Source organism: Salvelinus namaycush, unplaced genomic scaffold (assembly GCF_016432855.1).
Source record: "Salvelinus namaycush isolate Seneca unplaced genomic scaffold, SaNama_1.0 Scaffold873, whole genome shotgun sequence".
NCBI lineage: Eukaryota > Metazoa > Chordata > Actinopteri > Salmoniformes > Salmonidae > Salvelinus > Salvelinus namaycush.
In genome coordinates this window covers 9,559-80,796 of record NW_024061612.1, presented here as the reverse complement: position 1 = coordinate 80,796, position 71,238 = coordinate 9,559, and the positions used below count along the sequence as shown (strand labels likewise).

General features: G+C 41.3%; 4 protein-coding genes across 4 annotated transcripts; all 4 read right to left on the bottom strand.

Moving 5' to 3' along the window:
• Positions 1-6,556: 6,556 nt before the first annotated feature.
• On the bottom strand, positions 6,557-14,675 carry LOC120043121 (intestinal mucin-like protein; the record flags this gene model as incomplete). Its single annotated transcript, XM_038987842.1, has 20 exons — positions 6,557-6,881; positions 7,078-7,201; positions 7,403-7,442; positions 7,651-7,779; positions 7,873-7,971; positions 8,104-8,226; positions 8,440-8,480; positions 8,632-8,736; positions 8,900-9,068; positions 9,396-9,427; positions 9,633-9,754; positions 9,856-9,925; positions 10,054-10,226; positions 10,464-10,647; positions 10,805-10,988; positions 11,175-11,422; positions 11,551-11,722; positions 12,157-12,362; positions 12,482-12,654; positions 14,542-14,675. Coding segments are annotated over 20 exons (2,742 nt in total), but the record flags the coding sequence as incomplete, so codon positions are not given.
• Positions 14,676-23,916: 9,241 nt separating this feature from the next.
• LOC120043120 (mucin-5AC-like) lies at positions 23,917-36,211 on the bottom strand. The gene is made up of 30 exons (XM_038987841.1): positions 36,204-36,211; positions 35,792-35,964; positions 32,289-32,351; positions 31,935-32,196; positions 31,680-31,794; positions 31,124-31,214; positions 30,925-31,031; positions 30,581-30,794; positions 30,354-30,479; positions 29,912-30,029; positions 29,664-29,802; positions 29,386-29,496; positions 29,055-29,124; positions 28,794-28,931; positions 28,530-28,694; positions 28,329-28,423; positions 28,104-28,230; positions 27,650-27,902; positions 27,440-27,483; positions 27,079-27,188; positions 26,733-26,884; positions 26,491-26,629; positions 26,294-26,404; positions 25,974-26,153; positions 25,615-25,854; positions 25,334-25,490; positions 25,024-25,152; positions 24,671-24,818; positions 24,280-24,323; positions 23,917-24,185 (listed from the first exon to the last, which is right to left on the bottom strand). Exons 1-30 carry the CDS (start codon positions 36,209-36,211, stop codon positions 23,917-23,919), a joined length of 4,098 nt encoding a protein of 1,365 aa, XP_038843769.1.
• Positions 36,212-51,376: 15,165 nt separating this feature from the next.
• Positions 51,377-53,054, bottom strand: LOC120043119 (mucin-5AC-like). The gene is made up of 5 exons (XM_038987840.1): positions 53,004-53,054; positions 52,538-52,709; positions 52,059-52,306; positions 51,661-51,844; positions 51,377-51,573 (listed from the first exon to the last, which is right to left on the bottom strand). Exons 1-5 carry the CDS (start codon positions 53,052-53,054, stop codon positions 51,377-51,379), a joined length of 852 nt encoding a protein of 283 aa, XP_038843768.1.
• Positions 53,055-53,803: 749 nt separating this feature from the next.
• On the bottom strand, positions 53,804-66,330 carry LOC120043122 (mucin-5B-like). The gene is made up of 30 exons (XM_038987843.1): positions 66,306-66,330; positions 65,346-65,607; positions 64,958-65,072; positions 64,596-64,686; positions 64,392-64,498; positions 62,966-63,182; positions 62,745-62,870; positions 62,359-62,476; positions 62,122-62,260; positions 61,474-61,584; positions 61,264-61,333; positions 60,891-61,028; positions 60,623-60,787; positions 60,419-60,513; positions 60,072-60,198; positions 59,708-59,963; positions 59,486-59,534; positions 59,100-59,207; positions 58,145-58,296; positions 57,928-58,066; positions 57,499-57,609; positions 57,063-57,242; positions 56,690-56,929; positions 56,453-56,609; positions 56,208-56,336; positions 55,548-55,698; positions 55,400-55,443; positions 55,220-55,312; positions 54,387-54,510; positions 53,804-53,897 (listed from the first exon to the last, which is right to left on the bottom strand). The coding sequence occupies exons 1-30, from the start codon at positions 66,328-66,330 to the stop codon at positions 53,804-53,806; spliced, it is 3,933 nt and encodes a 1,310-aa protein (XP_038843771.1).
• Between the last annotated feature and the right edge of the window lie 4,908 nt (positions 66,331-71,238).

Here is a 71,238-nt window from a genome sequence, read left to right as displayed (position 1 = left end):
CTGCCATGACAATGAACACCAGAGAAAAAAGGCAAAGAGACAACGACAATTAGTGCATAGTGTACCAATTTGGAGAGAAGCGAAGCCGGTCCCCAGCGTTCAGACTTACACCTGTAATCATCAAAATTGTTAAAAGGTTTTAAAAACAATTCTAATAAATGCAACAGTTGGACAATTGATATAGATACTTCAAACTTTTTGAATGTTTAAAATCTATCAGATATTGACTGAATTATAGCACAAAACATTTTACTGGCTCGGACAAATAATGGAGTTCAGGAATTTTGGTGAGGATTCAGGTATTCAATAAAAAAAACGTGCAGTCCTATATACATTTTCTAATGGTATCAGGTAGTTTTTAAATATTGTGTTAAAAATCAAGAAAATGATAATTACCTCATTTGCATAAATACGCGGGCTGTATTTGTACATGATTAAATTAACATAAAGGGGTGGAACAGAGCTGCAACCACCAACAGCATTTGCAAAGTCATCAACAGTTGCCCAGCTTATTGTTTTTTCTTCCCGATAGTGGATATAAAGTTGAAGATCTGATGTTGTTTTAAAAGGTACAAACTCAACATATTTTATACAAGGTTTGTTCATGTTGAAATTTGGTTACCATGAGGACATAATCCTGTGGTTGAAATTTGAAACCCTCAAAACAAGTTGATTACTTTTTTCAAATCCAGTGTATTTTCCTTGTAGATTCCACATCACAATACATTGACAAATTACAATGAAACATTGATTCAACTAGTTCATGCCCGGTGGGACAGCTAGTATGTTTCACCATGTCACCATTTCTACAAAGTATCAAAGTTCACCAAAATAACCATCCACTATATCAGGTAAGTAGTTCAAGAACATGCTGTTGTAGCAGAGGCTGGGGAGAGGTACCATAGCTCAGAGGGGTCTCAGGGTAAGGGGCTCAGTGAGGCAGAGTAAACGGTTAAAACGTAGGCTTTATTACATAATTATACAAAAATATGCTCAAGAATAATGAACTTAAAGTGTAAGTTAAGTAACTACGGTTTCTCTTAAACTGAAAGTCGTTTAGCTCCCAACCTGTCTGCTCCTGTCTCCAGTCCTTTCTCCTCTAAATGTGAGCAGCTCAGCCTACTCAATTGTTTGGGCTAATTGTCCAGCCAATCACACACTTGATTGATTAATGAACCTCAGCTGGGCTCTATTAGCCTCCTAACTGGGAAGGTGCTGGAAGGGCGTGGTAAGAGGGTTTGCTCTACAGCGCCACACTTTTTTCCCATATGAAGGAGGCCATTGGCTGACTGAAGATTGCCCCCCCCCCCCCCCTTGCAGTTTAGGCAGTGCGAGGGACAGCACTTGCAGCTCCTTGAGTCCCCCTCAGCATGATAAGGCAGCAGGTAGACTGCTTCGATGGGGAGGTTGGCTTTGGCTCGGCCTCCTCTGGGTTGAAGGAGGGCTGAGAATTAGAGGACAGAAGGGTGGCTGCCTAAGGGCGGCGATGGCTCGGCCTCGGCAGGGCTGGAGAAGGGCTTTGGATTACAGACCTGCAGGATGGCTCCCTCATGGCTGGAGGACTGTGATGTCTTGGCCTCCGTTGGGCTGGGGAGTGGTGGCAGCTGTTCAGCATCTGCTGGTCTATAGGGCCAGAGTATCAGGATGGTCTGGTGGGTGTTGAGGAACTGAGGTGTTGGGCACATCTGCTAGTCATGTACGAAGTCCTCACAACTTCCACAGAATTATGGGTCCCAGGCCTCAGTCTACTTAGTGATGGCTAGGGCTGCCACACCACTCACACTAGCCAAACCACCTCTCCAGCTGTGAGAGGTCAATATCCAGGGATGTAGACGGCCCTGGGTAGCTGGTACGGGGGGGCTCTGAACTCTTCTGTTCTGTAAGCTGGGTGAAATGCTTGTCTCCCAGCAGAGTCTTGTAGAGCAGTGTGAAGAGGTCCTCTTGAGCTTGAACCTCTTTCTTGTGTAATTCTAGATACATGCAGTGATGTACCAAGTTTGTACAACCTAGCACATGGTCATCTGGGCCAGCAGGTGGTGCTGGTGGCTGCATTACATTATTTTATTTTATTTTACAGTGGAGTCATTTTTAACATTGAAAAGCCACATGACACTATGTGAAGAGAAGGCCTCCTGATTAAGATGGAATGACTTGGTATTGGTGGGACATTATATAATCGGGTTTGGCATTCTTATTTAATCGCTCTTTTCTAGTTAAAATAGGATCCATTTTATCTGATGCCTATGGAGTTGACAATGGTATTACTCAAAGCAGTGCTATCAGTCCTATTTTGTTAAATGCTATGATTAACAATGTTTTTTCGAATGTGGGTAAGGGCATTGGGGCTTCCCTATAAGCTGATGATGGAGCTATTTGGAACCGGAGAAGGAACGACTCGTGACCAAATCTATTCAACAGATTTGTTAAAAGATGGTCGATTGACTGGAGTTTTTAATTGTTAGTGGCAAAATCTTGCTGTATGTTCTTCTCAAAGAAGAAAGTTGCTGATCAAAGTACTGTTGTTTCTGTATGGACAGCCTATGGGGAGGGTTTGTAGGTTCAAATATTTGGTTTAATGAGTGATATGCATGGAAAGATCATGTCATAAATGTTGAAACAAAGTGTAAGAAGATGGTGAATCTTATGTGCTTGGTATCTGGTTATGAATGGGGTGCTGACAGACAATCATTGATGGATATTTATAGAGCTCTGATCAGGATGACAATCAGGGCCGGCTGAGTTGCGGCTGTCAGTGAAAAGCATCTAAAATATGTTTGAAGATAATGTCTTGAGTATAATTAAAAATGTTGCAACAAAAGGAAGGGGAGGGGTATGTGGTTTCTCCATAATGCAGGCAATCTGCTCTCCAGAATGCACTCAGCTGTCTCCCACCAATTTTTGCCTATTCATTGTTTCGTTGTGTGAATTGTTTGCCCTTTGATGGTTCATTTTTTTATCAATTCCCTATTACATGTCACCAGTAGGCCTAGTAAATGTACTGTTAATCCCTTTTCATTTGGTTACATGCATTTCTGTTTATGTATGTATTAATTACTGTATTTAATATTCTTATTCCTGGAGTGAAAATGTTGTTTGCAGAGTTAACAACCTGTTACACTTGTGAGAAAAAATCAAAAGAAATCGGCCAAGACCTCAGAAAATAAATTGTAGACCTCTACAAGTCTGGTTCATCCTTGGGAGCAATTTCCAAATGCCTGAAGGTGCCACTTTCATCTGTACAAACAATAATATGCAGGTATAAACACCATGGGACCAACCCAGCAGCAGGTAGCACTTCACAAAATAGATGGCATCATGGCATCACCTTAGCCAAATAGATGGCATCACCTTATGCCAAATGTATTTGCCTAAGGTGTATGTAAACTTCCGACTTCAACTGTATGCCTACAAAATACCTGACTTTGTGCAAGTGTACCTAGAAGAATTGATGCTGTTTTGAAGGCAAAGGGTGTTCACACCAAATATGGATTTGATTTTTCTTCTGTTTACTCACTTTGCATTTTGTTAATTAATACACTGCTCAAAAAAATAAAGGGAACACTTAAACAACACAATGTAACTCCAAGTCAATCACACTTCTGTGAAATCAAACTGTCCACTTAGGAAGCAATACTGATTGACAATAAATTTCACATGCTGTTGTGCAAATGGAATAGACAAAAGGTGGAAATTATAGGCAATTAGCAAGACACCCCCAATAAAGGAGTGGTTCTGCAGGTGGTGACCACAGACCACTTCTCAGTTCCTATGCTTCCTGGCTGATGTTTTGGTCACTTTTGAATGCTGGCGGTGCTTTCACTCTAGTGGTAGCATGAGACGGAGTCTACAACCCACACAAGTGGCTCAGGTAGTGCAGCTCATCCAGGATGGCACATCAATGCGAGCTGTGGCAAGAAGGTTTGCTGTGTCTGTCAGCGTAGTGTCCAGAGCATGGAGGTGCTACCAGGAGACAGGCCAGTACATCAGGAGATGTGGAGGAGGCCGTAGGAGGGCAACAACCCAGCAGCAGGACCGCTACCTCCGCCTTTGTGCAAGGAGGAGCACTGCCAGAGCCCTGCAAAATGACCTCCAGCAGGCCACAAATGTGCATGTGTCTGCTCAAACGGTCAGAAACAGACTCCATGAGGGTGGTATGAGGGCCCGACGTCCACAGGTGGGGGTTGTGCTTACAGCCCAACACCGTGCAGGACGTTTGGCATTTGCCAGAGAACACCAAGATTGGCAAATTCGCCACTGGCGCCCTGTGCTCTTCACAGATGAAAGCAGGTTCACCCAGCAGCAGGTAGCGGTCCTGCTGCTGGGTTGTTGCCCTCCTACGGCCTCCTCCACGTCTCCTGATGTACTGGCCTGTCTCCTGGTAGCACCTCCATGCTCTGGACACTACGCTGACAGACACAGCAAACCTTCTTGCCACAGCTCGCATTGATGTGCCATCCTGGATGAGCTGCACTACCTGAGCCACTTGTGTGGGTTGTAGACTCCGTCTCATGCTACCACTAGAGTGAAAGCACCGCCAGCATTCAAAAGTGACCAAAACATCAGCCAGGAAGCATAGGAACTGAGAAGTGGTCTGTGGTCACCACCTGCAGAACCACTCCTGTATTGGGGGTGTCTTACTAATTGCATTCCACCTTTTGTCTATTCCATTTGCACAACAGCATGTGAAATTTATTGTCAATCAGTGTTGCTTCCTAGTGGACAATTTGATTTCAAAGAAGTGTGATTGACTTGGAGTTACATTGTGTTGTTTAAGTGTTCCCTTTATTTTTTTGAGCAGTGTAAATATCATCTATTAACATGTTTATTTTTTAAAGCATTCTTACCCTACAGCATTTTTTCACACCTGCCTAAAACTTTTGCACAGTACTGTATAATTCTCTGTTTTTCTCAAACATATCCCATTCTCATAGACATATGTTGAACATGATTGAGTCATGGTTAGTCAGACATGTCCATATAACTCTTACACATTTAGCCATTCTACTTATTTCTACTTAAATGTACCTTCCTAAGCTAAAGAGAGCATAACATTTATTTCACATTTGCAGTCCTTTTAGATCAATGTGCACAAGGATGTTCAAAGGCACTTTAGCGAAAGTTAGGAAGGTTGTTCTGATTCTGTTGTAATGGAATGGCAAGGCTACGTGCTACAACAGTTTATCTGGTTATCTGGTTTGAATGGGCATTACATTATATTTGCAATTAATTTCCTTTACTAATGACACATTATGGAAATAAATGTTATATCTGCATTTGTTTGGTCTTGTAGTGTATATCTCAACCTACTGATTTGTTTGCCATGCCATTTTTGGACTTTAAAATTATTGAAATTTACCCATTGGTTTTTGAAGAATACAACTTAAAAATGACTCATGAGCTTAGATCAACTGTCATACCCCATCAGAACACAAAATATAAGCTTGTTTTACTTCTTTGTTTATAAACAATATAATTGTAAACAAACAATGTATAGACTCAACATGATTAAGGCCTAGATTCAATCTGGACTGTGGAAGATCTGTGTTACACAGCAATTGACATAAAGGTAATTTTCGATTAAGCCGACATATGCTGCGTTTATCGTTAATGTGGTATTTGCGATCGCTGGAACATTGCCTTTAAAACTTGCATATAGTGGGCAAAAAGTGATCGGATTGAGTCTGGCCCTTAAATAATCATTTTAATCTCATGGATGGTCAGCCCTTACATCCATAGCTGTTTGTGAATTTGAGAGTGATTACATTTCTACAGCCCCATCCCCCAGCTTTTAACAAAACAGAGGCGGGGTGGCCACTTTGTTTTTGTCTGAACTGCAGATTGCCCCTTTAAACCTCACCATGTTGTCAATGATACAGGAACATCACTACCCTATTCTAGCTACATATTTTCTATACCTTATTAACTTGTGGCATACTGGTGGTTTTGTTGCATCAATATACCAACCTAAAGTATGGTGAAAAATGTATATCCTGATGGCAATGCCCTCATCCACAGGGCACGAGTTGTCACTGTATGGTTAGATGAGCATGAAAACTATGTAAACCATATGCCATGGCTGTCTATCACCAGATCTCAACCCAATTGAACATGTATGGGAGATACTGGAGGGAAAGCTCAGACAGCATTTTCCACCACCATCAACAAAACACCAAATTATGGAATTTCTCGTGGAAGAATGGAGTCGCATACCTCAACATAGAGCTTCAGACACTTGATGAATCTATGCCAAGCTGCATTGAAGCTGTTCTGGCGGCTCGTGTTGGCCCATAACCCTATGAGGACACTTTATGTTGGTGTTACCGTTACCTGTACATACTTCTAAGTAGCACAATGTTACTGTTATAGTGGTCACTCTGAATAGCTTGAATGAATGTGAGAATTGCTCAAAGAGCAAAAGGAACATGCAGAAGCACATTATGTTGCTGTTGTTTATTAATCACTACAAATGAGAAAAAAGATTACCCTCTACATTTATCATAGAAAATACATTCATTCTACAATGAAGGTATAAGAACATAATAGTAAGTGTTGCCGATTGTAGAAATACACTGACATGACAGATTGAATTAAAAAGTAACAAGAAAACAAATTCGCACGAAAACATTCGATGTCATGAGGACAATTCCGATGTTGTCTCCCTAGACATTTAGCGCCTCCTCCTGCGCTGTCTGGTTGTCCCCGGGGCGGCAGTCGTGCCTGCATCACAGTCTGTGACATGACATCCGCACGACTCAACGTGGATGTAGGAGTGCTTGACCTTTGACCCATCAGGGCACATCAGCTCCACCTCTTTCTGGCTAGTGGTCGCCTCTTGGCAGCAGGAGCAGTAGTGCATCATGGTGTTCGCCTCTGCTGAGTACCTGCACATTCACATAAACACAAGACAAGTTGAAAAGAGGGCTTGAATTCCCGGGGTTGTCTTGACAAGATGAGCACAGGAGTCAAGTCAAATATGCTTCTAGTTCATAAAGGGCACACTAGATAGTGAATAGGTGATCACTGACTGGGGCCTGCATGACATTGACTAGTGCTGCATTCAGCATCTGTAGTACTTACATGGAAGAGGTTCCACAGTTTCCTGAGCAGGAATTGATCTCCACAGGCTCTGCGGTCGCACAGCCACTGATGACAATGCTAGTGGTGGTGTACTTCATCTCACAGACATTCCTGCGTTCTGTGCCTGCTCAGGGAAGATGCATCAAGAGTTATTGTTTGAAACAGTATGACAGTAGATGAAGCAGAAACAGCCAACATATACATGTTTGGCCAGTATGTAGTCACACAATGTTTCCTGTTGGTCTTATTTAGGTGACATAGCATGCTATTATTAACCAGTAGATAGGTGGTTATTAGGAACGCTATGGCTGGACGTGTTACTTACAAGTCTTGCAGAATCCAGTTGCATCTGTCTTTTCTGTTCCCTGGGGTGAAAAATAGGAGAGATGATTTATAAGCAGCAGATTGTATACATTATGTGAGCTCCCTTCCATTCTAAATGTTACTGAAACATCTATCGCTATGACCCAAGAGTGCTACAAATTATAGTAACATTCTGAGTGAGAATGGGAAACAGTGTAACTGCAGTGTTGATTGTCCCCACGATGGAGGTGAGATAGGACAGAAACTCACTGAAACACAGATCTCTGGGCTGAATGCAGGGCACACAGTCTTCACCTCCACTGGTATATATTGGTCACCAGTTTCCTCACATGTGTACTTCACACATTTGTCACCAGGTGGTGACCACGTTTCGTTCACCTGTTGCACAAGGAGAAGATGATGAAGAATTATGATGGAGTTTCAGATCATGCAGACAGATTATGCATCCTCATACACTCTTGTGGTACTCACCTGAATAGTGTGTTTGGTCTTATCTGGCATATTAACCACACAGCTTGTCTGTACACATTTCCCACAACACTGACCAGGTATGGCCTGATACTGGAAGCCCTAAGAAGAGGATGGAGAGTACATTAGTAAATCATTGGTAACCTACTTCATAAGCCTCCAGAGTAGGTTACTGCAAGTTTCTTATAAATACGTAAATGCATTTCTCATCTTTGTTAAGAGAGACATAACTACCTGTGAACATGTAGTGTCGCATGAGATATTTGTGCACACAATGTTGTTGAGCTTGGTGCTAGGATCCATGGTCGAGCTGCAGATACAATTCTCACATGTTCCTTTAGGAACTTCAGCACCAGGCTGGAGTGAAAGAGAGAGACACAAGTTATAATCCACTATAACAGACTGTTTGAATAGAGGAGGGTCAGAGTGCAAAGGGAGCAGTTCTATAGTATAATGTATCTAATTATGAAGGCAGCAAACACAATACAGCGTATCTCAAGCTATGTGTGTGGGTATCTTTCAGAAGCTTGTTGAATTTAATTAAATTGATTTGAAATGATTTATTCTTACCTGGTACTCAATGTTATTGTAAACACATACACCCTTAGGAACTGAACAGACACACATTGAGAAGGAATCAGTCAGTGATACCAGTGATTCATGTCATAGTTAACACAAACGTAATTCAAACCAGTGATACCTGGGAATTACAAAGTCAATGAACTAACTAAACCGCTGATGACGAAAATCAAAGGGACTTACCACAGGTATACTCTGGACAGCAGCTTGAGTTGGACGTGCTTATAATTGCCTCCCACCCTGGCTGGCAGTCCATCATGACTTTGGGGCAAAGCAGTGCATCGCACTCTGTTACAGCGGTAACCAATGAGAAGTGATTAAACGACAAGCCGATAGAGGGTCAAATAACCCCTATGACCCTACAGAACACTTCAGATAATCTTGGTCTAGTACTGTATGAATAAGAGTTGGCTTTCTAATGATTTACTGAAGGGTCTGTTCCATCACTCACCACATGTATATTTCTGGCAGCAGCCTTCTGTCCTGTTCACCAATCTGTAACCAGTCTCATTGCAGATGGGTATGGCTGGTGTGGGGCAAGTGATAGGCTGGCACTGGACAATCATGGAGTCCATGTCACAGGTGCACTGCTGGCAACCACTTTCCCATGTCTCGCCAGGCTTAATGGAAAAACAGGGTAATGTCAGGTCAATACATAAAAAGAAAAGAGTAACAAAAATGTTGTTGTTTTGCAGTGAACTGGATTTAACCATGGCAGTTAATATGAACCATCATTAGGTGAGAAGAAATGGGTTGGAAGTGGTTATTCAGAGATGAAACGTTTTCTGGTCTGTTCTTTGGAAGGAATAAAGAGGACAAGACCTCTTGTCAATGAAAAGTATCCATCCTAAGTATGTGAGTTTCCCTGATTCACGTGAAATGCATCTCATGATGTGGCTATGTGAGAATGAATATCTGGAGAATATTTAGATGGAGGAAATTCTTACCATTTGCGGGTTGCCATCAGGTCCGGTGCAGCCTGAAAATAAATACAGGGTGTGTTTAAAATGTTTGTCTCGCATAGTTGGGGTCAAGTTCTTCACACCTGCACATTTTGTTAACTGTTCCATTACAAATAAAGCCAGTAAACCGTGATTCATGCTGAATTCAAGGTTTAAAAGTACAGAAAGGTCTAATTCTTATATTGATAGCTACCTGCAAAATGACCCATAACCCATTCTTACCACAGGAGACCACACAAGTATCAGAGTAGGTGCTGAACAAGACGGTTTTAGATGGACAGAAGCAACCCTCCTTCGTCTTATTGGTCATTTGGGTTTGGTTGTTCAAATACTTCTCATTATATCTGCGTACAAAATAGATTTGGGATTATGCAGGAGATCATTTATTTAAAAGAAGGCTCATATGAAGGAAATTCATATGACATCCAATCAGACTAAAGCTTACCTGGTATTACATGTTGGTTCAACTGCTGGACCACATGGCATGTACACCTTAGTGGCTGGGCATGTATGCTCTGCAGGACAGAAACAGGTCACAGTTATGCTAAACACCAGCAAATATTTTTTTTAAGTAGTTGCCTATTACAAAAGTCGCTGCCTTTGAATTTGTGGCATGACTACTATGCTTGGATTCATAGCTCACCACATTCTCCATCGGTGGACTTCCTCCATTCAATGCAGATCCCTTTATTTGCACATTCAGATGCATACGCCTCCAGACTAGAGCAGCTAGAATTAGCATTGTAGCAGACATCTGATCTACAGGCCTGAACGAAGGCATCAGGAGAAACCGCTTTATGGCATTCCTCAAAGACCCTTCGATAGAAAATAACATAGTGATTTAGAGAGATGCATGGAGTGCAACCTTTAACCAGAAATGCCAATGGAACAGTACCTGTATTATGATAAAAACAGGTTTCAAATACAAGCAAATTAACATGACAGAAAATGTACATTACAATTGATAAAACACATTAGGAAGTGAATTATCATTTAGGCATTCCTATTGTGTGCTTGTTCCCTTTTTCAAACTTAGTTTGATATGTTCCTTACTTGCTGTTCATGATTTCACAAATAGCTGTCTTGCAGGGGGTAGGGGATGTGCTTGTGGGTGGTGCTGTTGGAGGAGTTGGACAGTCCTGGTTTGGAATTAGCCACTGGCTAGCTGTGACTGAGCAGCTCTCAATCTGACCATTAGGTGACTGGCAGTCATTCTTCTGGGAATTATCACAGGTACCTTGAAAAAATGGATATTAAGTAGGGTATAACCTAGTTAGAAAGGCCAGGTCATAGTTTTTTGTTGTATGCAATTTCTATAGGGTGGTCTCGATAGGAGAATCTACTGAAAGTTTGAAACTGTGAAATGTATATTCACCCACTTTAATAATACTCACCACACTGGCCCTCTGTGCTGCTTTGGAAGAGGGAGTAAGGAAGGTTGATGCTAAATGATGACCCCTTGTAAGACACCTGAACCTTAAGATCAGGGATCTCCAGTACGACCTCCACACCAGTACTTGTTAGAGCAATGTCACCCATTCTGTAAGCTGGGTAGATTCGTTTACTGTTGACATATACCTGCGTTTGTGCAGAAATGAATACACATTTAGATGGTTGAGTCATGTGTTATCTTGAAAGTAGTAACATGACAATGTTAACCCCGTTATTGGTTTTAATTTAAAGTTATGGGATTTTAATAATGCATGATAACGCAGGAGCATAAAAAAATACAAGCAATGAGAATGATCTTTTTTAAATACTTACCACGTTTTCTGTTGTTTCACCAGATCTCTGCTGGGTAAGAATCACTTCATAGGAATTGTAGTGAATGATAAGGGACTGAGGACAGAATCCACTGTCAGCGTTTCCACAGTAGTGGTTATCAACAATAATGGTAAGGTTGTATTTGAAGTTGATTTCTTTCACTAAGGTGTAGGAGCAGTTCTCCTTGAAATTGTAATATACTCCATCAAATGTCATGTAGTGAGATCCACCCCATCCACTGCATACACCTGCAACATGATAAAATATGAGTTGATAATAATCTAAGCTATTGACAGAGGACAATGAAAACGAATGAGCAACAATGTCTTATTTTCATTCAGATTGTTGGGTTGTTAGATTGTATGTTGTCACTTACATTCACATTCATATGTAAAGCAGCATCCAGTTGAATCATAGACCTTGACAGGTGGACGGCCATTCACACACTGTAGTGGCTCCACTGGCTTGCATTTTACTGGTAGCTGGACAACAATGCCGTCCTGGCAAATTGCTGTGGTACAGCTATTCAGCTGCCAAGATTCTCCATTCTGCCATTGATTTGATAAGGGAAAGCATTTACTCAAACATTCACAAGGAGGGTTAAACATACTCTAAGTGTACGTCGAGGCATGGACTCTACAAGGTGTCGAAAGCTTTCCACGGGGACGCTGTCCCATGTTGTCTCCAGTGCTTCCCACAGTGGCTGGATGTCTTTTGGGTGGTGGACCATTCTTGATACATAAAGGAAACGGTTTAGAGTGAAAAACCCAGCAGTGTTGCAGTTCTTGACACAAACAAGTGAGCTTGGCACCTACTACCATACTCCGTTCAAAGGCACTTCAATCTTTTGTCTTGCCCATTCAACCTCTGAATTGCACACATACACAATCCATGTCTCAAGCATTACACCACAAAGAGATGTATACATATTCACCCATTTTATTATTACCCCCCCCAAAAAGATTTTTAGGGAAAAAATGACCTTTCTTGGTGGCTGAACGCTAGTGCAGTCTGGGGAGGATTGAGATGTTGGTGGTGTGGTCGTGGTCTCTTCTGACGTTGTGGTTGATACAGTGGGTGGTGTAGAGGAAGGACATGGATTTGATTCCACTTCAACTTGACACGTTGCTTTGCAGTAAGCGGTGAAGCACCAGCCTGAACCATCAGTCACATTATACACTAGGTTCCCTGATTGTTAAGAAAGGCAAGTGTTAAAACATTTCATTTTGCAAAGTTCTTTAAATGATTAGTGAAATGTAATTTATTTTGATTGTCTGAATTTACATTATACATTTATAACATGTTACCTGGTAGATATTGTGTCCCATTAACATTGCAAATACACTGGCTGGTGGTGACTGCTTGTGATGTTGGTGTAATAATCACTTGTGGCGATGTTGAAGGAGTTCTTGTTGTTTCTAATGGGCCTGTGATGACAACTGGCTCTGTTGTTTCTGTACTTGTTGTTGAAGGCTGTGATGTTGAAGTTTTCATTATAGCAGCTGTAGAATATGTAATTGGACCTGTGGTGACTTCTTTAGGTGGCTTTGTGGAAGTAGATAGAAAAGTCTCTGATGTGGTTTCTTCAGCTGTTGTAGTTCCACCTGTGGTAAGTGTCGTTGTTGTGGGTGCAATTGTAGTTGTTGTTAAAATAGTTGGATTGGAAGATATGACAACTGGCCCTGATGTTTCTTCACCGGTTGCTGTGGGCTGTGATGTTGAAGTAGAGGTTTCAACAATTACAGTGGTGGAAGTGGTTGTTGGGCCGGAGGTGACTTCTTTAGGTGGCTTTGTGGATGTAGATGGAATTGTCTCCGTTGTGGTTTCTTCAATTCCTGTAGTTCCACCTGTGGTAAGTGGCGTTGTTGTGGTTGCAATTGTAGTTGTTGTTAAAGTTGTGGGATTGGATGTAATGACTGTTGGTCCTGATGTTTCTTCACCTGTTGCTGTGGGCTGTGATGTTGAAGTAGAGGTTTCAACAATTACAGTGGTGGAAGTGGTTGTTGGGCCGGAGGTGACTTCTTTAGGTGGCTTTGTGGATGTAGATGGAATTGTCTCATTTGTGGTTTCTTCAATTCCTGTAGTTCCACCTGTGGTAAGTGTCGTTGTTGTGGGTGCAATTGTAGTTGTTGTTAAAGTAGTGGGATTGGATGTTATGACAACTGGCCCTGATGTTTCTTCACCTGTTGTTGTGGGCTGTGATGTTGAGGTTTCAGCAATTACAGTGGTGGAAGTGGTTGTTGGGCCGGAGGTGACTTCTTTAGGTGGCTTCGTGGATGTTGATGGAATTGTCTCATTTGTGGTTTCTTCAACTGTTGTAGTTCCACCTGTTGTAGGTGTAGTTGTAGTTGTTGTTAAAGTAGTGGGATTGGATGTAATGACTATTGGCCCTGATGTTTCTTCACCTGTTGCTGTGGGCTGTGATGTTGAAGTAGAGGTTTCAACAATTACAGTGGTGGAAGTGGTTGTTGGGCCGGAGGTGACTTCTTTAGGTGGCTTTGTGGATGTAGATGGAATTGTCTCAGTTGTGGTTTCTTCAATTCCTGTAGTTCCACCTGTGGTAAGTGGCGTTGTTGTGGTTGCAATTGTAGTTGTTGTTAAAGTTGTGGGATTGGATGTTATGACAACTGGCCCTGATGTTTCTTCACCTGTTGCTGTGGGCTGTGATGTTGAAGTAGAGGTTTCAACAATTACAGTGGTGGAAGTTGTTGTTGGGCCGGAGGTGACTTCTTTAGGTGGCTTTGTGGATGTCGATGAAATTGTCTCCGTTGTGGTTTCTTCAATTCCTGTAGTTCCACCTGTGGTAAGTGTCGTTGCTGTGGGTGCAATTGTAGTTGTTGTTAAAGTAGTGGGATTGGATGTAATGACTGTTGGTCCTGATGTTTCTTCACCTGTTGCTGTGGGCTGTGATGTTGAAGTAGAGGTTTCAACAATTACAGTGGTGGAAGTGGTTGTTGGGCCGGAGGTGACTTCTGTAGGTGGCTTTGTGGATGTTGATGGAATTGTCTCATTTGTGGTTTCTTCAACTGTTGTAGTTCCACCTGTTGTAGGTGTAGTTGTAGTTGTTGTTAAAGTAGTGGGATTGGATGTAATGACTATTGGCCCTGATGTTTCTTCACCTGTTGCTGTGGGCTGTGATGTTGAAGTAGAGGTTTCAACAATTACAGTGGTGGAAGTGGTTGTTGGGCCGGAGGTGACTTCTGTAGGTGGCTTTGTGGATGTTGATGGAATTGTCTCATTTGTGGTTTCTTCAACTGTTGTAGTTCCACCTGTTGTAGGTGTAGTTGTAGTTGTTGTTAAAGTAGTGGGATTGGATGTAATGACTATTGGCCCTGATGTTTCTTCACCTGTTGCTGTGGGCTGTGATGTTGAAGTAGAGGTTTCAACAATTACAGTGGTGGAAGTGGTTGTTGGGCCGGAGGTGACTTCTTTAGGTGGCTTTGTGGATGTTGATGGAATTGTCTCATTTGTGGTTTCTTCAACTGTTGTAGTTCCACCTGTTGTAGGTGTAGTTGTAGTTGTTGTTAAAGTAGTGGGATTGGATGTAATGACTGTTGGCCCTGATGTTTCTTCACCTGTTGCTGTGGGCTGTGATGTTGAAGTAGAGGTTTCAACAATTACAGTGGTGGAAGTGGTTGTTGGGCCGGAGGTGACTTCTTTAGGTGGCTTTGTGGATGTAGATGGAATTGTCTCAGTTGTGGTTTCTTCAATTCCTGTAGTTCCACCTGTGGTAAGTGGCGTTGTTGTGGTTGCAATTGTAGTTGTTGTTAAAGTTGTGGGATTGGATGTTATGACAACTGGCCCTGATGTTTCTTCACCTGTTGCTGTGGGCTGTGATGTTGAAGTAGAGGTTTCAACAATTACAGTGGTGGAAGTGGTTGTTGGGCCGGTGGTGACTTCTTTAGGTGGCTTTGTGGATGTAGATGAAATTGTCTCCGTTGTGGTTTCTTCAATTCCTGTAGTTCCACCTGTGGTAAGTGTCGTTGCTGTGGGTGCAATTGTAGTTGTTGTTAAAGTAGTGGGATTGGATGTAATGACTGTTGGTCCTGATGTTTCTTCACCTGTTGCTGTGGGCTGTGATGTTGAAGTAGAGGTTTCAACAATTACAGTGGTGGAAGTGGTTGTTGGGCCGGAGGTGACTTCTGTAGGTGGCTTTGTGGATGTTGATGGAATTGTCTCATTTGTGGTTTCTTCAACTGTTGTAGTTCCACCTGTTGTAGGTGTAGTTGTAGTTGTTGTTAAAGTAGTGGGATTGGATGTAATGACTATTGGCCCTGATGTTTCTTCACCTGTTGCTGTGGGCTGTGATGTTGAAGTAGAGGTTTCAACAATTACAGTGGTGGAAGTGGTTGTTGGGCCGGAGGTGACTTCTTTAGGTGGCTTTGTGGATGTTGATGGAATTGTCTCATTTGTGGTTTCTTCAACTGTTGTAGTTCCACCTGTTGTAGGTGTAGTTGTAGTTGTTGTTAAAGTAGTGGGATTGGATGTAATGACTGTTGGCCCTGATGTTTCTTCACCTGTTGTTGTGGGCTGTGATGTTGATGTAGAGGTTTCAACAATTACAGTGGTGGAAGTGGTTGTTGGGCCGGTGGTGACTTCTTTAGGTGGCTTTGTGGATGTAGATGGAATTGTCTCAGTTGTTGTTTCTTCAATTCTTGTAGTTCCACCTGTGGTAAGTGGCGTTGTTGTGGTTGCAATTGTAGTTGTTGTTAAAGTTGTGGGATTGGATGTTATGACAACTGGCCCTGATGTTTCTTCACCTGTTGCTGTGGGCTGTGATGTTGAAGTAGAGGTTTCAACAATTACAGTGGTGGAAGTTGTTGTTGGGCCGGAGGTGACTTCTTTAGGTGGCTTTGTGGATGTAGATGAAATTGTCTCCGTTGTGGTTTCTTCAATTCCTGTAGTTCCACCTGTGGTAAGTGTCGTTGCTGTGGGTGCAATTGTAGTTGTTGTTAAAGTAGTGGGATTGGATGTAATGACTGTTGGTCCTGATGTTTCTTCACCTGTTGCTGTGGGCTGTGATGTTGAAGTAGAGGTTTCAACAATTACAGTGGTGGAAGTGGTTGTTGGGCCGGAGGTGACTTCTTTAGGTGGCTTTGTGGATGTTGATGGAATTGTCTCATTTGTGGTTTCTTCAACTGTTGTAGTTCCACCTGTTGTAGGTGTAGTTGTAGTTGTTGTTAAAGTAGTGGGATTGGATGTAATGACTATTGGCCCTGATGTTTCTTCACCTGTTGCTGTGGGCTGTGATGTTGAAGTAGAGGTTTCAACAATTACAGTGGTGGAAGTGGTTGTTGGGCCGGAGGTGACTTCCTTAGGTGGCTTTGTGGATGTTGATGGAATTGTCTCATTTGTGGTTTCTTCAACTGTTGTAGTTCCACCTGTTGTAGGTGTAGTTGTAGTTGTTGTTAAAGTAGTGGGATTGGATGTAATGACTGTTGGCCCTGATGTTTCTTCACCTGTTGCTGTGGGCTGTGATGTTGAAGTAGAGGTTTCAACAATTACAGTGGTGGAAGTGGTTGTTGGGCCGGAGGTGACTTCTTTAGGTGGCTTTGTGGATGTAGATGAAATTGTCTCCGTTGTGGTTTCTTCAATTCCTGTAGTTCCACCTGTGGTAAGTGTCGTTGCTGTGGGTGCAATTGTAGTTGTTGTTAAAGTAGTGGGATTGGATGTAATGACTATTGGCCCTGATGTTTCTTCACCTGTTGCTGTGGGCTGTGATGTTGAAGTAGAGGTTTCAACAATTACAGTGGTGGAAGTTGTTGTTGGGCCGGAGGTGACTTCTGTAGGTGGCTTTGTGGATGTTGATGGAATTGTCTCATTTGTGGTTTCTTCAACTGTTGTAGTTCCACCTGTTGTAGGTGTAGTTGTAGTTGTTGTTAAAGTAGTGGGATTGGATGTAATGACTATTGGCCCTGATGTTTCTTCACCTGTTGCTGTGGGCTGTGATGTTGAAGTAGAGGTTTCAACAATTACAGTGGTGGAAGTGGTTGTTGGGCCGGAGGTGACTTCTGTAGGTGGCTTTGTGGATGTTGATGGAATTGTCTCATTTGTGGTTTCTTCAACTGTTGTAGTTCCACCTGTTGTAGGTGTAGTTGTAGTTGTTGTTAAAGTAGTGGGATTGGATGTAATGACTATTGGCCCTGATGTTTCTTCACCTGTTGCTGTGGGCTGTGATGTTGAAGTAGAGGTTTCAACAATTACAGTGGTGGAAGTGGTTGTTGGGCCGGAGGTGACTTCTGTAGGTGGCTTTGTGGATGTTGATGGAATTGTCTCATTTGTGGTTTCTTCAACTGTTGTAGTTCCACCTGTTGTGGTTGCAATTGTAGTTGTTGTTAAAGTTGTGGGATTGGATGTTATGACAACTGGCCCTGATGTTTCTTCACCTGTTGCTGTGGGCTGTGATGTTGAAGTAGAGGTTTCAACAATTACAGTGGTGGAAGTTGTTGTTGGGCCGGAGGTGACTTCTTTAGGTGGCTTTGTGGATGTAGATGAAATTGTCTCCGTTGTGGTTTCTTCAATTCCTGTAGTTCCACCTGTGGTAAGTGTCGTTGCTGTGGGTGCAATTGTAGTTGTTGTTAAAGTATTGGGATTGGATGTAATGACTGTTGGTCCTGATGTTTCTTCACCTGTTGCTGTGGGCTGTGATGTTGAAGTAGAGGTTTCAACAATTACAGTGGTGGAAGTGGTTGTTGGGCCGGAGGTGACTTCTTTAGGTGGCTTTGTGGATGTTGATGGAATTGTCTCATTTGTGGTTTCTTCAACTGTTGTAGTTCCACCTGTTGTAGGTGTAGTTGTAGTTGTTGTTAAAGTAGTGGGATTGGATGTAATGACTATTGGCCCTGATGTTTCTTCACCTGTTGCTGTGGGCTGTGATGTTGAAGTAGAGGTTTCAACAATTACAGTGGTGGAAGTGGTTGTTGGGCCGGAGGTGAATTCTTTAGGTGGCTTTGTGGATGTAGATGAAATTGTCTCCGTTGTGTATTCTTCAATTCCTGTAGTTCCACCTGTGGTAAGTGGCGTTGTTGTGGGTGCAATTGTAGTTGTTGTTAAAGTTGTGGGATTGGATGTTATGACAACTGGCCCTGATGTTTCTTCACCTGTTGTTGTGGGCTGTGATGTTGAGGTTTCAGCAATTCCAGTGGTGGAAGTGGTTGTTGGGCCGGAGGTGACTTCTTTAGGTGGCTTTGTGGATGTTGATGGAATTGTCTCATTTGTGGTTTCTTCAACTGTTGTAGTTCCACCTGTTGTAGGTGTAGTTGTAGTTGTTGTTAAAGTAGTGGGATTGGATGTAATGACTGTTGGCCCTGATGTTTCTTCACCTGTTGCTGTGGGCTGTGATGTTGAAGTAGAGGTTTCAACAATTACAGTGGTGGAAGTGGTTGTTGGGCCGGAGGTGACTTCTTTAGGTGGCTTTGTGGATGTAGATGGAATTGTCTCAGTTGTGGTTTCTTCAATTCCTGTAGTTCCACCTGTGGTAAGTGTCGTTGGTGTGGGTGCAATTGTAGTTGTTGTTAAAGTAGTGGGATTGGATGTAATGACTGTTGGCCCTGATGTTTCTTCACCTGTTGCTGTGGGCTGTGATGTTGAAGTAGAGGTTTCAACAATTACAGTGGTGGAAGTGGTTGTTGGGCCGGAGGTGACTTCTTTAGGTGGCTTTGTGGATGTTGATGGAATTGTCTCATTTGTGGTTTCTTCAACTGTTGTAGTTCCACCTGTTGTAGGTGTAGTTGTAGTTGTTGTTAAAGTAGTGGGATTGGATGTAATGACTGTTGGCCCTGATGTTTCTTCACCTGTTGCTGTGGGCTGTGATGTTGAAGTAGAGGTTTCAACAATTACAGTGGTGGAAGTGGTTGTTGGGCCGGAGGTGACTTCTTTAGGTGGCTTTGTGGATGTAGATGGAATTGTCTCAGTTGTGGTTTCTTCAATTCCTGTAGTTCCACCTGTGGTAAGTGGCGTTGTTGTGGTTGCAATTGTAGTTGTTGTTAAAGTTGTGGGATTGGATGTTATGACAACTGGCCCTGATGTTTCTTCACCTGTTGTTGTGGGCTGTGATGTTGAAGTAGAGGTTTCAACAATTACAGTGGTGGAAGTGGTTGTTGGGCCGGAGGTGATTTCTTTAGGTGGCTTTGTGGATGTAGATGAAATTGTCTCCGTTGTGTATTCTTCAATTCCTGTAGTTCCACCTGTGGTAGGTGTAGTTGTTGTGGGTGCAATTGTAGTTGTTGTTAAAGTTGTGGGATTGGAAGTTATGACAACTGGCCCTGTTGTTTCTTCACCTGTTGCTGTGGGCTGTGATGTTGAAGTAGAGGTTTCAACAATTACAGTGGTGGAAGTTGTTGTTGGGCCGGAGGTGACTTCTTTAGGTGGCTTTGTGGATGTAGATGAAATTGTCTCCGTTGTGGTTTCTTCAATTCCTGTAGTTCCACCTGTGGTAAGTGTCGTTGCTGTGGGTGCAATTGTAGTTGTTGTTAAAGTAGTGGGATTGGATGTAATGACTGTTGGTCCTGATGTTTCTTCACCTGTTGCTGTGGGCTGTGATGTTGAAGTAGAGGTTTCAACAATTACAGTGGTGGAAGTGGTTGTTGGGCCGGAGGTGACTTCTTTAGGTGGCTTTGTGGATGTTGATGGAATTGTCTCATTTGTGGTTTCTTCAACTGTTGTAGTTCCACCTGTTGTAGGTGTAGTTGTAGTTGTTGTTAAAGTAGTGGGATTGGATGTAATGACTATTGGCCCTGATGTTTCTTCACCTGTTGCTGTGGGCTGTGATGTTGAAGTAGAGGTTTCAACAATTACAGTGGTGGAAGTGGTTGTTGGGCCGGAGGTGACTTCTTTAGGTGGCTTTGTGGATGTTGATGGAATTGTCTCATTTGTGGTTTCTTCAACTGTTGTAGTTCCACCTGTTGTAGGTGTAGTTGTAGTTGTTGTTAAAGTAGTGGGATTGGATGTAATGACTGTTGGCCCTGATGTTTCTTCACCTGTTGCTGTGGGCTGTGATGTTGAAGTAGAGGTTTCAACAATTACAGTGGTGGAAGTGGTTGTTGGGCCGGAGGTGACTTCTTTAGGTGGCTTTGTGGATGTAGATGAAATTGTCTCCGTTGTGGTTTCTTCAATTCCTGTAGTTCCACCTGTGGTAAGTGTCGTTGCTGTGGGTGCAATTGTAGTTGTTGTTAAAGTAGTGGGATTGGATGTAATGACTATTGGCCCTGATGTTTCTTCACCTGTTGCTGTGGGCTGTGATGTTGAAGTAGAGGTTTCAACAATTACAGTGGTGGAAGTTGTTGTTGGGCCGGAGGTGACTTCTGTAGGTGGCTTTGTGGATGTTGATGGAATTGTCTCATTTGTGGTTTCTTCAACTGTTGTAGTTCCACCTGTTGTAGGTGTAGTTGTAGTTGTTGTTAAAGTAGTGGGATTGGATGTAATGACTATTGGCCCTGATGTTTCTTCACCTGTTGCTGTGGGCTGTGATGTTGAAGTAGAGGTTTCAACAATTACAGTGGTGGAAGTGGTTGTTGGGCCGGAGGTGACTTCTGTAGGTGGCTTTGTGGATGTTGATGGAATTGTCTCATTTGTGGTTTCTTCAACTGTTGTAGTTCCACCTGTTGTAGGTGTAGTTGTAGTTGTTGTTAAAGTAGTGGGATTGGATGTAATGACTATTGGCCCTGATGTTTCTTCACCTGTTGCTGTGGGCTGTGATGTTGAAGTAGAGGTTTCAACAATTACAGTGGTGGAAGTGGTTGTTGGGCCGGAGGTGACTTCTGTAGGTGGCTTTGTGGATGTTGATGGAATTGTCTCATTTGTGGTTTCTTCAACTGTTGTAGTTCCACCTGTTGTGGTTGCAATTGTAGTTGTTGTTAAAGTTGTGGGATTGGATGTTATGACAACTGGCCCTGATGTTTCTTCACCTGTTGCTGTGGGCTGTGATGTTGAAGTAGAGGTTTCAACAATTACAGTGGTGGAAGTTGTTGTTGGGCCGGAGGTGACTTCTTTAGGTGGCTTTGTGGATGTAGATGAAATTGTCTCCGTTGTGGTTTCTTCAATTCCTGTAGTTCCACCTGTGGTAAGTGTCGTTGCTGTGGGTGCAATTGTAGTTGTTGTTAAAGTATTGGGATTGGATGTAATGACTGTTGGTCCTGATGTTTCTTCACCTGTTGCTGTGGGCTGTGATGTTGAAGTAGAGGTTTCAACAATTACAGTGGTGGAAGTGGTTGTTGGGCCGGAGGTGAATTCTTTAGGTGGCTTTGTGGATGTAGATGAAATTGTCTCCGTTGTGTATTCTTCAATTCCTGTAGTTCCACCTGTGGTAAGTGGCGTTGTTGTGGGTGCAATTGTAGTTGTTGTTAAAGTTGTGGGATTGGATGTTATGACAACTGGCCCTGATGTTTCTTCACCTGTTGTTGTGGGCTGTGATGTTGAGGTTTCAGCAATTCCAGTGGTGGAAGTGGTTGTTGGGCCGGAGGTGACTTCTTTAGGTGGCTTTGTGGATGTTGATGGAATTGTCTCATTTGTGGTTTCTTCAACTGTTGTAGTTCCACCTGTTGTAGGTGTAGTTGTAGTTGTTGTTAAAGTAGTGGGATTGGATGTAATGACTGTTGGCCCTGATGTTTCTTCACCTGTTGCTGTGGGCTGTGATGTTGAAGTAGAGGTTTCAACAATTACAGTGGTGGAAGTGGTTGTTGGGCCGGAGGTGACTTCTTTAGGTGGCTTTGTGGATGTAGATGGAATTGTCTCAGTTGTGGTTTCTTCAATTCCTGTAGTTCCACCTGTGGTAAGTGTCGTTGGTGTGGGTGCAATTGTAGTTGTTGTTAAAGTAGTGGGATTGGATGTAATGACTGTTGGCCCTGATGTTTCTTCACCTGTTGCTGTGGGCTGTGATGTTGAAGTAGAGGTTTCAACAATTACAGTGGTGGAAGTGGTTGTTGGGCCGGAGGTGACTTCTTTAGGTGGCTTTGTGGATGTTGATGGAATTGTCTCATTTGTGGTTTCTTCAACTGTTGTAGTTCCACCTGTTGTAGGTGTAGTTGTAGTTGTTGTTAAAGTAGTGGGATTGGATGTAATGACTGTTGGCCCTGATGTTTCTTCACCTGTTGCTGTGGGCTGTGATGTTGAAGTAGAGGTTTCAACAATTACAGTGGTGGAAGTGGTTGTTGGGCCGGAGGTGACTTCTTTAGGTGGCTTTGTGGATGTAGATGGAATTGTCTCAGTTGTGGTTTCTTCAATTCCTGTAGTTCCACCTGTGGTAAGTGGCGTTGTTGTGGGTGAAATTGTAGTTGTTGTTAAAGTTGTGGGATTCGAAGTTATGACAATTGGCCCTGCTGTTTCTTCACCTGTTGTTGTGGGCTGTGATGTTGAGGTAGAGGTTTCAACAATTACAGTGGTGGAAGTGGTTGTTGGGCCGGTGGTGACTTCTTTAGGTGGCTTTGTGGATGTAGATGAAATTGTCTCCGTTGTGTATTCTTCAATTCCTGTAGTTCCACCTGTGGTAAGTGGCGTTGTTGTGGGTGCAATTGTAGTTGTTGTTAAAGTTGTGGGATTGGATGTTATGACTATTGGCCCTGATGTTTCTTCACCTGTTGTTGTGGGCTGTGATGTTGAGGTTTCAGCAATTCCAGTGGTGGAAGTGGTTGTTGGGCCGGTGGTGACTTCTTTAGGTGGCTTTGTGGATGTAGATGGAATTGTCTCAGTTGTGGTTTCTTCAATTGTTGTTGTTCCACCTGTGGTAGGTGTAGTTGTTGTGGGTGCAATTGTAGTTGTTGTTAAAGTAGTGGGATTGGATGTAATGACTGTTGGCCCTGATGTTTCTTCACCTGTTGCTGTGGGCTGTGATGTTGAAGTAGAGGTTTCAACAATTACAGTGGTGGAAGTGGTTGTTGGGCCGGAGGTGACTTCTTTAGGTGGCTTTGTGGATGTGCTGGTCTCAGTTGTTGTTTCTTCCTTTGTTGAAGTTTCAGCTGTGGTCGATGTAGCTTCTTCTCCACTTGTTGAGGGTACCGTAGTTGTTGTGGTCTCCATTGTTGTTGAAGACCATGTTGATGTTGGTTCTGTTTTTGAAAAATATATTTCTTTAGTTAACTCGTCCAGAAAAATAACATTTTAGTTTACCAAATAGCTCGTATTTACAATTCTACATTTTAACATATCGTTAATATGATTGAAACTTATCATTACCACCTAGAAGTCTTCACGGGTCCACCCAAACCCAAATACTCAAGACCCCACCCGTGACCCGAGCGGGTCTGTGTCCAAAATGCAAAGTTTTACCCGGGTTCGGGTCGATTCCTGTTTGATTGTCATCAGGTCTCGAGTCAATTGTAAGTAAAGCTGATAAACCTGAGTGGACCCGAAATTACCCATTTAAAGCTCTGCTTAGCCTATAGCATATTTAAATTACGTTAATAAGGTTAAATTACATACTTATAGAAGGCAAAATATAAAGTCCTTTTTGTTAACCAGTGGAGAAACTTGGCTTATAAACGTAATTTTTTGATACTTGGGTCCAATCGGGTTTTGTCTAGACCCAGACCCCATAGGGTATGGGTCGGATCTAGGAACTGGTTGTCATCGGGTTTGGGTATAATTGTTCTTGGGTCCGTTCTTGTCCGAGTTTGATTGTCCTCGGGTCCGTTCAAGGGACCCGAAAAGGCATTTACTAACACGTTACATACCAATTTCTATTAATTGCCATCAAGATTGCCATTTATCACTATGATATTTTTTTTAAATCTGGCTGCACTTTAATCATTCAAGAGTTTCTCTGCTTACCAGGTGTTGAGAAGTGGAAGACAGTTGTGGGCTTTAGTGTTGTCGTAGAGACCTGTGTTGTTGTTGTTGTGGTCAGAGGGGAAGTTGTGGTTGGTACTGGAGTTGTGGTCACTTTACAAGGGGAAATGTTCCTGGTAATGGTTCCGTTTGCAGCACAAACAGCAACTATGCAGTTACCAATCCCATCTGTTGTATTGTAGAGGGTTTCTCCATATGGGTGTTGTTTACCATTATGCAAGCATGTACAATCTGCAGGGGGGAAAGTATTTTACAATTAGATTTAATCAATGTTGCTTTGGTCATTGCTAAATATGTTACTTTTATTTGGGGATGTCATCCTTACCATTTACATTATAACTACAACTCACTCCAGTCATTGTGCAGGTGCTTTAAAAGAAGAACAATTATTTAAACATTGAAATTATTCAGAGGTTCAAATTATATAGATATAAATGTTTTGTTCAAAATAACAGTAAAGAGGTAAGACTATTCAGGACTTGGTAATAAAGTAAGTTGTGAAATGGTTGGGGAGCAGGGCACGTTTTCAGATTGTCATACAACCATAATTAGCATCGCTATGGAAAAACTAGCATGACCCTTCCAATCTTTGCCGAACTCCTACCCTCTTCCCTAGAATTAACGTAGCACAGAGTACCTACTACTTTCACAGATGGAACATTCAGAATATGCTCTGAAATAGTACAGGTACTGTGAACTGATTTATTCAAACATACCATGTTTCACAATTTTGTGCCGGAAGATTCTGTCCATTGGTGTACTGGTTTCCTTCATAGTCATAACAGCCACATTGTTCCCTCTCCACACACTTCATTGTCTCCTCATTGAAGTAAGGTTGTGCCGCAGGACAGTTAGGATAGCAGCCTGTAATAAGTACAATAGCCAAGAGGTTACAAAAGGTAAAGTCTTGTTAAGGATAACAGTAGTCAGTGTAAATGTAGCCTGAGGCTGTTCAGACACACAGCATGTAGATGTATAACAATTGTTGGGGTCAGTTGCAGTTACAATTGTTATTCAGAAATAATATCCAAAATGAGACAAAATATGAGTTAGACGGTCATATCCCTACCTTCCAATGCTGGAATTAAACTAGAACAGTCTCCGGAAGGGTTTCTGCAGGTCTTCATACACTGAGCTCCACATGCCTTGTAGTGCCACTCACATTCTCCAGTAGGGTTGTAGTAATCACAGAACAGTGCTGTTTGTGGTGTACAAAATATGGTGGACAAAAATGTTGTCATGATTTGAACTAGAATAATGATGCCTTTCCATGATCAACTGTCCTATATGATAATGTGTCAACCTAGTCCAGTATTGAATTGACAAGCGCCTTAATGTAGTTGAAAATCACATTCACTGTTGATTGTGAAGAAACTTACGGCAAATTCGAGGGGTTCTCCAGGCTACGCATGCTCCAGCTTCATTGCAGGCCTTTGCATAAGCTGCCACTGCGGTACAGAAGCACTCACAGTCTCCACCACTGTCACAAGCACATGAGTCTCTCACACAAGCATCGTAGTAAGGAGAGGGGTCCACCTTAAAAGCACAGAAATGTGTTGTAAGATATACAGAAGTTGCATGGTGAAGTACATTTCTTTGTCCACAAAAGACAAATCCACATATCTTACTAGTAATATATCCTAGTTGAATATATCCATACCTGGTTCTGGCAGGCTGCGAAGACATCACTGTTAATGATGCTGCACTGTTTCTGGGCCCAAGACGCTCTGTACGGGTTGGAGGCACATGGGTGCACTACAGCGGATACACTTGGGCAGCTTGATGAAACTTTCCAGCTGTTTCCAAATTCCACCGGATCAACAACAGTCGCTTGGGCTCTAGTGGTGAAGTCATTGTTTGCGTTGCCATCATAGTTTCCACACAGACCACACACTTGCCCCTGAAGAAAAGAGATAATGAATGAAAATGATTGATTTGGCAGGGTTCTACAAAAGTCTTGGTAATATCAGTTTTGACTGAATACTGAATTCATTTCTTCATCAGAGAATCTTAATGTACCTGGTATTGTGGGCTAAGCTTGATAAAGAGACTGGTCTTCTTGTCCCACATGAGGATTAGACCACTTTTGACTTCAATGACCAGATAATTCCCCAGAAGGCTGATCTGTTTAGGAAACTGCTCTTCTGGAGTACTCCTGATAACTTGAGCGTTCCCATCTGCCAGTATTAGCTCACTGGTCTGAAGAAGAGAAATATGTTTTCATACATAACTTGGTCTAAAATCGGATCTCAACCTGATGTTTGGTTGATGATTTGTTGATTGTTCTTTACATGAGGGATGGAATGTACAGTATTGTGTGAAGTCAAGTTGCTCATTACCCCCAGGAAGAGCTTAATGGTCTTGGAGCAGGTGGTGCCTTTAGTTCCACAAGGAACGTTCTCAGTGAGAACTCTGAAGCTGCCACTGCCATTAGTATTGCCACAGTAGTCCTGTGCGAAAGGAAAATATTCTTAATATGTTTAAAATTCACACTTTTCAATGCTGATACAATTCTACCAAATAAAGAGACACAAACCTGAATGAGAGTGTATTCACAGTTTCCATTAAAGTTGAACCTTTTCTCATCAAAGGTGATATAGTGACCCTCTCCATAGATTGCACAAACTCCATCACAAAGATGTGTGGTACACTGCCATTGACTGTCCTTGCAAGTACTGTGAACAACACACACATATAATGTCAGGTTTTTCATTATTTGTAAGTCTGTGTTCCATATGTTTTCTCCCCCATGAGTTGTAAAACACAAAACAGGCATACCATGTATTGCAGTCAACCTTAAGGGTCTCTCCAGCTTGGTAAGTAGCTCCATTGTGAGAACAAGGACAAAGTTCCTCCTTGATGCAGTCTCCATTCCCATCAGACACCAGTCCGTTGGGGCACATACAACCTGATGTGCACTCTGTGCTAATCTAAAGGGATTTAACCAAACAAAGTACATAAATAAGTCATGGCAAATGAAAGAGATGTGGACTATGTTTTTGTACGCAGGGGGCGTGTCTATTTGACATAATTTCGATTTTCCAAGGATTTTGTTCATTCAACACGAATCTGTATAATAGTCTCAGTGTTTGACAATCCCATTTAGAGTGAATGGGGGACTCACACATGTCATATCCAGAGTTTTGCAGCTCTTCTGACACTCTGAACCTGAAGCTCCTGGAGGTGCAGTTGAGCAGTTGAAGAAAACCATAGGCAGTGTGCATACTGGGGATATATGAGAATACAAGTTTTAAAAAACGATTTTCAATTCTCAAACAAGCAGAATATAATTGTCATATATCCAGAAATATCCACATTCATCATAATTAATCACATTGTCTTACATGAATTGCTTGAATCCTCTTGGTTCATTTCAAATGTACCTGTTTTGTGAAGGATGCATGTAAAGGGTTAAATCATATCGAACCATATATTCTATAAATAACTACTAAATTGGAAGCAAAGAACATAAAACTTACTAAATAGTCTTGCTCCCCCAGTGCAACTCAGTGTCCCTTGTCTGCAAGTGCTGTAAAACAGTTACAGTATTAATAGTTATAGTTAGATAATCAAATTAACAGCAAATATCATTATGCCATAATTTAATTCACAGCATTGAATATATCCATCAAGTTTCATTAGTACTTGTATTTATTTTGGTCTCCTAGCTTTATACGTATGAGGGAGGTGCTTACCAGGTGGCACCGTCTCTGCTGATAGTCTCTCCTGCAGGGACCACCGAGCCCTTGTCATAGCAGGGACAGTTGGTGGGGGCAACACACTTGGCAGCCTCGTCCATGTAGGTGCCCTCTGCGCAGCCACAGCCGTCCACCGGAACAAACTCCACCTGGCAAGATTGGTCTGTCATGCTCAGGGAGCGGCAGGTGCGTCCACAGCTGGTCATGTTGTAGGTATAAACTGTTTGACTGGGGCAAGTGGCAAATTTATCTGAGAAAAGTAATTAGATATGAGTAGTATTAGCAAGACCATTTTTGGTTTCCTTATATCTTTGTATTTATGCAGTTATTTATTCAGGTTATTTGTATTTAGTAACTCAACCCTACGGTTGTTGTTTCAGTAAATCATTCTATTGTAATCAATTTGCAGCACTTATTAAAATCACACATTGATGCCGTGCTGTCTACTCACTGCAGATAGTGTCTCTCCAGCCGCTGAGCTGGATACCCTCGGCAGCACAAGCGTGGACATAAGAGGAGACGGCAGCACACATGCAGTCCTCACTCTTCTCACAGTTACAGCTGTCATACATGCAGTTCTGTTGGAAAAAGAGTCAAAGTGTGTCAAGACTATAACCTCATCACATAAGAGTTTAATGGTTTTACTTTGTGATTGTATCCTTCTTAACTAACTTACGGTTTTGTAGGTGTCAGGTCTTATTTCAGAATGGCAAGGGGAGAACACTCCTTTAGGATCTGATAACATGGAACACCAGTGCTGGGCATATTTCTCTGTGAAAAAGACAATCATAATTTCCACATACGCATATACTATCTTATATGCATTTGTTATAATCATTCAACAAGTGATTAATCTGTAGGCTTAATAAATATGTACCATTTTCAATGCTCAAACTGCAGGGGTTTTCAAAGCTAGTCTTGACATCAGGGCAGCTAGACATGGTCTTCCATGTGTTGGCAAAAGCTACAGCTGTGCCCTCCACCAATCCACTGATGACTCTGAACTCATCTGCCTGAACATCATTGTAGTTTCCGCAAAGGCCTGTGGAAAAATAATTGAAGCCATATGATGTATTATATTTTTATGAATAGAGATACTGAAGAAAAAGGTATGAAACTGGTGGATGAATCTGAAGCATACCACAGGTTGTTCCTTTGTAGGATGAGATGGCAGTTATGTAGATCTGCATAACTGGTGAAAGCTGGATCTGAAGTTGAACTCCAAGAGTTGTCTGGATAACAATGTAGAATGAGGAGGGCTTGAAGACGGTCACTTCAGCTGCAATCCATGAAATAAATAGAGGGAAACCATTAATGCTTCATCTAGTGAATATAAATGATATGGTGTTTATACACGGATCCACACTACAGTTTAACTTGGCATTACAATGGATTGTCTCACCTGTATTGAGTGGGAGCTGAGAAAGAATCTGATTTACAAAAACACTTCCACATGACTGGACTCGGATCACCTGTGAATTAGATAAATAGTATATTTTATTAAATTCTCATTTGTTTCCATAAATAAGCATTTTATAAGATTGCAAACAGCCCAGCAATATTTGCCAAATCAGGGCAATTTTAAATAAGGTTATTGTGTGTTAAGACAAAACGTTTGAGGGACATTTATTTGCAAACCAGTATGATTATCTTAAAGAAGTGTTTTTGTTTGGAAATGAGTTGACAGGTCATTGTATAATTTGCTTTGAAACATATTTGGAGAGTTGCCTTACGGTGGATCTGCTGGAGAGGGAAAGGGTAACAGCCCTCATACACGTCTCAGTGTCAGTCAATCCACACTTCACAATGTCTCCCAGCACGGTGAATTCAGTTCCATTGCATTGCTGAAAAAAAACAAGCATGAGTTTGAAGGCACAAACATGAAATGAGAGTGACTCACTTAAAGAATGACCCCTTTGGAAAAGCTATTTACCTAACCTTTGCACTGAAAAGTTATGAATATTTTATACTAGTTTATATTGCTTTGCTATGCTGCACCAGTTGCACTGACCTTGGTCAGAATGTAAGAGCAGTCCCCATGGAAGGTGTAGGCTTTCCCATCATAGGTGTTGATGTGGGATCCTCCCTCCACAGAGCAGGTCCCAGGACAGTCCTTGTCTGTACAGGCCCACTGACCACCAGCACAGGTGCTAAAGGGAACATTTATACAGGCTCATCTGTTTGGAATGATTTGGCATGATTCATGAAAATGAGGCATGGGATATGTCATGTTTAAATCAGATGATGTACTTGGCATACCATTCTTTACAGTTGCTGGTGTAAGATTCTCCAGATTTGTATAATTGTCCATTGTGGACACAACGGCATTCGCTCACTGGAATACAGCCACTGTTGTTGACATCATCGAAAACAGTACCTATTTGGTGAGAGATCAGACAGAATTTTAAGACAATATTCAGAAAGATTTTAGTTCCTGACAGAAAATTATTCCTTTTCACTGTTTAAGAGATTGCTATAACTGCATTCAGTAAGGAGTGTTACTCTAATGTTTACTTTACACAGAAAACTGCACTGACTCCAAGAACTAACTGAGTAAAACATTCATTATTTACTCCTCCCTTTGTCACCTTACTCAGATACTTTGCACACATTGACATAAAAGGCATAATGGGTAAAAGTGTGGTGTTTTCATGATGTGCTTAAGGTTAACTTGTACAACAGAGTTGAACCTATGTGGTACCTAGAGGACAGAAGCAGCCGCCTGTACAGTGGTCTTCACACAACTGGCTGGCCTCTGGGTTGGAGCAGGTGTCAACACAGGGGCTTCCACACTCCTGGTACTCCATGTTGTAGGGGCATGTCTTATCTGAGAAAATAAACATTGTGATTAACAGTTTCCTTAAAATAGATTGTGAACATGATCATTAAGTGTTTGGTGGGCATGTTGAAGAGTATCTGCATGCTTACAGCAGAACTGTTCAGTCCTCCATTGCTGGGGCTTCCCGCCTGCGTGAACACACTGACGGGAGTACTCTGAGATGGTGTTGCACAGGCAGAAGGAGTTGGTGCTGTTATCACAGTGGCACAGGTCAGCCAGGCAGGTCTCGACGAAGGAGTCCTTGTCCAAATAATTAGTGCAGCTACTGAAAGCTGCACTGGAGAACAGCTGCTGACAAAATTCCTACAAATAGAGATAAACCACAAAAGGTTACCATATAGAAAACATTTGATGGATCACATGGATTAATTGCCATTTCTAACTTCTATTAATATTGTTTTGTATTCTTCTTCTGTGGTGTGAAATGGAATACCTCATCTCCACAACTCTCCTCAGAAGTTAGCGTAGGCTCCTCACAGACTTCCAGAGGACCATCCAGTTTCCAGAGGTTTCCATAGTCAGAGCTAGAGAGTTTCCCACCTGCAACAACACAGACATGGACAATTAGCTTATCCACCTACAGTATGTAATGTAGGTACATTTCAATAGTTTGGTCAGATTTTTTATTTTACCATTGATGATGAACTCGTTGTATGTTTGGACTTCATTGAAGTCACCACACAGTCCGCAGGTCTGGTTTCTGTACTTCTCGTTCATTTCAATCTGTAGAATGACCAGACGCAAGGTGTTTAGTAAAACAAAAAATTCACGTGTTCTAAGTCTTGGCTGTCCTCCACGTTTAAAACCTTTCGTTTTGTTAGTCTTTATATTAGGTAGTGACAGAAAATCTAATTCAAATCTACAAGTATTTGCAAACACTTCATCAAATAAACATTGGAGCATGAGCCTGTGTGTGTATAGCCTATACATCTTCACAGATCCTGTTAAATTCATCCTCGTTCTTCAGGTAATTCTGCCTATCAATGGGAACATATCTGGAGGTGAGTAGACAGTGCTTCAGCCAACATGAGACAAAGTGCAGCCAAAAATAGGTGTCTTTCACTCACAATCAACTGCTGATCAATGCCATTGACGGCATAGATTTTATGCTTTTAATCTAAAGAAAAAATGTAGCATTATTAACTAATCAACCATTGAAGAGGAAAGTTATAAAAGCAGGTATTTTACCATTAGGGAGTCATCCTTGTTCCAAACAGCAACCAGCCCCAGTTTGGCTGCGATCTTCACATTAGATGTAGTCTTCACGATGCTGACTCCAGACAAGCTGAACGGCAGGGTCACCCTTCAGGAGGAAGAAGATGTTTAAAGGTCATCCAATACATTATGATTGTAATGTTTATTAAACTCCAGAATGTAGCACATAAAATCCTCAAGAGAGGTGCTTGCAGAATGGCGTATAAGTCAAATGACAGGGAAACTCACGTCTGCCCATTGACCACAACAACACCCTTGGATAGCTCCACCACTACACCATCCAGCTTCATGGTGATCTTGCTAATGGTGGGCTGGTTGTCCACCACCTGCCGCCTCATCTGGATGTTGAAAGCCTCATAGCTGCTCTTACACAGTGAGGTCACAACATGGTTGCAGGTGGAGGGGAGCTGGAAAAAGTACCCGTCGAAGGTCTTGAAGTGGTAGTTACCCCATGTGCTGCAGACCTGGTCATTGTGTGAGGCATTCACTCCTTAGGGACAAGGAATACAAATGTCAGTTTCTTCTTAGCTTATTGATGGATACTCAGTCATTTATTTGGTGTGCATTCAGTCAGTCATTTACCTGAAAATGTGGGTATCGTCGTGGTCATTGTCGGGATGATTGTTACACTTGTGGTGGGGCTCACTGAAATAAAAGCAATTCATTAATATTTTACAATATTATATGTACATTACGGATGGAATTCAATCATTGCAGATATAGATTGTTGCACTGCGCTTTTAGAAGTGTATTTGATTTGCACAGCAGTATGTCCAGACGAAGGGACATTTGAGGCATGATGTGACCCATTCAATATTTACAGTGAACCTAAGGCTCCAATCAGTCCGTAGCGCTGAACTTCGGCGATATCATGCACTTTAATTTTAAAGGGAATGTTCCTGCGTTTGCGGAGTATTCTGTGCCTGAACTACAGTACTTTGATGTTCTTTGAATCGCATAGGTGTGGTCAAAGCTTTTGGAAAGCTCAGCCCTGCAGGTCCTCTGACAAATAAAACGGAGCTAAAGATTCCATAATCAAATGTCATCTGCTTTGTAAACTAAACATATTGAATTCCGATTACTGTTCAGTTCCTATTTTACATATTTAGGCATCAGATGTTTCCTGTCAGTTTCCTGTCCTGTTATTTGAGTAATACCAGACATCAGACTGTCACGTTCTGACCTTTATTTCCTTTGTTTTGTCTTTATTTAGTATGGTCAGGGCGTGAGTTGGGGTGGGCAGTCTATGTTTGTATTTCTATGTTTTCCTATTTCTGTGTTTGGCCTGATATGGTTCTCAAACAGAGGCAGGTGTTTTGTGTTGTCTCTGATTGGGAACCATATGTAGGTAGCCTGTTTTGTGTTGGGTTTTGTGGGAGGTTGTCTTCAGTCTTTGTGTGTCTGCACCAGATAGAACTGTTTCGGTTTTCACGTTTGTTGTTTTTGTATTTTGTAGTGTTCAGTTTTGGATTCATTAAATTAAGATGAACACTAACTACGCTGCGCTTTGGTCCTCTCTTCCTTCCACCGACGAAAGCCGTTACACAGACTTGCTTACCACAACTGTTATTTTAAAGATATACATTTGAGTTTGTATTCTGTTCTTGTTTTCATGCCAGATCAAACGTTTTTTTCAAAAGTACTAACACACACCCAGTGTGGGGAGTGCTTTATGTATTTATAACACTATAAACTATGCTACAACCACTCATGATAACAATCACTAATGAGAACAATTTCTATAAGTTTACAGATGTTTCACCACTAATGTGTAACATTTTCAAATTTAGATGGAAACAATCTCATAAACAAATGTGTATAGGGAACAGAAATAGGATGAACATTTCAATGAATAATGTAATAATATGATCGTAGTAAATGTGTTTGCTGCCTAAAAGCAGAAACAGGAAAACCGTTATTACTGATTGCGTAAAAACTGCTACTGTATGCCAACTGTTGAATTCTTCAAAATGCTTGTATAATACATGTAATTCATGTTCTGTGTGTTAGTACATTTCTGAATAGCTAATACATACATTTTTTTGATAATGAGATTTTGCATAAAATATTTACATATATTATCAAATCTGAAAGTCACCTAATCATATATTGATCGGATATATTTGTAAACTAAACTTGTGGTTACAGATTTTGAACCTATAGACCTGCTGAATTAACATAGATTTGTATGTCGATGACATTCTTCCATACATACATTGCAAGTATCAATAATCATAATAATTTGGTGTTGTCCTGAATACTTACTATTTGTAATTAACATTCAGTCTGATTTATGACATAATATGTAGATGTTACAGATTTGTAAGACTTTTAAAAATGTAGAATAATTGTATTCTAATAATAATCAGAAATGTTTCTTATTTAGGCAAATGAATGAATATTCTACCAACCTGTTTGTGTTGATCTGATCAGTAGTGCCAGGCATATCAGCCTCCATATCGGTGTATCCTTGGTTGTCCCCATGGTGATCCTGTGGGAAGTGAACAGGTCCTACACAGGTGATATGAGAGTGGTGCTTAGGATGGATCTGGTCTTTATAACCACCTGTATTTGAGGAGGGACCTTAAAGGTTAGCACAAAGGTGGGGCCACAGGTTAAACATGACTCAATGATGACTTTAAGACTTCAATGTTCTGTCTTATGAGGTTTTTCAGTACATTAACAGTACATTAAGCATGAGCATTTACATACAGATTTAGACATTTTCATTAAGTATTCTATTATTGGGATTATTTGTGTACCCCTATTGTTATTATAAACTCAGGTGGTTCATAACGTCCTTTATTATAGACCTACACATCTATATTGCGCAAGATAATTTACTTAGTCTTATGTGATTTCCTTTCCTTCCTCATTCAGTATCTCAGGCAGCATCTCCACTCCAGTGGTTTAAGCATTTGGTATTGTTTTAGGATCCCCCTTATTCTGAAAGCAGCAGATACTCCTCCTGGGGTCCACAATACAATACATGCTTTTTCTTTATGTAATGTAGATTTTAATGTATAATTACAGATACATTCATAATAAGTAGTGAGGTTTGATAGAACAAAAATGTGTATCTTCATGGCCATCCCAAACTCGGGCAATATATAACGAATGAATAATACATTAACCCAATTTTTTGGCTCAGTAGCTTGAGCACACATTGTCCAAATGCAAACATTTGTCTCTCTGCTGTTGCTCAAAGGAGTGATTATACTATTTGTATTCATAGTTAGTATTCATAGGACTAGTGTGACTCACCAAGCTGATCCAGGAACTGCATCCTGATTAAAAAAAGAAGAGCCATTGTTTTCAAAATAATTTTGACACACTGATGTGCATTTCTTCACAACTATGTTAATCATTCCAGCTTTCATATAAGTCTATCAACCTATTCTTTTTGGTTTCAAAATGTTTAAATTCAACAGGAATGACTAGTTGGTATGTAGCAAATAGCTTTAGTAGCATAAGTTAAATTTGCAACAGCATAGGTACTATCTACATTTTCCAAATTTACATTTTCCAAACATACATTTTTTTATCAAACCAAACCATCCCTGTTCAATTGGTGGTTGTCATTTTAAGGTTTATGGTTATTGTTAAGTTTAGACACACCTTCAAACCCTCACTTTAAGCATACATTAAAATAATGTAAAGTCTCAACATAATGGAAATATGCTCCATTTTCTATTACTAAATGACCAAAAAGTAGACATTTTACTAAAAACCCATTAAAGAAGTTTGCTACACCTGCATGCCTGTAACGGAGATGCAGGGAGTCTGGAAGCAGGTGCAGTTGGTGAGTTTAATAACGAACATAAAGAGATACAAAACAAAAGAAGTGTCTGGACAAGAAAACAGAACCAATACTGCCTGATGAGTGAGGCTACAGAGTGCTAGATAAAGGGGAAATAATCAAGGTAGTGATAAAGTCCAGGTGTGGGAGTAGACAGAAAGCCCTGACGCGCGGCTCCAGCCCCAGGGGGATGCCGGTCAGAGGGACGTCCCCGAGGGCGAGGGGCAGGCCAGTGGGCGAAGGGGGAAATCTCAGCAATATAGAATATCGTCCACCGGGACCCAACACCGCTCCTCTGGACCGTACTCCTCCCAGTCCACCAGGTACTGGAGTCGGCCCCCATGACGTTGGGAGTCCACGAGGGATCTGATGGCATAGGCAGGGCTCCCCTCGATGTCCAGGGGAGGTGGAGGGATGTTGTGGGGGACGGCATCAGCCAGGGGACCAGGAACCACCAGCCTGAGGGAGGAAACATGAAAAGGGTGACAGCCGGTAGTTAGTGGGGAGCTGTAATCTATATGTTACCTTGTTGACCCTCCGGAGAACCTTGAACAGCCCCACAAACTGGGGGCTCAGCTTCATACAGGGCAGGCAGAGTGGGAGGTTCCTGGTGGAGAGCCAGACGCGAACACGGGAGCCTCACTGCGGTGGCGATCAGCCTGCTCCTTTTGGCTGTGGAGGGCCTGCTGGAGCCTCACCTGGGCATCGTTCAAAACCTCCTTAGTGCGCCTGAACCACTCACTCATTCACCCCAGGAGCTTTGATCTGGCTCAGGGTCCATGGAGCCAGGGCTGGCTGGTATCCCAGAACACACTGGAAGGCAGTCAGCCCGTTGGATTGGTGAAGCAATGGATTGTGGGCGTACTCCGCCCAGGAAAGGAATTGGGCCCACTCCCCCTGCCGGTCCTGGCAGTGACTCCTCAGGAACCTCCCCAGCTCCTGGTTCATCCTCTCCACCTGCCCGTTAGACGGAGGCCAGTACCCAGAAGTGAGGCTGACCATGACCCCAGCTTCTCCATGAAGGCTTTCCATACCCGTGAAGTGAATTTGGGGCCACGGTCGGAGACGATGTCCTCCGGAATTTTATTGCTGGAAGACTGATAGGTGAAAATTATCTGTTAATTGAATGATTCGAATATTCCGCTGAATATTCTGAAACATATAATTGTATGGAATTGATTAGAATGTATAAAATCATAATCAATAAATGTGTATTCCTAGTCAGAATTAGGGTAAAGACAATATGTCTTTATGGTATTTTAAACGCAGACTGTCTAAGCTTGGTGCCGACCTGACTAGAGATTTGGGAGAGAACGGGGAGTACGTCTCAAGGACAAGGTCACTAATCTCTGTCGGCTGGGTAGCAGGACATGTGTGTGCGTATGGCTGTGTGTATGTGTGTGTGTATGGTTGTGTGTATGTGTGTGCGTTTGGTTGTGTGAATGTGTGGGCGTGAGAAGTCAGTATAAAATGAATTGTTTTGTATTCTTGACTTTGGAACGTTCCCGTGAATAAACCTTTTTGACTATTTTAGCTGGGCCTCCGTCTGTTTCTGGTTTGCAGACTGAGTAATATAATTAAATTGGGTTATATACCTTGAGAACACAATTCTCTTATCAAAGACCTGCTGGAACAGTCCCGCAGCAACCCGGAGAGTGGCAGGGAGACCAGAAAGAGTGATAAAACTGCAGGATTTAGAGAATCTGTCCACAACCACCAAAATCGTGGTGAAACCATCAGAGGGGAGATCAGTGACAAATCAATAGATGAGACCAGGTACACTGAGGCACAGGAAGGGGAAGGAGTTCCCTGCTGGAGCGTGCCAGGGAGTATCAAGGCACAAGGTGAGACCAAAATGCAGACACAGGAGGCAGATGGTTGGAGTCTTACAATGTTTATTAATCCAAAGGGGTAGGCAAGAGAATGGTCGTGGACAGGCAAAAAGGTCAAAACCAGATCAGAGTCCAGGAGGTACAGAGTGGCAGACAGGCTCGTGGTCAAGGTAAGGAGAATGGTCAGGTAGGCGGGTACAAAGTCCAGAAACAGGCAAGGGTCAAAACTGGGAGACTAGAAAAAGGAGAATGCAAAAAGCAGGGGAACGGGAAAAACGCTGGTTGACTTGGAAACATACAAGACAAACTTGCACAGAGAGACCGGAAACACAGGGATAAATACACTGGGGAAAATAAGCGACACCTGGAGGGGGTGGAGACAATCACAAGGACAGGTAAAACCGATCAGGGTGTGACTGGGAGATTTAGTTTGGGCACATACGGAACAGGAGTTGACATAGCGAGTGATGTTCTGCGCCAAGGTGTGCCACCAGTACTTTCCAGAGATTGAATAGTGCGGGTGGTACCTGGATGTCCAGCGACGACAGCTGTGTGCGCCCAGGTCCACAGCTGATCCATTATCCCTGTGGGAACATAGGTTCGCTCAGGAAGATAGGTAGCAGGTGCAGATTCCATTTCCATGGCCTGGCGAATGTCTACATCTATGTCCCAGAGCACGGGGCCTACGACTCAAGAGGGCGGAATTATGGGTGCACTCAGGACAGGAACCTCTCCCGAATCGTAGAGAAGGGACAAGGCATTGGCTTTGATGTTCTTTGAAGCTGGGAAATACGTCAGAGTGAAGTCGACTCTAGTGAAAAAAAGCGCCCACCTTGCTTGTCGCGGGTTCAGCCGCCTCGCTGTCCGTATGTATTCCAGGTGCCGATGGTCAGTGAGGATGAGAAATCCTTGGCGCCCTCCAGCCAGTGTATCCCCTCCTCTAATGCCAACTTCACCTCCAGGTGGTCCCGATCTCCAACATCATAGTTCCTCTTTGCAAGAGACATTTTCTTTGAGTAATATGCACATGGATACAATTTCTGTGATGACCTTGTCATTGGGACAGGACAGCCCCCACATCCACTTCTGAAGTGTCCACCTCTACCACGAAGGGCAGTGTATGATCTGAGCAACGGGCGGAGGTGAAACGTCCCTTCAGTAGGTGGAAGGTTTCGTTGGCTGCATTACTCCACCCCAACTTACGGGGACCACCCTTGAGGAGAGGCGATAGAGCTAAAGTTCTTAATGAAACAGCAGTAAAGTTGGCATACCCCAAAATCCGTTGTAACCCCTTTATGGTGGTTAGGACTGGCCATGACCTGACAGCATCGACCTTCTTACCATCCACCACTCCTTGCAGGCCGATCTGGTAATCTAAAAAGGAGACTCCTGATGGAATTGGTACTTCGCTTTGACATACAGGTGGTTGGCCAGGAGGCGTTCCAGGACTACTTGGACTTGAGCGATGTGATCCTCCAAGTTAGCCGAGTAGACCAGGATGTCATCGATATACACGACCACCTGGCATCTGAGCATGTCTCAGAACACCTCGTTGACGAATGCCTGGAACACTGATGGATCACTGATTGTAGGCACTCAGCAGGTCCAATTTGGTAAAGAGTTGTTTGATCGTGGCGAGCACCAACGGGAGAGGGTAGCGGTACTTTGTGGTGATGGAATTCAGACCTCTGTAATCAATGCATGAGCATAACCCACCATCCTTCTTGGCCATGAAAAAGAAGGACTGCGAATGAAACTCTGTTGGAGCCTCATGGATATACGCCTCCATAGCTTTGGTTTCAGCCACCGACAGAGGGTAGATGCGGCTGCACGGAGGCGCAGAGCTTGCATACAGATCAATGGCACAGTCCCAGGGGCAATGAGGAGGGAGACAGATGGCACAGGTCTTGGAGAAAACCTCCCGAAGGTCTTGGTATACCTCTGGGATGTTGGGCTGAAGGGCAACCACAGGACTCTCTACCGACGTGGAACCACAGGGGAAGGGAAAGCAGGTCATCGGTGAGGGTGAGTGGTGCTGTGATGTGATGTGTGTGATAGTCCCGGATCCCAGTGGTCCACGATCCAGCACTTGAACCGGAAAAGGAGAGGAAAGCAGATATGAGGTGATGTTCAGGGAGGAGGCAAGAGTCCACTAGAGCTGTAGAAACAGCACACGAGGGACAGGCAGCCAGTGAAATCAATACTAGAAAGGGTTTGGCAGAAAGTGATGGAATACTCACTCCTAACCCAGGAGACAGATGATCACGGTGCTGTCCCTCTGCTCTCGTGAACCCCGGGTTGGAACATACCGGACACTGTTGAAGCTAGTGCCCCTCCTGACCGTAATAGGGACAGACCCAAAGCTGTCTCCGATGGTGTCACTCAGCCGCGGGGAGGCGTATGCCCCTACCTCCATTGGTTCAGGCTCTGACTCAGAATGGTCAATGGAGGAAGGAGAGAGGCAATGGAGCTTTCGACGCTCCCAAAGGAGGTTATCCAGACGGCTGGCCATCGTGATGAATGCATCCAAGGAGAGGGTGTCGTCTTGGCAGGCCAACTCTGTCTGGATCTCTTCGCGCAGTCCTCTTCTGAATAGGGTGTGGAGCGCCGGCTCATTCCATCCTCTGGATGTTTCCGCTGTCCGGAAAGTGAGGGGGTACTCCGCAGCGATCTGGCCATCCTGCTGTAGTTGGAGTAGGAGGTCACCACCCTCTCTACCCTCCGGTGGATGATCGAAGACACCCCTGAACAGAGCCATGAACCTCTCATAGGAACCCAGCTCATCTTCTCCCAGATGGTTGTAGCCCACTCCAACGCCCGTCCGGTCAACAGGGAAATAACCGTGGCAACCTTGGACCTCTCGGTGATGGGGGCTCCCGTCTGATGGCCGATATAGAGGGAGCACTGGAATAGAAAGCCACAGGATTTAGATGGAGTCCCGTCATATTTGTCCGGGAGGGACAATCGGCCATCGCTGACCTGGGCGGACTGATGGATAGGCTGGCGTAGTAGCTTGCTGGGTCGACTCATGGTAGAGAATCCTCCGCTAGTTGGAGATGACACCCCTTGGGTAATGTCAAGGCGTTGAAGAACACAGAGGACCTCATCCATAGCCATTCCCAGTGGCGCCATCTGGTCGTGGTGTTGGCGAAGTAGGTGTCCCTGTTTACCGACCATCTGGGAGAGGTCTTGAATACCTGCTGCTTCCATTTGCTGAGGCAGTATTCTGTAACGGAGATGCAGGGAGTCAGGAAGCAGGTGCAATTGGTGAGTTTAAAACTTCTTGTGAATAGGGGGGCGCTGTTTTCACTTTGGGAAAAATCGTGCCCAAATTAAACGGCCTCGTACTCTGTTCTAGATCATACAATATGCATATTATTATTACTTTTGGATAGAAAACACTCTGAAGTTTCTAAAACTGTTTGAATTATATCTGTGAGTAAAACAGAACTCATTTGGCAGCAAACTTCCATACAGGAAGTGAAAATTCTGAAAATGAGGCTCTGTGTCAGGGCCTGCTTATTCAACTGGCTTTTATTTATGGATCTGTATGCACTTCATACGCCTTCCTCTAGATGTCAACAGGTAGTAGAAGGTTGAATGGGGTGTCTAGCTTGATGTGAGGCCGAATAAGAGCTTTTGGAGTGACAGGTCTGCTCTTTTGTCAGTTTTCATCTGCGCGCCGGGGAACCTCACATTGTCTTCTGAAAAGCGTTCGTATACACTACGAATTGCTCCGGCTCTGATTTTATTTGATACATATGAGAAAAACATCATAAAGTAGGATTTTTCAACCGAGTTTGACCAGTTTATTCAACGTTTATTGGGACTTTTGGAATTTTTCGTTCCATGCGCTAACCGTTTTTGGACATGTGCCCTCCACATGGCTAGCCAAAGTTGCTAATTCGACAGAAGAAATGGACATTCTTAAACCAAACAACGATTTAATCTGGACCTAGGACTCCTTGCACAACATTCTGATTGAAGATCAGCAAAAGTAAGAGAATATTTATGATGTTATTTCGTATTTCTGTGTAATACGTTGGCTCCAACATGGCAGAGAATAGGTGAGCGCTGTCTCACAATAATGCATGCTGTATGTTGTTGTAAAGTTATTTTTTTAAATCTAACACAGCGGTTGCATTAAGAACCAGTGTATCTTTCATTTGCCATACAACAAGTATTTTTATGTAAAGTTTATGATGAGTTCTTTGGTTAAATTAGGTGACTGTCCAAAATATCTCCGGAGATTTTGGTGAATTGTTCCTACGTATTCACAATGTATAACCACGATTTGCAGCTCTAAATATGCACATTTTCGAACAAAACATAAATGTATTGTATAACATGATGTTATAAGACTGTCATCTGATGAAGTTGTTCAAGGTTAGTGATTCATTTTATCTCTATTTCTGGGTTTTGTGAAAGCTACCTATGCGGTGGAAACATGGTGAAAACATGCCGTTGTGTGTTTGGCTATTGTGGTTAGCTAATATAAATACATATTGTGTTTTCGCTGTAAAACATTTTAAAAATCGGAAATGATGGCTGGATTCACAAGATGTTTATCTTTCATTTGCTGTATTGGACTTGTGATTTCATGAAATTATATTATATGATATCCCTGTCCCGTTAGGCTAGGCTACGCTAGTCAGCTTTTTTGATGAGGATGCTCCCGGATCCGGGATGGGTATCACTGAAAGGTTCATTAATAATAATGACCATGCTATGATGTAAAACAAGAGCAGCGCCTGGACAAGAAAACAAAACCAATACTGAATGATGAGTGAGGCTATAGAGTAGTAGATAAAGGGGAAGTAATCAAGGTAGTGATGAAGTCCAGGTGTGCATAATGATGGGTTGCCAGGACCGGTGGTTAGTAAACCGGCGACGTCGAGCACCGGAGCGGGAGAGGGGGAGTAGGCGTGACAATACCTTTCTATATTTCATTTTACATTGACACTAATTAATTTTATCACCATTGTACAGGTAACTGCCAAAATAATGGAAACGCTTGAGTAAATGAGGGACACAAAGTATAATGAAAGCAGGTGCTTCCAAAAAGGTGTGGTTCCTGAGTTAATTAAGCAATTAACATTCCACCATGCTTAAGGTCATGTGTGTATGTGTGTGTGTCAGTCAACAGATCTCAACCCAATTGAGCACTTGTGGGAGATTCTAGAGTGTAGCCTCAGACAGCATTTTCCACCACCATCAACAAAACACCAAATTATGGAATTTGTCATGGAAGAATGGTGTTGCATCACTCCAATAAAGTTCCAGACACTTGTAGAATCTATGCCAAGGTGCATTGAAGCGGTTCTGGCAGCTCATGGTGGTCCAACTCCCTATTAGGATACTTTATGTTGATGTTTCCTTCATTTAAGCAGTTCTGTGTTCAAACCAAGCCAAATCCTGCTTGGTTTTCCTGCTATGAATGTAACACATGACATTAAATATTGTACTGTCAGTTGATTAACATTTGTTGAAGAATTGCCTTTTCTTATTAAGTCAATCATCTAACTTGCCTAACAGAAATGTATGATCCATTGCTGACAGAGCCAACCTATGTGTGAAATGATCATATCTGTATATGATCATGTCTACATTCACCTGCTAAAGGGAAGAATCTGTTGCAGGTTTGTCGGTTAGTACTTTTTGTACTTTTTGTATCTGACCCATCTTTACATTGGACAATGGAATATTCATAGTGGTCAGTCTGGAATTCAGACAGAGCTCAAACCTCACTACCGTACCTAGGGCACTCTTCCAAAATGCTATTGACTGATTTATGACTGATAATTGGCCCAACCTTTAAATGTCTTTCACACCGCCTAGGCTATGGCATATGCCCTTGTGTCTACACCCCAGGTGGTTTCTTTCCTAACAAAGCCTTCACTGAATAGCCTATCCATCCTTCCCCACCCATCCCCACCTAGGTCTTGCCAGAGGCTGTGTGCGGTTCAACCTTACCCAAAGGCTTCAACAATGTTTGATGATTTTAGCAGCTCTGTGTTACATATTTGGCTTTTCTATCATCATAGCTATACTTGGTTTTTTATAGAACCATTATTACACAAGCTCTGGGTAAATAGATTGAGGTTGAGAGTAAACTCAATTCAGCATACAGAAGTAATATTATACAGAGCAAGTTGATGAGCACTCTGAATAACTCAAACAAACTGTGATGATTTATGGGTGCCAGCTTAATGTTAAGTGTAACTACAGGTTAGATTGAGGTAGGTTGAAACAGGAACCTTTATGTAAAAGTAAGTGTAATATTAAAACATGTTGAATAGAGTGGGAGAAATGAATCATAATTAACTATCCAGTGTGGAGCACACAGTTGAGCAACATATGTTACTGTTTTATTGGCTATATAGGCTAGTAAAGAGAAGTTCCCCAACAACACTACTGTATGTTTAATAAAAAACTACATTAGTTATTTATTTGACCATTATATTATTTCATGGGTATTTTACTGTCCCTGGTCTAATTATGTCACATATATGACATATGAGCTCAGAGTTCCTTTTTTGATGACTTGGCAGCAAATATACAGTGCCTGGAGCTGGGTAAAACTAATAAACAGTCCTAGTATTATGGCCTTTGGGCAATGGGTTCCCTATTAAGTTGATCCTACCTGTTCTACTGCATACTTTTTTATCTCACAGGAATATTGTTTACCTTCTTAGGTGGGACTTTCAATGTTGATGACACGTTTCTGACCTTATTTTCCTTTGTTTAGTCTTTATTTAGTTGGTCAGGACGTGAGTTGGGAGGGTATGATCTATGTTGTCTGTTTCTATGTGGGGTTTCTTGTTTGGCCTGATATGGTTCTCAATCAGAGGCAGGTGTTAGTCATTGTCTCTGATTGGGAACCATATTTAGGTAGCCTGTTTTGTAGTGTGTTTTGTGGGTGATTGTTCCTGTTCGTGTGTTCACTAGTTCGGGACTGTAGCGTCTTCGGTTCTTTCTGTCAGTTTGTTGTTTTTGTTCGTTGTTTAAGTAGCCTATTAAAATATGGATTATCATCACGCTGCATTTTGGTCCTCCTCTCTTTCACCCGAAGACAGCCGTTACAGTTGATTCAGAGTCAATACAATTATTGATCTAATTACAATTTGTGACATTACACTGTGACACTATGACACTTCAATGCATAATCTTCTAAGTATCTGTCATGTCCTGTCCATAGCAAGTGGCACAACACTGACTTTGATTGAAATTGATTTTATGTTTGTCAAATGCTTTGACTGTGGTGGTCTATTGAAGAGCCCATTATTCCATTATCCACCATTCTGTTTCAGGTAAAAGGTTTCAAGAAACTGTAGAGAGAATTTCTCATTTTAAAGAGCCATTGAAGCCTCAACTAAACAAAAGCTGTCAGCAAAATATCCCTTTGGACACCAACACTTGTTATGCCAGTTGTAGACAAGTCAGTATAACATGATCATGCTATAAAGCAGGCAGAGTGCTCTTTTCTGCAATATTAGTTCTAATTTGAATGAGTATATTGATCCACTTTTTGTCTGATTGTTGTGAAGCTACAACATCAGTAAGATTAGTAATCTGTAACAGAGGACTGGTTATAATAGCAAAAGAGGTCTATAATTCCCTCCAACTAAGGTGGGAACTTTTCCATTTCTGTTCACGCAGTTTGACAAACACTGTCAAAATAATTTGAAAGAAATTGTTTAAGTGCATAATTATACTGTGTTTGTTTTATATAATCACACGTCCCATGTATTTCCCTTTGTTTTATATAATCACACATGCCCCATGTATTTCCCTTTGCATTTTGTACATTTTGTACTTTGTACACTTGGTACAGTTAAAATTAAATGATCTGATTTTCATTTTCGGTGAAGCCAAAGGACAATTATTGCCCGGACAATATAGTTTCTATTTTGTATACTTTATTTAATATGAGAGATGAGTTAGGACAAATATTTGATTACTTTATTAGCCCATCAAAGTGGAAAATGTGTCTTTAGTACTGTATAGGGAGGAGCACAGTGTCAGCCCCAGTGCTGCCCCTGGAGATATGTAGAGGTTAACTAAGTGCATTGCTCAAGAACAACAGTAGGAAGTGGTGCCAGGGATCTGAAACCAGCAGCCTTCTGATTACTGATCCGTTTCTCTAACCTAACACCATCTCAAATAAAAAAAGTGTTTGACACTTTGAATTGTGGTTGTTTGTCTGGAAGAGGATAAGTCATTGTTGAACTGCGTGTCTGCAATCACATATTTCTCAACTGAATTTCTAAAGGAATGAAAACAAGAATGTGGTATATATGCATAGCCTATTGCCAACTTTATTTTGGCTAAAATAAAAATTGAATAAGAATCTGAAACTATTTCTCCTACGTTTAGCAGACTACTTTGCAGGAAAGTGAACAAGTTGAACATAAATAGAAAAGTAATCTAGGCAGTAAAGAGATGGTAGTAAAGAGTCATTCATCTTCTCCTGCGTCGTGACCTTGTGACCTGGGTCGCCTCTGGGGTCACACACTCTGTCCTCTGGCAGCCACATTTATTGATGTGGATGTAGGAATGGTTGAACTTTGACCCGTCTGGGCAGATCATCTCTACTTCCTTCTTGGTAGTGGATTCTTCCCGACAGCAGGTACAAGAGCGCTCCATCATGTTGGCCTCAAGAGAATACCTGAAAACAGAAAGGAGAGGCGATGTCATTATGTGGAAGTACTGATGGTAGCAGTTGTAATTATATAACATTGGCTGCATTTACACAGGCTGCCTAATTCTGATCTTTTGACCAATCAGATGAGCTCTTTGGACAATAATTGGGAAAAATATCAGAATTGGGCTGCCTTTGTAAACACAGCCATTGTAACATAACATATTACTGAAAATATAATTTGTAGTTTGCATTTAGACAGGCAGCCCAATTCTGTTTTATTGGGAGGAATAATGTGTTAGTGTTCCTGAAATATTTCAGGAATGATCAAAATACTCACATGACATAGGTGACACAGGATCCACTGCATGTTGTCACTTCCACCTTGTTTGCAGACTTGCAGCCATTGCTGTCCAGGTACACTTTGCTCTTTGTCACGTTGCATGGCTTACTTATTGGAATACCTGCACACAAAAGTGACACAACTTTCAAACTAATTAACGTTAATCATCCTGAGGACCATGGCAATAGCTAAAACATTTTTCCCAATGCCTGATAAAGGGCAAGAATGATTTACAAATGTCTATCAAAAAGGATGGTGTTAAAAAGACACTCACAGACACGGCAGCAACCATCTGGAGCAATGACTTGAGTTCCCTTAAAAACAAGAAAATGGAAGAAAAAACAAGAACATTTTTAAGTCACTGACGTAGCGTTTACCAAACTGTCTCCACATGTTTTTCAGTTCAGTGTTCTTGCATTGTTCACTTTAAGCAACAGGTGTTAATAACCTCACATAAATACACAGTAGGTATACTATATTAAGCAACAGGCCTTAGTCTGAGTGACTGGGCATGTTTAAACTTTATTTCACGAATATGATTTTGCACATTGTCCAGTTGTTTTTAAATGGGCCAGTTTCCCGGACCCAGATAATTTGCCAGATGGTTATTGTAACTCACGGGTACGCAGTCTTCTGGGTAGAAGTCAGGGCACACAGTCTTAGCCTCGATTGGGATGAGTTGGTCCATAATCTTTACGCACTCATACTTGAGACACTTGTCTCCAGATGGTATCCAGACGGAACCAGGCTGTAGAGGTGAGAATATGAACGATATCAACAGGAGATTCTTCAAAATATATACGATATACTGTATCATTGCTAAGATAGTTATTTTGCATAACACTTTATTACTACAGTAAAATGACATGTTGTTTTTAAATAATCAAGTGAAATAGGACGGATATGTTTTACGAATTGTAAAAATAAAAATACAATTTGTGAATCTGTGAGAGATAACTAATGCGGCTTGATGCTATTTTACCTGAATAGTGTGTGTGGTGTTATCTGGCAGCATAACCACACAGCTTGTCTGTACACACTTCCCACAACACTGCCCAGGAACGGCTTGATGATCATAGCCCTGAAAGGAAGAAGACAGACCAGAGAGGAGAAAACCTTTATGATGTGGACATGATCTCTCTTATCCCAATGTGTGATCCTGGTAACTCACTAGTAATTACACTTATCCAGTAGTAGCCCAATAGTGGACACAGAGGAATCAGTGTTATTATAATATTTTGACATGGATAAGAACTCACATTACACTAAGTATGTTGAATTACATAATGAGGTCAAAGGGTGTCGATGTGTCAATGGAGATCACTTACCTGCTGGCAGTGAGTGTCACATTCAGTAGGATGACACTCAATGATATGTAGATGGGTTTGCGCATCCACACTGTCACCACACACACAATTCTTACACTTGTCCTCAGGAACATTGGCACCAGGCTGGAATGAGAAAATACAATATTTCTATGGAAAATCTATGAATTGAGACACTTTTTTTGTCCTATCTAATCTCATACATGGATTGACCAAAAAATATTGTTGGCACCCTGATAGAGGCCTCTACTTGCTTAAAGGAGGTATTTGCTTAGTTTAACTTGTTTTTTAATTCATGTATGCAAGTAAAATAACGTTGTCCTCTTTTATTAAGTTGATAATTTAGAAGTGGTGGGACTGGCCAAAATGAAAATAGCATAGAATGCATTCTCACCTGATATTCAGTGTTGTTAAACACACAGACATCCTTTGGCACTGTGGGGCAAAGAACATGGATAATCATTTAATACTGCAACTAACATGTTGGGATTTCTAGGATATGCACAAATACTGTACACGCACACTCAAGCACATGCAGACGCAAACTCACTGCATTGATAAGTTAGGCAGCAGACTCCCATAGTTGCCTCTGTCTCGAATCCGACTGGGCAAGTTATCTTGGAAGTAGAGCATCGTGTGACATCACACTCTGTTTGGAAAGAAAAAACGATTGTTTTAAAAACTTTGCGAATGGCCACAGTGGTTGGATATATTAGGTAATCACCAAAAATGTTAATGTTTTTACCGAGATGTTAAAAAGCCCACATATAAAGCACATTATCCAAACAAGTCACTCACCACATTTGTCCTTTTTACAACAGTCAACGGTTTCTACGACCTTAATTTGGCCCTCCTGGTCACAGGTGAGAGGAGGCTGAGGTTGGCATGCCACAGGCTGGCACTGGATTTCCAGACTGTACTGGTCACACATACACTTCTGGCAGTTGCTCACCCAGGTCTCACTAGCCTGCAATGAGGAACAATTTAAGTACACTAAGGTTTGTATGGACACTACCAGTGCAAAGTTCAATCATTCAGTGTGTGGAATTATAAATTACTGAAGCGCTTTGAGGTTCTATGAAAGCGCTATAGAATTGTAATACATTATTATTATTATAATTATTATTATTGCATACATTACTATACATGATTGTCAAAAGTGAAATACAAGCCACATTACCCTTTTTTTTCAATTTTCGCCTAAATTACATACTCAAATCTAACTGCCTGTAGCTCAGGCCCTGAAGCAAGGATATGCATATTTTTGGTACCATTTGAAAGGAAACAATTTGAAGTGTGTGGAAATGTGAACTGAATGTAGGAGAATATAACACAATAGATCTGGTAGAAGAAAATAGAAATAAAAAAATAAAATAAAAATTCTACCACCATCTTTGTGAGTGAAAGGTCACTGTTCTAGCCATCACCCTGGTTGTAATTCTAATAGTGTCCACAAGATGGCAGCAGTGTATGTGCAAAGTTACAGATGGAAAACTTGAAGTATGAGGGAACTACAATACTTTTAGTGTGAAGTCCCCAGGTACATTTGGGCAAAACGCGAAGGAGACATTCACATTCATATAAAAAAATTCTGCAAGAATATCATCAAATCTGTATACTTGGACTTTGATTTAGCTTTCCAAGTATTAGTAGCAATATTTTAAGTTCAACATTTGCAAAACAACCAGTTTTCATAACTTCATAAGTCTGAAAATCCTTAAAATTGTTGTCAAAAATGAAAAGGCATGCTGTCGTACAAGGTTAGTAGCAACAGTTTACGACATATACATGGTTTCCGGATACTCCCGTTAAGCCCAGCTCATTGGATATCTAGCTAGCTTTGTTTGACCACGATTGGTGCTTATTTGACAAAGATACAGTCGTTCAAGTGATGGCCGCCCGAGTCATCGGCGTGCCATGAAGGCGTCGCTCTCTGACCAAATATGGTGTTCTATAGGATATACTACACCCCTAATGATATAGTGAAGTCGTGTTACCTTCTAGGATCTCTGAGGAATACATACGAATGTGATTTTACTCGTTGAAACAACGTTTAAGGTGAGATTTTCACAGACTCCTTTCTTTGCAAATTGAACGAGTGGAAATACAAAATAGATTGTGCATGCTATATGAACCTTTTTAGGATATGAAAAATGATTTTATTTAACAAAACGACACTTCATGTTATCTCTGGGACCCTTTGGATGGCAAATCAGAGCAAGATTTTAGAATGTAAGTATTCATTTTACCTTCAGAGGTGAATTTATCAAACCTATCACGGTGAAAAAGTGTTTTGTTGTTAGGAGCTCTCCTAAAACAACTGCATGGCATTTTTTGGCAGTAATGGCTACTGTAAATTGGACAGTGCAGTTATATTAACAAGAATTTAATAAGACACTATGTATAAGACACTTCTATTTACCAACGTTTGTTGTTTCTCTAAAATCTGCGATCTTGACATAACGCGCTGCATGAATTACAACTGTCCCGTTGATGGGACGCCGATCCTTAAGTTAATGTGTATATCAGAAATGAATAGTTTCTCTTCCCTGCTTAAACCTGTGAGTGAAATTCAAACACAATTTTACCTCTTTCCATTCTCCATTTGGCAATGGGCAAATATCTGATGAACCAAAGAGAAAAAAAGACATTAAAAAAACTAAGTCATTGAAATACATTCCACAACTTCATTTTGATAATGCATTTTATATACCGGAAGCACTTAATAAAATCAATATCAATCAAAATTAACCAAAACCCGCACAATTGAAGTATCTGTGAAAAATGCTGTGGATATTTTTTGTTTGTTATACAAAAAGCTAAACCAGCTTTCAAAAGACCACTACAGTAGCAACTAACAATTAAAACACTTTGTGCTTCCCAAAGTGAACGTCAGCAGGATGTAGGGTTACTATCACAGCACCATACTGTAAGTCACCACACCCTCATTATACAATGCTGTTATTTGACCATTCTTACCACAGCTGGGGATACAGTAGTTTGAGCTGGAACTCAAAAGAGTGGTCCCAGGGGGACAATAACATCCCTCCAATTGTATATCTCCCATGACACTGAACTCATTTTGAGTCTGGATGAATTTGAAATTGTACCTGCAGAGATATTTAAAAAAAGTTTCAATAGCTGAAAGACTTTCCCCCATCATTATACCCATCCACTGAACAACAACAGCATTATACATACCAGGCATTACAGGTTGGTTCAACTTGTGGACCGCAGGCATTATAAACCTTGGGTTTCTCACATGTGAAGTCTGTAGCGGGTGAGATAAAAAGGTTAATAACCAATAAGCTACATCATAGAGAGGCTATCTGAGCTTTATGGTCTTGAGGAGTGACCTACTTACCACATTGTCCATTTGTATAATTTCTCCACTCAATACAGACTCCTGCTTGTGCACATGCATCACCATAGGTCTGCAAGCTGGTGCAGCCAATGGTAACATCATCCATATAACACACATCAAAGATACATGCCACAAGGAATGGCTCGTAGGGGATTATCTTATGGCAACTCTCAAAGACCCTTGAAAAGATGTCACGCTTCAGTTAGAGTAGATACTTAAATATGATAATTCACTTTGTTTTGTCATCAGGCTTTGTCAAATGATTGCCGTGTTTTAGTATGTCAAGTTATTGTTTTCACTGAGATGATTCTGATTGAGAGGTTATCAATACTACAGAGGAGATTTATTGTGAATACTAATTGCTACTTACTTGCTTTGAATGAGATGACAAATGGGTGGATCGCAGTCTCGTGGTTGTGTTGGTGTCGGCTCTGGTGGTGGTGGTGTGCACTGACTGTTATTGTGGTCAGCAACATGCCATTGGTGTGCCATGTCTGGACAAGATGAATCGATAGTCCCATTTGGCAAGCGGCAGTCATCTGTCCGGTTGTTGTCACATGTACCTGAATAAGATTGAAAACTATTGTTAGACAATGAGACATCATGGGGTAATCATTGTAACAGAGTGACGGTTAAACACCTGTACTCACCACACTGTCCCTCAGTGTTGCCACTGAACTTGTCCCAGGGCAGGTATATGCTAAACATAAGACCAGTGAAAGACACCTTGGCATTAATTGCTGGTATGACTAAAAGAGTCTCAATTCCGTTGTCTGTGATGCGGAAGTCCTTGGTCTCATATGCTGGGATGATGCGTTGCTGGTTTACATAAATCTAGTACAAAAATATTAAGAGATGGTTACAATAATTCAATATTTGTATACCCAATAGTATTCTAGAACTGTATCCTATATCTAATACATAAAGGAAGTATATAAATCTTAAATGGAAGCTAATCAATATCTAAGCTAATCAAAAGCTAATCCCTCTTAAATGAAAAACGACTGAAAATGTCTTGAACATACAGTATTTGAGATATTTTAATTACCAGACTTGTGAAAACTCCATCAACGTCCTTCTTGGTCATGAATATCTCGTAAGATTGATAATAAATTGTCAGAGACTGAGGACAGGAAAGTCCATCTGGGGCATCACAATAGTAATTGTCGATTACAACACTGAAGTTGTACTTTGGCAGGATTTCTTTGACCAAGACATAAGAACAATTTCCTTGGAAGCCATAGTATGTTCCATCAAAGGTGATATAGTGAGGGTCTCCCCAACCATAGCAGATACCTTTGTAAGAAGAGAATGATTAGCATTTAAAAGGACACGGATGTGGAATGTTTTATGCAAAATGAATGGTGCTGTGCTGAACGTTTTCCAATGTTAGACATTCATATACATTTACTGCTGGTAATTATTAGATAAACATAAACAAGTCAAAGAGAAAGAATAATTTCTAAAGTGGATTTTGTGACACAAAGAATAAACATATATATTTTCTTTGGGGGGGGGTAAACTTACATTGACACTCATAGTGGAAACAGCATCCAGATTCGTCATACACTTTGATTGGAGGATAGTTATTTTCACATGCTATAGGCTTCGGAGTCTCACAATGTACATGCTCATAAATAACTTTCCCGTTGGCGCATGTTCCGTTGGTGCACTGGTTATGTATCCAGCTGTCACCATTCTACAAATACAGAAAAATATTAGATCTACAGGAAATGTCTTTAAAATCATTCAATTATTTTTGTAATATAATCATCCCTTTGTAAATAATAATTCCTATGGAATGTTTCAACAAAAGTTATTATCTATAGCAGAGTAAATACCTGTCTTGGAGGATGGTCATGGCTACAGTTTTTCTTATGTGGATATGTTACATGTGGTACTGTTGTTGTTGGGGACTGTGAAGTGGTTGGTGTAGTAGGAGTAACTGGGGTAGTTGGTGTACCACATCTGGTCAAAAGTGTTTCTACTTTACAAGTCTTGTTGCAGAGACCAATGTAGCACCATCCATCATGGTCAGAGACATTGTAGACAATTGAGCCTGAAAGTAATATGAGGTGTAATCATTAAGCAAGTTTCCAAATTAACATGTAAAATTACATATAAATTGAACATCACTAACAGCTGAAATAATAGTACAAAAGGTTTAAAACTTGGAAAGGTGAAAAGTAAAACTTACCAATGAGGAAATCAGTATGATTGAAATGGCAAAAAGAACAATTAAGGGGTAATGTGGTTAGAATCGATGGTTTCGTTGTTCCACCAGTTATTACAGCAAAAGTTGTAGAAATAATAGTTGTGGTGGGTGGCAGAGTTGTTGTTGTAGGTGGAACTGTTGACGTTAAGGTTGTAGTAGTGGGTGTGGGAGTACTGGTGCGAGGAACTGTTGTCGTTGTGGTGGTTGGGATGTGTGTTGTTGTTCCACATTGACAACATTTCACTCGAATCTCGTAATCGAAGCACTTTTGCTGAAGACCTTGCATATTGTTTTGACATATCAGTCCAACGGATGGATTGCAAGTCACGTCTTGGCCAAGCTGAGAGATCTGAAGTCCAGGGTATTGTTTTGCTCTACATTCAACTGCCTCTGGAGCTGAGCAAATGTGATAACCAGCAGCAATGATGTTCTTAATGGATTCATTATCTCCACCTTCAGAGCCTGATGTTGGCTGACCAAGGTTGATCCAGTCTGACCACACACATTTTTCTTCACCACTGCATTGGGTAGGTGTTACTCCTGTTGAGGTTGATGTAGGAGTAGTGGTTGGAGTTGTACTAGGGCTGTGGGTCTGAGTTGTTGTTTTTGTTGTAGGTGGAGCTGTCGATGTTGAGGTTGTAGTAGTGGGTGTAGGAGTAGTGATGGGAGGAACTGTTGTTGATGTGGTAGGTGGAGCAGTCGATGTTAAGATTGTGGTATTGGGTGTTGGAGTTGGAGTTGTAGTTAGAGGTTGAGTTGAGGTTGGAGGAGTAGTGATTGTTGTTGGTTTACTTGTTGTTGTCGGTAATGTGGATGCTGACATTGTTGTAGTTGTGACGGTAGGTGTAGTTGTATGGACTGGTGTTGTAGTGTGACATTTCACAGTCTTACAACACTTCACCTTAATTTCATAGTCAAGGCATATTGGAGGAATGCCTTGAGCTTTGTTCTGGCATATTAGTCCAACCTTCGTATTACATTCTACCTTCTGCCCTAATTCAGACAATGGGACCCCTGGATATCGCACTGCTTGGCATATGACATCCACTGGTTTTTCACAAATATGTTTTCCAGATTCTATAATCTTTTTAATTGATTCATTGTCGCCACCCCCAGGACCAAATTGAGGATAGTCCACGTTATACCAAGGTGACCACTCACAAACTGTGCAGTTCGGGGTTTTTGTAGTCAACGTGGTTGTTGATGAAGTGGAAGTGGTTGCTGTTGTAGTTGTTGTTGTCGTCGTAACAGGTGGTCTTGTAGTTGTTGGTGAAATGGTTGTAGGCTTAGATGTGCAAAGATTTTCATCACAGCAGAGGACTCGAACTTGGTAGTTAAAGCACAGTGGGAATTTGCCTGACTGGTCTTCATTTCTGCAAGTCAACCCTTCTGCTACATTACACTGCACCACTTGGCCTACTTGGCTTATGCTAACATTTGGGTACTTCTCGGCTCTGCATTGGATCTTGCTTGGCTTCTCACATATATCATGTCCCTCTGCTCTTATGTTGTTGTAGGTTTCAGAGTCTCCTCCTGGAGTTCCAAGTGTAGGGAATGTGGTATCAAACCATTGTGACCACACACATGGATATCCACATGTAGTAGTAAAGGTTGTTGGAGACACTGTTGTCTCTGTTGAAGTTGTGGTTGGTGCTATAGAATCAGGGATTACATTACAATTATTTAGTTCAACTTAAAACAAACAAACTATTTTAAATTGTGTAAAAACATTTAATTTTGGTGCATAATTATCAATGTTCTTAGCCATTTTGATCAGAAAAGATACCTGCTGTAGTTTTTACATTACACACATCAACTAATTCACAGTCATTCAAGTCTTAGTCTCAAGTACCCACCAGTTGTGGGTGTTGAGAAAGTAAAGACAGTTGTTGTCACTGTAGAGGATGGAGTAGAGTTAGGAACCGTTGGAGTTAAAGTTGGAGTTGTAGTTGAACATGGGTAAATGTCCCTCTGAATGGTTCCATTCTTCCCACAGATGGCTGTGATACAACTGCTGTGCCCATTCGTGGTGTGATAGATGATATGCCCATTGGGGTATTTGTTCCCATTGTAGGTGCAAGTGCAAGCTGAAAGGGTAAGATATAATTTAGGCTACTGGAATGTTGCAGAAATCATGTATGTGTTGTTGTTTTGGTTGAAGGATCTGTTCATACCTTGTACATCGTATTTGCAGTCCACTGTCACAGAATTACAATAGCTTTGGAAAAAGAAACATTTAAATTCTACTTAGTTTCATTCTTGACACTCAAACACAGTTACAGTGTTCACAATTTTAGCCAAGACCAAGATTCTCTGTATTACCATGTCTGGCAGTTTTCTGTGGTCGGTACTTTTTCTCCATTATTGTAGTGTTTTCCATCTCTGCCATAGCAGCCACACTGCTCCTTCTCCACACACTTCATTATATCTTCATCAAAGAAGGGTTGAGCAGGAGGACATTTTGGATAGCAACCTAAAGAAGAAGAAAAATATTAAAATATTAATGATCAAAAAGCTATTTATTGATTGAGGTAATTTAAAGCTAGAATATTTTGTAGCTATAGCAATTTTCTGACATATAAATGAATAATATATTTCCATTACTTATTGAAGAATATCATTTATAAATGCCTCCTGAGCATTGTTCAACTGTCGTACCCCATAAGAACCCAAAATATATGCTTGTTTTACCTCAATGTTTGTAAACAAAACCAATTAAATCCAGCACTGTATAGCCTCAAAACATGGTTAAACAATCATTTTTATATCATGAATTGTCAGCCCTTGCATCCATAGCTCTGTCTATGGATTTGAGAGTGGTTACAATTTTCCTGGGCCTTCCCTCAGCTTTTTACCTAAACAGAGGTGGGGTTGCGACTTTGTTATTGTTTCAATTAAGGACTCTAGCTTTAACATTAAAGAAATACTAAGTACCTGTTATATAAAATTGTTGTTGCCCAAAATAGATAATGTCTACTGTACCTTCAAGAGGTGGTATCTGAGTTGAGCAGCTCCCGGAGGGATTCCTGCAGGTCTTCATACACTGAGCTCCACATGCCTTGTAGTGCCACTCACATTCTCCAGTGGGGTTGTAGTAATCACAGAACAGTGCTGTATGTGATGGACAAAAGCTCTCTGTAAGTATTATCTTCAATTTGGTTTAAACTGACTGGATTAAGCCTATTTTTATGTCAGCACTTAAATGAATTGAACATTTAGAAACTCACGGCAGATTTGTGGGCTTCTCCAGACTATGCAGGCTCCAGCCTCATTACAGGCCTCTGCATAAGCTGCCACAGCGGTACAGAAGCACTCACAGTCTCCACCACTGTCACAAGCACATGAGTCTGTCACACAAGCATCGTAGAAAGGAGAGGGGTCCACCTAATTGGAAAACAGATCTTATTTGACATGATCACATCAAATTCCAAAACATTCAGTGAACGACTAAAGTCTAAACCTACTTTAGAATGGCAGTCTGTGAAAACGTTGCTCTGTATGATGCTGCACTGCTTCTGTGACCAAGACTGCCTGTAAGGGTTGGCAGTACAGGGGCTCCTTTTGCTCTTTGCATCGGGGCAGCTTGCAGAGACTTTCCAGCTGTTTCCAAAGTCTAGAGGATTGACAACCACTGCCTGGCTCCTGGTAGTGAAGTCATTGTTCGCGTTGCCATCATAGTTTCCACACAGACCACAGACATGTCCCTGAAGAGGACATAGCAAAAGATTCAGTTGAGTGATAAAAAGGAGTCATAACAGACTTGTGAATACCAGTTGATGGAATACTAGAACCATATTTTAATATCTAATTTGTCATCCAATCAAAGTTGAAATGTACCTTGAACTGTGGGTTAAGTTTGATGAACATGCTTGTTTTCCTGTCCCACATGAGAATCAAACCATTATTGGCTTCAATCACAAGGTAGATACCCATTGTGCGAATCTGGTAAGGAACCGCCTCCCCTGTATTTCTCTCAACGACTTGGTAGTTCCCTTCTGTCAGAATTAATTCATTGTTCTGAAAGAGATTTTTTTTTAAATAGTTTGAGTATACAGTTAAAATATTAATTTATGTAATTACTCATTATGTTATAATGTATGCCATAATGTTAATTTTTTTCCAGGCCTCATGAAGCTTTGATTTATGTGTATATAGTGTGCTTTATAGTATGTATGTATGTATGTATGTATGTAAGTATGTATGTATGACCGAATATTAGTAGTCTTGGCTTCAGTAATGGTATGTGCCAGGCAGAAAGCAGGAATCTAGTTACCCCCAGGAAGAGCTTAATGGCCTTGGAGCAGGTGGTGCCTGTTGTTCCACAAGGGATGTTCTCAGTGATGACTCTGAAGCTGCCGTTGGCATTGTTGTTCTCACAGTAGTCCTGTTTAAGGTAGAGACAATTTCAGTAATACATTTAACAACAGCCAACATAGTATTTTGGTGGATGGCACATGATCTCCAACCAAACATGTTGTAAGTCAATCATTTAAATAGTGAAAAGGTTCAGCTTGTTGGAAATGCTACAGCAACATCCACAAAGCAACAGCAGATAATGTCCAAACAGTTTCAAATATTGCTTTTCAGACTCCCCAGAAACACCTACAGTATATACCTTAAAACAATTAACACAAACCCTTATTGTTCAGCATGTAATATTGGTGTTGATCACTTAGACTATCAAGAAACCCTGCAAGCATACCTTTGTAAGAGTGTATTCACAGTCTCCTTCGAAAGTGAATCGTTTCCCATCAAAAGTAATGTAGTGTCCATCTCCATAAATGGCACAGGTTCCATGGCACAGGTTAGTTGTGCACTGCCATTTTCTGTCTTTACAAGTGCTGAAAGTTGCAAAAACAGATATAACAGACTGAAGTCTTAATTGGTTTAAAACCCCAATTGAGGCAAGATAACCTTACCAGGTATTGCAGTCGACCTTGATGCTGTCTCCTGGTTGGTAAGTAGCTCCATTGTGAGAACAAGGACAAAGGTCTGGCTTGATGCAGCCTCCTTTTCCATCGGATACCAGTCCAGAGGGACACATACAGCCTGATATGCACTCTGTGCTGATCTGTAAAGTGAAAATGATTGATTTGAAAATCTGCTGTGTAAAAATTGTGTTAACTATACGTTAATCTGGTTCACGGAAAGTTCCGCACAAATGCGTGGAGTCTGGTGAACCAAAAGGTCAAACTTGGCCTTCATTAGCCATTAGCCAATACAGAGAGACCAGGAGAAACTCCCAGGGCATAGTCATTGGCTTATTCAGCATAATCTACCAACCAATCATCTCCCACAACACCTTCCCGCTAACCCTCCCCCATACGCTAGCACACCACAAGTACAGAGCCACGCCTCGCAGTCGTGTGATTCGCTCAAATTAAATTACGACCAATAGTTTACTCAATAAGGAAACTCCCATAGAATTATATGGTCACTCCCACTAAGGACAACATTTAATCGTTGATGCACCAGGCTTAAATGCGTAGTGCGCAATAGCTTGGAGATGAGGTTAACTATACCAATATAAAAAGAACTGAAAGTTTATATTTTACTCTCGATTTTAATTCACAATCCTATGGGCATTATATGACTATACACTGAGTGTAGAAAACATTAAGAACACCTGCTCTTTCCATGACATAGACTGACCAGGGGAATCCAGGTGAAAGCATTGATCGCTTACTCATGTCACTTGTCAATCAGTTTAGATGAAGAGGGGGAGACAGGTTAAAAAAGGATTTTCAAGCCTTGAGACAATTGAGACGGATTGTGTATTAATATCAATATTAGGAAGGTGTTCTTAATGTTTTGTACGAAGGCTTATATCCGCTGTGTGGAATGGCCTGGAGACGAGGTGAATAGGGGACTTACACAGGCCATATCCAGAATGTTGCAGCTCTTCTGACACTCTAACCCTCTCACTCCTGGGCTTGCACTGGAGCAGTTGAAGAAAACCATTGGTGCAACACATGCTGTGGAAATAAAGGGAATTCATGTGTCATGACTCTGTTGTGTCTTTCACAAAATCCATATGCTCTGTAAAGTGTGTACTAGGATGGAGAGATAATATTTCAACATGCACATAGCCTGGTTCTGTTGCCAATAGCATACTATTACCACACACCATGAATGTATATAGGATTTGGCAGAGTGCCATTAAAAGAATATACTTATTTCAAATTCACTGTTGCCTGGCACAGTACAATAGCTCAAAATTGTGAGTTGTTTTGACAATTTATATACATGAACTTACATGGCTGATCGGGTGAATCTCCAATGCAACGGAGTTTTCCCTCCTTGCAGGTGCTGAAATAAAATGGTGTTAATGGTACTTGAATGTCCCTATGCTCACTACAGGAAAGCAAGGCCTAAGGATCTTGGTTCATAAAGTCCCAAAAATATGCCTTTGAAATAAAATGTGTAGTGAATTACAATGATATACAGCTTGAGTATAGATAGGTAAATAACTTGGTCCATACCACATGGTTCCATCCTTGCTGATGACCTCTCCAGGGGACACCACTGAGCCCTTGTAATAACAAGGGCAGCTGGCTGGTGCAACACACTTGCCCTCATCATCCAGGTAGGTTCCCTCAGAACAGACACACCCATCCACAGACTCGAAGGTGATTGAACAGGTAAAGTCAGAGTCGCTGTAGCAACGGCAGGAGCGATCACTGCTTTTTATGCTGTAGCTGTAGACCATGGTGCTAGGGCACGAGGTGGAGTATTTGTCTGGGGATGGCAACAATTAGTGTTTGATGTAAATATTTATCATATTTGTATCTAATTCTCCCACAATTGACAAATCTTCTTAGGTATTATGGTGTGACTGTCACTCACTGCAGATAGTGTCTCTCCAGCCGCTGAGCTGGATTCCCTCGGCAGCACAAGCGTGGACATAAGAGGAGACGGCAGCACACATGCAGTCCTCACTCTTCTCACAGTTACAGCTGTCATACATGCAATTCTGAATAGAAAACCACAGTCAGAACAGCATCCATATTACACTGTAAAATAGTTTTAATTAATTGTGTGTGCATAACATTCTGTGTAGATAAACAATACCTAACAGGAAGCAAAGTAATTCTCAATTTCCCCGTAACAGCTGGCATCACGTTACATACATTTGTGAATTAGTTATGCTTAGGAAATTGTCCGAAATGAATCACATGGTGAAATGGTCTCACTTCTTTGTACATGTCTGGGCTTATCGCTGTGTGGCATGGAGCAAACAACCCTTTAGGATCAGCCAGCTGAGAGCACCAGTGCTGGGCATACTTCTCTGAAATAGTGAAAAAATAAACCACAGTTAGGCCAACTTTAAGAAACACTTGCACCATTCTCCATAACAATTAAAACAGACATGGAAAGGTGATAAACCATGCAGATACCATTGTCAAGACTTAAACTGCAGGGGCTTTCCAAGCTACTCTTGATGTCTGGGCAGCTGGCTCGTGTTTTCCAGGTGTTTGCAAAACCAATGGCTGTGCCCTCAGTCACTCCACTCAGGACCTTGAAATCATCTCCTTGGTTGTTGTTGAAGTTTCCACAAAGACCTGTAGGGTGAACATGTATTTATATACAGGGAAAATAAATCATTCCCAGAACATGAACACCTCAGTGGACTGTGGTGGTTGGTCAACGGATGATGAGACATACCACAAGTTCTCTGCTGCCAAACGGTGCTTGCAGCAATATAGACCTGCATGATTGGTGAGAGTTGGATTTCCAACTGGAGGCCAAAGGTGGTCTGGACAATGATGAAAAATGAGGAGGCTCTGAAAATAGTTACTCCAGCTATAAGGAACAAAGTGGGAAGAGGAAGGAGTAAGATTCAGCATTATGATGTTAAGTAAAATATATGTGTCAGTGTTGAATGATAAAGCTGCATCACCATCACAACATTCCCATTTATCATAATGTATTCCCCATACAATGATGTGCTTTAACTGTAGGACACACGTTTCATGTATGCCTAGTCATGACCACATTGATTGTACTGTATGTTAATTGTACAACAACTGTAACTTACCAGCAGAAAAAGGCAGCTGAGAATAGATTCCATTTACAAAGGCTTTTCCATTGGGTTGTATGTTGATCACCTGCGTAGAGTTGCATTGTGTAACTATATGCTTACTCATGATATTCAAATAATACATTAAAGTCTAAAACCTAACAACACTAGGGAAAAAACATTTACTGCAGTCAAAGGCTGATAGCATGTCAGTCAAAGAATACTTACAGTGGCTCCTTCTGAGAGGGACAGGGTAACAGCCTTTAGACAAGTCTCACTGTCAGAAAGCCCACACTGCACCAGATCACCCAGTACAGTGAATTGCATCCCATCACAGTCCTGAAAAAACATAAATCAGTTGTTACAAATATTTCCCTTAATAAAAGGAAATATCCTTCTGAATTTTTTTGAAAAAGGAATATCTCAGTGTAAAACAAGAGACAGAGTAAACATGAACAACCCACATTTCTCCATAGATAAATGTATCAATGCAAGATGAATAGTACTGTTCTATATGAGGGCTCCCCAACTTGTTTCCTGGAGAGCTACTCTCCTGTAGGTTTTAGCTCATTCCGCAGTTGTAACTAACCTAATTCAGCTCATCAACCAGCTTATTATTAGAATGAGGTGCGCTAAATTAGGGTTGGAGTGAAAACCTACAGGGCGGTAGCACTCCGGGAACATGGTTGGAAAGCCCTTTTCTATATTACAATTTTCATCATAAAAACTGGATATACCAGAAGAAAAGTAAACAAGATGGAGGCAAAGCTGTAATACAGACATAATAACTACAAAGAAGGTAGCACGTTTCAAAATGTATTTTATGTGAATGAGATTGATGCACACAGAGCTTTGGTGAGGAAACTGTATATTGACCTTGGTCAAAACATAAGAGCAGTCCCCATGGAAGGTGTAGGCTTTTCCATCATAGGTGTTTATGTGGGATCCTCCCTCCACAGCACAGGTGCCAGGACAGTCCTTGTCCACACACTTCCACTGACCACCAGCACAGGAGCTAAGGGCAAAATATAAATTATTCAATGGAACTTACAAATTGTCACCCCTGGAATAACTTTTTGACTCAAGTCAGAATTCTTAGCCTGGTTTTCTTACCAATCTTTACAAGTGCTTGAATAAGACTCTCCGGGTGCGTAGGTTTTTCCATTGTGGCGGCAGTAGCATTGACTCAAGGCGATACAACCATTCTTGTTGACGTCATCAAAAACGGTTCCTTTGGGTGAGAGCATACATGTGTTTATTATGATCAACTGGCTTGTTCTTGTGTCAGGAACTAAATCCCACATGAATCAGATAATATACCTGGCCATTACAAAAACCAAACTTGTAATTGCCTTTGTAACGCAACAGAGTCCAGTCCACAATATGGAATCAATTGCTTTGCATTCTATCAGTATACAGTCTGCTCCATTCCAATGGATTTTTATTACATCTCTTTGAAGAAGAGGATGTGCAGAGAACGTTTAAATATGTCTGCCTACCTGGAGGACAAAAGCAGCCATCTGAGCAGTGTTCCTCACACAGCTGGCCTCTCTCGGGGTTGGAGCAGGTGTCAACACAGGGGTTTCCACACTCCTGGTACTCCATGTTGAAGGGGCAGGTCTTATCTGCAAAGATAAGGTTGTGCCAAAATATGAGTACACTGTTGCAACTAACCAATGTGTGATTTGAATGTTGATACGGGAAGTAAGGGCATGCTTACAGCAGAACTGTTCAGTCCTCCATTGCTTGGGCTTCCCGCCTGCATGAACACACTGGCGGGAGTACTCTGAGATAGTGTTGCATAGGCAGAAGGACTTGGTGCTGTTATCACAGTGGCACAGGTCAGATACACAGGCCTCAACAAATGAGTCAATGGCCAACAAGTCCTTACAGCTGCTGAAGGCAGGACCGGAGAGCAACTGCTCACAAACTGGTTTCTATAAAACAAAAACAGAGAGATGTTATAATTAGGACATATACAGTGGAGTCTGAAATTATTGACACCCTTGATAAAGACGAGCAGAAATTACTGTGTAAAATAAATGCAAAACAAATTTGGTCAAATATATTATTTTATATTAATACGATTGCTTCTAGAAAGAGATTTTGTTATAAAAGTAATACAAAAAAAATCTCAGAAAGGTAGGGGTCAAAATGATTGACATCCCTGTTTTCACTATCTTTCAGTACTTCACCTTGTGAGGATAACTGCAAAAAGCATTTCTAAAATGTTTTATGATTTGGAGAACAGATTAGGACCACAGGAGATTGGTGGCAACTTAATTGAGGAGTACGGGCTCGTGGTAATGGCTGGAGCGGAATTTGTGGAATGGTATTCCATTTACTCCGTTCCAGCCATTATTACGAGCCGTCTTTCCCTCAGCAGCCTTCACTGTTTAGGATCTTTGATGTCCTTTGGCTGTTCTTATGGACTGCCCTCTTTAATTCAAACCACAGATTTTCAATGGGTTTCAAAGAGAGACTGAGATGGCCATTGCAAAAAGGGGCTATTTTGCTTCCACTGGCCCTGGGGCTCTTGTAAAGATATATCATGATCTTTACCCAGTACCTGGACATTTTTGCCAAAACCTTGTTGCCACTGCCACTTGGCCTTCAGTGGATCTTCCAGCAATACAGTAACCCCATGCACACATCAAAATCCCCAAATAAATATATATTTGTCCACAAAATCAACTCAGTCTCCGAACTTGACACCCATTGAAAACCTGTGGTTTGAATTGAAGAGGGCAGTCCATCAGCACAGTATGGAGGAATGGTCTAAAATCCCTCAGAATGTGTTCTCCAACTCATAAAACATTTTAGAAAAAGGCTCAGTGCCATTATTTGCAAGGTGTGGTATTGAAAGGTATTGAAAACAGGGGTGTCAATAATTTTGACCCCAGACTGGAGAGAAACAAAATATTACTTTAAAAACAAAATCTCTTTCTCAGAGCAATTGTATTAGTATAAAATAATATAATTTTCAAAGAAATGGAGCACACAATATACTGTAGCAGTACACAGTCATTTTTGCTAATCTTTATCAAGGGAGTCAGTCATTTCAGACCCCACTGTACATGTTGTTAAGTACACAGCAGCCTAGCCAATAGCCCTATTCTTATCATAAGCGATAAAGTTTAACCTACCAGATTGGGGCAATTCTGATTTGAAGGCAGTGTGTTTTCAGTACAGCTTTCAGTGGGACCATCCAATTTCCAGAAGTTTCCGAAGTCGACAGGGGACAATTTCATACCTTTGGCATAAAAATATATCCAATTATTGTTAAATGTCAACTGTATTCCAAATAATAGGCAATGGTTGATGTGTTGATAGTGTCAGTGAAAATGTACCATGGCTATAGAACTCATCAAATTGCTGAATTCCATTAAAATCTCCACATAGACCACAGGTCTTATTTCTGAATTTGATGTCCATCTCCACCTGAAATAGAAGACCATTAGACATTTTAGGGTGACATTTTACCTCCATAACCGCATAACACTCGACAAAAACGGGAAATGACTGTAACAAAACAAAGATTTAACAGGAGTGACAACCTATTCCTTAATAAAATAACTATAGATTAGAACTACCTTAACTGTTGTTAACACAGTGCCCACCACAGCACAGGCCTTCAAATGTAGACATTGACCACACTGCAAAAACCTAACTCCACCTAGAAATATTCATAAATGCATAATTGTTGTACTACCAAGAAGGAATCATCCTGGTTCCATATGGCTACCAATCCCAGTTTTGCTTTGATCTTGATGTAGGAGGGAGTCTCTTCAATGAGAATACCAGACTGGCTGAATGGTAAGGTGGCACTGGAGGAAGAGGAAGACAAAGCACTAGATTTAACTAGAACTTAGTCAGACCAACCAATTTTACATTAGCTCAATTGACTTCATTTTGAGACATTTTCATTGGTACTTTAAAAACAACATTCTCATCTCTAAATATGTGCTTGAGCAAAATTACACAGTATAAGGTTGAGTCCAATCTGTTAAGTCAAAGCGACTGGGACAACAATATGACATCAAACTATTTGAGCACTGATTAAAAATTACAGCTACATGAGAAATTCTTGAGGAACTTACTTATTCCCATTAACAACAACTGAACCCTTGGATAGCTCCACCACTACACCATCCAGCTTCATGGTGATCTTGCTAATGGTGGGCTGGTTGTTCACCACCTGCCGCCTCATCTGGATGTTGAAATCCTCATAAATGCTATAGCACAGTGAGGTCACAACATAGTTGCAGGTGGAGGGGAGCTGAAAGATGTCTCCGTCAAAGGTCTTGAAGTGGTAGTTACCCCACATACTGCAGACTTGGCCATTATGTATAGGACTCACTCCTGTGGGAAAGGACAACCAATTCAGCTATGATAGCATACAATTCAGCAGTTTTAATCTTTAGATATTTAAAAAGAAAGAAATAGGTAACGGGTAGCAGATATTATTTCCCATTTTTGCCCCTCGTAAAACCTTGCTTGGAGTCCATTGGTTGACTGCTAGATTGGCCTCATTCACTCACCATAAGAGTCTACTGACGCACCCGTGTGTCAATCTAATTAACATAATAAAAAATCCCCACCATAATCTGTCAGTTTAAGCTAAAGATATCTGTTTTTTTTGCATTTTTGCAAGTATGGAGGTAGTTTTGTGCCAACAAAAAAAGGTGGTTAGATATGTGTACAAAAAACAAATATTTCCTGAGATTTCTTATATCTCCAGACACTTCAAAACCGTTCAAAGCGTTTCTATGGGATATAGTAGTAAACGCCAAATTCAATATTTGATCAACTAACCAACCAAGACTTTCCAATCTCTATCACGTTTATGAACTTGAACAATAAATTAATAATCTAGTGCTCCTTCACGCTTTTCAAAAACAGCTAATCCACAAAACCTGTTGCACTACTTGTTATGACTGTCTCCATCATGGTTATTGTCCTTTCACCATTGTCTGTGGATATGTAAGGCTGCAGTGTTAATCATTGTCATCATACTCAGGGCGCATGCATCTGTATAGCACATGTATTATGAAGCTTACCTGCAATCTCAGGTATCCTTGACATTGAGGGGATGATGTTAACTGTGGCCTTTGATGTATCCTCTGAAATCAAAGTGTATGTTATTACGTTACATGAAGTTTTACTGTAAATCATTATGGAATCCTGTGTATTTCAGGCTCTGTTATGTAGTTCTCTTGCCAATCCTACATTTACCTATTCATCAATCATAACCCATGCTTAAAAGGCACATAAAGGCAGGACTGAGCATTTTCCCTCATTGTTAGGCAGTCCAATGAGATAAACAGTGGAGCTATTGTGAGAGCGCTATGACATACAGTAACATACAGTTGAGCCCTGTCAACACTAAAGTAAGGTTTCAGGTAAATCAAAATCATGGATTCTACCTACCACTTTGAGAGGCAGTTAAACCAATCGCCAGAGCCATCCATATTAACACCCATGTGGGTGTCTGTGTTGTCCCCATGGTCATCCTCTGGGTAGTGAACACAGGTGGTATGAGAAAGGTACTTGCTTGGATCTTAGCTTTATACCACCTGAGTGAAGGGAAGGTCCTTGGTCTTTCTGGGTGTGAAGGTGTGGCAGAAGGGCTGGCTCCGTTCCAAGGATTTCATGGCCCTCTCATACCAATATGAGAGGTTTAAACGGTAGGTGGGTTGGCAGGTAGCCTAGTGGTTTGAGTGTTGGGCCAGTAACCGAAAGGTTGCTGGATCGAATCCCGAGCTGTCAAGGTAAAAATCTGTCATTCTGCCCCTGAACAACACAGTTAACCGACTGTTCCCCGGTAGGCCGTCATTGTAAATAAGAATTTGATCTTAACTGACTTGCCCGGTTAAATGTAATAAACTCATTGCACAAAAAAAGGTGTCATCAACAAGTGGTTCCTGGATTTGTTAACCTTGTGACCAAGTTCCAATATTTATTGTGACCAACCAAATAAACCAAACGCATGTGTCAACCTAGTCTTCAGTTGAACCACAACCCAGGAGGATATATCCCTGACACATCATTCAGGAGACAATGTCCATAACCATTATTGTTGCATTAGTTATCCATTAGATTGATTGTATTTATTCATTTATATATATATGGACTGAATTAACACCAAAACAGGTCATAAAGTGTTTGTGTTATTATGTTTTGTTTATCTTCTTATGACTCATTCAACAGTCCAATATAACACGCTGCAGGTGTGTTTCTCTGATAAGAGTGATTACTGACTCAATCTATTGTCCTTACACTGAGGCTACGATTTCTTATTGTTTCTCTTGTCACAAAGAGTTTTTACACACAATGGCAATATTGCTCATGACTTGATATGAAGGAAAACCCTTGGTTACTTTACTAATTAATTGTTTTATAATCACGAAAAGTTTTCCAAATGCCATTAGTATTGTTGTAATGCACAATGTGATTATGTGGTGCTGTGGAATGTAGCTCCACCACCTCATGTCCTTATATCAATATTCTTGTAGAAGGGTCGTTCCATTTGATTTCAATAACGTTTTGACTGCACTCCTTTTAACTTGAACAAAACCTTCTAGACATTTTTGCCTATCAGAAGTAGTCAGAAACAAACTTTTTGGACCTGAATACCAAAACATTTAGGAGATAGAGGTGCTCACAGTTGACCCATTTTGCACCCCACTCTACCACGAGACATCCATGTCTTTGTCACTGGAAAGACAAACGGTTGAGATTGATATAATTTAAAAACTTGCAAACAGGGTAGTCAAACTTTTTTATAATTTCTTGAAAAAATAATTTGTTTTGGTAAAAATTCAAATTTTTTAACCTTTAACATCAATTGTCAAAAAATGCATGAACTGATACAATTTTTTGTTGTTGTATATGTTGTAGCTTAGACCCTATTCTACATCATCTGAGGTGTTTGTGTTGTGCCCGACATTGGTTTCTTGAATACAGGTTGTGTGTCATGTTTTGGCTGAAAAAATCAAAATGTCAATTTTTAAAGGATAGTACAAAGATGGTTGGAGGTCCACACATCAGAGAATGTTGACATGAATGGGAACATCAGTTGTTTTACATTATGCTGTCAATCTTCCACACAAAACCTATTGAAATCATAAAAATATAGATAATTGAATAGCCATTCCTTTTTAAGTTGACGTTCGACAGTGTGTGGACCGGAAGCCATCTTTGTGGATAAAAAAAAATCTAGTTTTATTTTAAAATATATGTTCAAGATATTATAAAGTAGTTTTACAACCCTGTTTGTAAGATTTTAAATGATTTAAAATGAAACCGTTTATATTTTCCAGTGCTGAAGACATGGATGTCTCATGGTAGGGTGGGGTATGCAAAATGGGTCAACTTTGAGAACTTCTATCTCATAAATGTTTCTGACCACTTCTACCACAGCAAATAGGTATGGAATGTTTTGTTCAAATCAAAAGGGGTGCAGTCAAAAACTGATTGAAATCAAATGGAACGACCCAGAACTAAGGTTCAAAACGAGAGTGTTTGGGCATGTAAACACCTTTTTGGCTTCAAAATACGCCCATTAAAACTGTTCATGAATAGAATGTATTGTTAAAGCTGTGTTCCTGTTGCAAATCATCACTTGACTTGAGATTAGAAAAGGCAATTGTCACTGAGCGATTAATTAATTTCCCACAAGGGTTAGAAAGATTAATAGTCTGACAAGACTATTAAGGATATTGATACCAGCTTGTGATTCAAACATTCAGTCATATCCTTGAAAGTAAATAAATGGTAACATTTTATATTTTGGCACACATATTAGCCACTAATGTGTAGTTCATAAGCATGTACAGTACATAAGTATCTAATAACAATTAGGAACTAAACTTCTTTCCATAGAATCTTTAAATTAGAATGACCACTATGTATTATCACTTGCTGCTAGTATACTGTACAGAGGTCTCCATGTGAATTTGGACAGTGATGCTCTCCATATGTATTTAATGTGTCCAATGAGGTCATCAAATATGACAGGCAACTATGTATAGCACTTGCTGCATATTGATGCAAATAACACACTGTCTTTCTTAGTTCCACATTGAGACAGCTACTTGTGTAACTTGCTCTTTATTAAATAGTAATGTCTTTATTATGGCTAACTCATGACTTCTGATGTGTTTATTTTAATTTTATTTCACCTTGATTTAATTTAACCAGGTAGGCCAGTTGAGAACAATTTCTCATTTACAACTGCGACCTGGCCAAGAAAAAGCAAAGCAGTGCGACACAAACAACAACACAGACTTACACATGAAATAAACAAACATACAGTCAATAACACAATGTGCAAATGAGGTAAGATTAGGGAGGTAAGGCAATGAATAGGCCGTAGTGGAAAAGTAATTACAATTTATCAATTAAACACTGTAGTGATAGATGTGCAGTAGATGAATGTGCAAATGGAGATACTGAGGTGCAAAGGAGCAAAAAAATAATTAAATAACAATATGGGGATGAGGAAATTGGATGGGCTATTTACAGATGGACTATGTACAGGTGCAATGATCTGTGAGCTGCTCTGACACCTGATGCTTAAAGTTGGTGAGGGAGATATGAGTCTCCAGCTTCAGTGATTTTTGCAATTCATTCCAGTCATTGGCAGCAGAGAACTGGAAGGAAAGGCGGCCGAAGTAGGAATAGGCTTTGGGGGTGACCAGGGAAATATACCAGGCTGGAGAGCGTGCTACGGATGGGTGCCGCTATGGTGACCAGTGAGCTGAAATAAGGCGGGGCTTTACCTAGCAAATACTTATAGATGACCTGGAGCCAGTGGGTTTGGTGACGAATATGAAGCGAGGGCCAGCCAACGAGAGCATACTGGTCGCTGTGGTGGGTAGTATATGGGGCAAAACTGATGGCACTGTGATAGACTGCATCCAATTTGCTGAGTAGAGTGTTGGAGGCTATTTTGTAAATTACATCACCGAAGTCAAGGATCAGTAGGATAGTCAGTTTTACGAGGGTATGTTTGGCAGCATGAGTGAAGGATGCTTTGTTTCGAAATAGGAAGCCAATTCTAGATTTAATTTTGGATTGGAGATGCTTAATGTGAGTGTGGAAGGAGAGTTTAGTCTAACCAGACACCTAGGTATTTGTAATTGTCCACATATTCTATGTCAGAACCGTACAGAGTAGTAACACTGGATGGGCGGGCAGGTACGGGCAGCGATCGGTTGAAGAGCATGCATTTAGTTTTACTTGCATTTAAGAGCAGTTGGAGGCCACGGAAAGAGAGTTGTATGGCAATAAAGCTTTTTTTTAGGTTTGTTAAGACAGTGTCCAAAAAAGGGCCAGAAGTATACAGAATGGTGTCGTCTGCGTAGAGGTGGATCAGAGAATCCCCTGCAGCAAGAGAGACATCATTGATGTGTACAGAGAAAAGAGTCGGCCCGAGAATTGAACCCTATGGCACCCCCATAGAGACTGCCAGAGGTCTGGAAAACAGGCCCTCCGATTTGACACACTGAACTCTGTCTGAGAAGTAGTTGGTAAACCAGGCGAGGCAGTCATTTGAGAAACCAAGGCTGTTGAGTCTGCCGATAAGAATGTGGTGATTGACAGAGTCGAAGGCCTTGGCCAGGTCGATGAATACGGCTGCACAGTATTGTCTTTTATCGATGGCGGTTATGATATTGTTTAGTACCTTGAGCGTGGCTGAGGTGCACCCATGACCAGCTCGGAAACCCAACTGCATAGCGGAGAAGGTACGGTGGGATTCGAAATGGTCGGTGATCTGTTTGTTAACTTGGCTTTCGAAGACCTTAGAAAGGCAGGGTAGGATAGATATAGGTCTGTAACAGTTTGGGTCTAGAGTGTCTCCCCCTTTGAAGACAGGGATGACTGTGGCAGCTTTCCAATCGTTGGGGATCTCAGACAATATGAAACAGAGGTTGAACAGGCTAGTAATAGGGTTTTCAACAATTGCGGCGGATAATTTTAGAAAAAAAG

What these genes read in the sequence shown, in the direction of transcription:
- LOC120043120 (XM_038987841.1), bottom strand. An exon ending in CAACGAGTTCATCATCAATG is followed by an intron (nt 31,032 to 31,123) that starts GTAAAATAAAAA and finishes GTGTTGTTGCAG; the next exon opens with GTGGGAAACTCTCTAGCTCT. An exon ending in CTGGAGAGACACTATCTGCA is followed by an intron (nt 27,903 to 28,103) that starts GTGAGTAGACAG and finishes TACTTTTCTCAG; the next exon opens with ATAAATTTGCCACTTGCCCC.
- LOC120043119 (XM_038987840.1), bottom strand. Translation starts at nt 53,054, where the DNA reads ATGTCTCTGACCATGATGGATGGTGCTACATTGGTCTCTGCAACAAGA. An exon ending in ATGGAGTTTTCACAAGTCTG is followed by an intron (nt 51,845 to 52,058) that starts GTAATTAAAATA and finishes TTTTTGTACTAG; the next exon opens with ATTTATGTAAACCAGCAACG. An exon ending in CAACACTGAGGGACAGTGTG is followed by an intron (nt 51,574 to 51,660) that starts GTGAGTACAGGT and finishes AATCTTATTCAG; the next exon opens with GTACATGTGACAACAACCGG.
- LOC120043122 (XM_038987843.1), bottom strand. Translation starts at nt 66,330, where the DNA reads ATGTCAAGGATACCTGAGATTGCAG. An exon ending in TTGGCAGCAGAGAACTTGTG is followed by an intron (nt 60,788 to 60,890) that starts GTATGTCTCATC and finishes TTCACCCTACAG; the next exon opens with GTCTTTGTGGAAACTTCAAC. An exon ending in CAGTTGTATCACAGCCATCT is followed by an intron (nt 54,511 to 55,219) that starts GTGGGAAGAATG and finishes TGCACATCTAAG; the next exon opens with CCTACAACCATTTCACCAAC.